Source organism: Cyprinus carpio, chromosome B3, assembly GCF_018340385.1.
Source record: "Cyprinus carpio isolate SPL01 chromosome B3, ASM1834038v1, whole genome shotgun sequence".
NCBI classification, from domain to species: Eukaryota; Metazoa; Chordata; class Actinopteri; order Cypriniformes; family Cyprinidae; genus Cyprinus; species Cyprinus carpio.
Window position 1 is genome coordinate 9,126,891 of NC_056599.1, and position 70,499 is coordinate 9,197,389.

Here is a 70,499-nt window from a genome sequence, read left to right on the forward strand (position 1 = left end):
AGAAGTGTATAGTAGTTTTGCATGTAACTTTAGAGACAGTCCTAGATTTGCGAATATCGAACGTCCAACGGTCAAGGCAACTTTATGCCAGTAAAAGAGTGCATATTGAGAGAAATAAACAGCAGATGTGCATGGGTAACAACTTCTTTAACTTGAGCAAACGCTGCTAATACACATATACATTTGCTAATAAAGTTAATAAATGAAACCATGCATGTTTTAAATGCTAGTGAATAAAAGGAAGCGATCCACTCGCATGCATCTGCTCATCATGACAGTACCTGGATCAGTGAGCTGCGTCTCGGGCCGATGACGTCACTTCCACGTCCATTGACTCCGCCCCCGCGGCCCCTTGACTCCACCCTTACGTCAAACAGCGCACAAAGCGAGGACGCGCAGAAAAATGAAGCGCACAGGGAAAAAAACCTGCAGCGCAAGCTCAAAACTACGGACCGACACGCAAAATAAAACCAGTGTTGCAAATAAAATAATAGATATGACCATGGAAAATATGCATTGCAAAATCATTGCTTGGCTTTGCGCGGTATCATTTATGTTTTGCATTCTTTATTTTTGTTTGCAAAAAGCTAAATTATTTTCCTCAATACTTTAATTTTCGTTTGCAAAACTTTATTTTCTTTTGCAAAACTTTATTTTTTTGCGTATATATATATATATGGTATTACTTTGACTCCATAGAGAAGACGCGTTTTAAGTGCGCGCACTTTCAGCGGGCGAGTGCAGCGTGTATCTCAGCAAGCACGTCTGGTTTTGTGACAGAGCAAAAGAAATGTGCGTGTGTGCGGGCGGATTCGCGCTCGCGCATTAATTTAATGTGCTTTAAAGCGTTACATTAATGCGCTCTCGCTGCTGCTTCTGCACCGCATACACATACTGTATACGCACTGCAAACGGAGTGTCCTACGTGTGAACCGTGTATAATGTATAACAAATCTATTTCAACACCTGAGGCACACGCTACAATTAATGAGCTCTATGAACAATGTATGGCAAAAAAGAAAAAAGTCCCTGGACACAGATTTATTTAGGCTATTTATATTTTTTTTGCCATAAGTCTAGAAATTTTAAACCTTTACTATAGTGATATAATTTTGACTTATGTCTGTTCTAGAGACGTTACAACTTTTTGATAAAGATCTAATTGGTTTTCTTTTGGAAATATGTTTCAAATTCATCCTGAATGCATTCATGACTGTAAAGCATATCTTTGTGTGTCAAAATTGTGAATATCTTGAAATCGGAAAAATGATCAAAGAAATCGCGATAGGTTTTTTTTTTCTCCATTTTTTTTTCATATCGCACAGCCCTAGTTCATTCAGTAAATACAGTTAACATTCTAGCTAGTACTAAGTTATTAACTCAACAATAGCGGGGTCAGTTAATCTTTTTGCAGTGGGCCGCGCAAACATATGTGTTTGGTGTGTGGGCGTGAGTTGAAAAAGGTTGGGAACCACTGGTATAAACAGTAGTGACAGCCGTATATTATATGTATAAAGTAAATAAAACAAAATACAAATGTTTGACCGATTTAGAGAGGACCCACGAAAAAAAAAAAAGTAAACAGGGGACTCCTCTGAAGCGTGTAACATTGCTAGCACTTTACCTTTGGCGTCCTCACTTATCCGGTGATCATTTTACTCATCATAGACTTGGAGGGGCTCTTGACCCATACCATTAGGACAAATACGTCTGGCGCCGATAAAGGAGTATACGCGTTTCCCACTAAGAAATCCTCGCTTTCTTTGACTGAATCAAAAGGATGTTGATTACCCCAAGCGACACAGAGTGGCGGGGTATATGAGGAGTTTTTGGATTCCAGAGTGGCAATCCTTTTGAATGCTTCGAGGACTGTCGTCTAACGGGAGGTAAACCCACTGTAGTCTGCGAAAAAACGCACGTATGACTGATTGAGTCACGAATTGGTTCGGGTTTTCGTCACTTCCCTGGCTTCCCATGAAGAACTCCAAACTGTCGATCTGGCTACGGGCTCCATAGATTCTGTGCGGCTTCGCGGTCTATTTTTGATCTCACCGATCCCTTACTTTCAGCGCAGGGTATCCATGATAGGGAGCATCTTACTTCCGCCTAACAAGACGTAACCAGCTTCGGCCTCATCCCCCCACCCTTCGGCCTGCGGGCAGCCCACACTGCACCGGCAGTAAATGATTACGACCGAGACTGTCTTCTAACTCCGCAATTTTCAAGCGTGAGGGTTATGCTGAATCTGTTGTGCCAAACATGTGTCAAATACTTCTTTATCTGTCACATCTCCCTTAAAATCTTGTCTACCTTCGAACCACAAGGTCTCGTACTGATGTTGGTTTGGGATTGCACACTTCGTTGACCGGAGCTCAATCAAACGAGGATTTCACGTCCTCCATAAGCCATCCGCCATTGCATTTTTGAATCGTAGTTTCAAGCGTACTTGTTGTCTTGAACAGCGCCTCTGCACAATGGCGTCTTGCTCAGATTAGCCATCCAGTGCTCCGCTGTAGCTTCATCTTTTCTTCCTCTGGAGGGGATGTTGTGGATGGTTGAGGAGTCCTGGTTTTTTTTTCGTAAATTATACTGACACTATGCAGAGTAAAAAAAAAAAAAAATAAATCAAAAGCTGGCTGTCAATTCTATATATTGTTATTTAGGAAAAGGAAGGAGGTTTGGACGGAGCATCTGAGTCCTTCGACCATAGCACGCATGGGTCCTATGCAAATATTTTATAAACTTTTATAGTCAAATGTAGCTTTTACAGTTCAAACATTACACGGAGATTCTTATGTAGACGGGTTTCCGCGGCTAATGTTATGAAAAAAACTTAGCCGTCTCCAGTAGGGTATGGGCGTGGCACAGAGTGATGTCCCCTCGTAATATTCGATTAGTCGATTTACATGACCCGACTTATTCGACATGTAGGTACGTGTGCGATTATTATTTCTAAGGATTCCGTTGAACCCCCCCACGTGCCCCTGGGAGGGCAGACTTACCCCAAAGACTGGCTTCGGTTGACTAAGTGTGATCGGCCTCTGTTGTCACGCGCCTCGGGACGCGCTTGGTGGATGGAAGAAGTGGACCCTCAGAGCTAGTTCAGTTTTGATCCACTAGTCGATGGTGTTGTACATCGGGCGCGGTGCATGCAGGTGTGAGCACTCACACTCGCGCCCGGAGCAGGAACTGCCTGAATTCGTGCAAGCATGATTACGTAGGGCTGGACGTCTATGGCCACAAATTATATATGCACTGCATATATTTCTCACATTTCCGGGTCCGATTTGCGATACTCATTATTTTTGGATAATCGATATGAACACGCTATAAAAAGCACTCGTAAAACAACTGCCAAGAATGGCCCACAAACAGATGTCAGTGTACTATAACATTTATGAAAACAATGAATTATTGTTGTGCAACGGTCTGACACGCTCCCATCCCTTTAAAACAAATTAATTATTTTTGGAAAAAACAAAAATAAAACAATACCATTTTCTTGTATTTGCTGCCTTCATACAAACAAATAAAATGTGAAATCCACATGGTCAATCAACAAATCATTTCAGTCTCACCTAATACCCAATTTGTTTGTCTTTATATTCAGTCTTTAACTTCAACCAAACTATAGGTAATAGTATACTACCCAGTCAAAAGCTTTTTCTTGAACAGTAAGATTTTTATGGTTTTTAAAGAATTCTATTCTGTGCTCACCAAGCATGCATTTATTTGATCCACCAACATACGCAGCAAGAATTAAGTAACATTTGGAAATACTCCTGTACTCATTTAAATAATAATTGTTTATATTTGGAAATATTTTTAAAATGTTATTTTTATTCCTGTGATTTCAAAGCTATATTTTAGCATCATTACTCTGATACATTGATCAATTCACGAAACTCATTCTATATTTTCTGATTTGCTTGCCTCCAAAATAATTGTGTTCGAAATCAGCTGAGTAGCGTTCTTCTTGATGAAATAGAAAGTTTTCACTGAGCGAATCATTTATTGTGAAAATAGAAATATCTCTTTAACATTATAAATGTCTATCATCACTTTGATCATTTCATCTTTTAAATTTTAGAACATCTCCCTTGCGAACATTCGTCCCAATTTCTATAAATTTCTTTCCAAAAAAAGAAAAGAAAGAAAGAAAGAATATGATGAATGACTCAAAGCTTTTGAATGGAATAGTGTAATCAAATCACCAGCTATGAATCGCAAAACTGCTACTGTTACAAAAGCTTTGTTTCAGATAAATGTCATTCTGTCTTTTGGATCTTTCTATTCATCAAAGATCCCTGAAAAAAACAGTACTCAACTTCTTCCTGACATACTTGTCTGTTCACCCCCTTACACCCCCCTCAGCAAACTCCCCCCCCCCCACTCCTATTCAGTCTTACTCCGACATCCCGATTTTGCTTCGAAGATCATCTGCATCTATATGATATGTGTGAGTAATCGCTGCTGAAAATTCAGCTTTTGATCACAGGGAATAAACTACATTTTAAAATAAACAACAGTTATTTTAAATTGTAAAATATTTCAAAATTTAACTGTTTGTGCAGTAATTTGCGATATAGATTGCAAACAAATGGCTTCGTAGTTTAAAGAGTATGAGAGGTGCTCTTGAGTTGCTGCAGGAAAAAAAAGCATGTTGCTGGAGCCGGGCTTAAATGCCAAACTGATTGTCTGCCAGCAGGAGGCGCTGTGAGAGTGGTAGACCCAGCGGTTTTCTCCAGTAACGGGCTATAATCAAAGGAGCTGCGCCTATGAACGCTTCTTTATCAGATAAAATGAAAATGCAATCGAAACTTTTCTGAAAACAGTCGGTTCCCCTTCAGAGATACATTCATATAAAACACCCGCGACATGTGATTTTGAAATGTACAGTGCTCATATTTATTCAATACGAAGTCAAACGCCACAAATAAAATCAATGTATGGGGGAACACTGGTATATCGAAAATATCGGAATGTGTTTAAAAACCATATCACCGTTATTGAATTTTTTTTATCGCGATACATATCGATATTGAATTATTGTCCAGCCCTATGATTACGTGAACATTTCTGAGCGGCAAACCCAATAGATCTATAAAGCAATATGTTGTGAGAGGGTCTTCTGTGTCACCGCGTTCCAAACGACTCAAAATAATAAACCACAAAGTTAACAAAACGATGCGCTCCACTGTGCTAAGACGAGAAGCTTCCTGTTTCCACGTATTAAGTCGTGATTACGAGCTAGCTGCATTAAAATGATTTATTTGTTCAAGGACTATAAAATGTAATATTCCACTGGTTTGATAACCATAAACATTTTTAAACCATTTAAAAATTCGACTCTGTTATGTTGACTTTTTTCTGAAGTAAATAACGTTATGTGATTATTTCACAAGCTTTTAATTATGGCATAAATGCTTGGAAATAATACGTACGTTTTTAGCGCAATAAGCTTTGGACTTTTTATTATAACACCATAAGCCTCAGTTTCTATCAATTTAAAGATAGAATTAAAATACAAACAATAAATGTTTTTTACGCTCTTTGATCTGTCGCCTCCTTTCATGCGGCATGTGAATCAATTATATTTTCCTGTTTAATATTTGCACACCCGAAAATAATACACGAATATTTGGTGCATGTTTAAAAAAAAAAACTGAACAATATTAATATTTACTCAAACGAGTGTCTCGTGAAATAAATCAATTCGAGTTTAATCAGTAAGCCTATTGCTGTTTTTCGTTTTAAACGTGAAGAATGACAGGTACTTTTTTATAAATTTTTTTGCCGGAGTATACAGGTGTAATATATTAAATTTTACTTCATGCAATGTGACATGATTTCATTGTCGTATTTTTTTTTACTTAATTCCTAAAATATTATGACGCTAATCCTTTGTTTTTTGTTTTTTTTTTTGAGAAGGATAAACTGACAAAAATGCTCAACTCACGGTCTTGCGCTGGCCGCTTTGTAGGCTATTTAAAAAACAAACTGAATTTAACAAACATAAAATGTTCCAATCATATTTCTGAATTAAATTAATATAAGAATCGAAACGAAATATGACCATTAAAAACAAAAACTAAACTATTATAATGGCTGCAACAAGCAGCTGTGTAATGAGGGACAGTGACTTGGGCAGAGGAATCTTATTAGCCCGGGCCGGGCCGTGTAAGGCTCTATATTAGTTCTCTCGTTTCAATTAAAAGTTCCCCCTCGGTTTGGAGGGCCATACAAGTACTACCTACTTTTTTCATGGAAGGTAGCAAAATCTGACAGGGTATCAGAGATGGACAGAACACCCGACCGGAGCGTGAAGTGCAGTGCTGAGTACAGGCCAGCGGGGGAAGGGAGACAGTGGACACAGAAGGGTACCGCCAATAACTGTAGAACTGTCGACATGCTCATTTTTTTTTTTTTTAAATAAAAATATGAAATAGGTCATTGTTATAAATACAGACGTTAAAATTAATGTTCAAATTAGTACCGTCATTCAGGCTGTTCACAATATGTTTTAGCGCGTACTGTGTTTTACTCTTAGATTGATATGTCTGTCTTCATACTTGTTAATGAGGTTTTAACGCACTATATCATGTCTGAATTCATGTTCTAATCTAATGAATCTATAAACTTTTTTAAAAATGCTATGGAATGTTATGCTCATTAAAAATTAGAATGTCCTAGGCGTCATACAGCGCTTGTGAGCAGTTGATAATAGACGGATGGGATGTTAATAAGTGCCATCAATCGGTAGTCTATATTAAATGTTTCAGCAATCTACAACCATCAATTGGCTTGGGTTAGGATGACCTTTTCTATGACTTTAAATTAGTTTGTTATCATACAGATTGAAAGCTGAATAGGGCTATCTCCTCTGTATCTTTTATGGGTGTGTGTTATTGTGTGCGTGATTGTCGCGGGTGCATGGAGGGAGGGGGGCGATTCACTGACTACTAATCGATAATACCACAGCGATATCGATATACTTGTGCTTGAAATGCCCCTCCCTAGTCTCCAGTGGTTGTGTGTGTGTGTGTGTGTGGTGTGTGAGTATGGCCTAGTTTAACATCGGAGGAAATAACTTCACGTGAAACGTTAAGCATTCGCCTTCATAGTTGCTGACACTTAACATGCAATTTAGAGGCAATTTGCTTCCAATAGTTCTGGGCTATTATGCTTTGTCTGTAAATTATAGTAACATATTGTAGAAAAATTAATTTGTCTGTAAAGTTGTGCTTTGCATATGAATTTGTATTGTAAAAAGAATGTTTAACAAATAAACTTGAATCGAAAAACTTGAATTGAATTAAATAGTAGCCTAGCCTATATGTTTATTATAAATAACTCCAGTGACTCCGCAGTTGTTACTGTTTTAAGTAGGACCCCACCAATTAAGCCATGTTAATCCATTGTGAAACAGTCTGCAGGCCCCACCTCCCGCAAATAATCTGGCCCCTACCAGCCTCACAGCACAAATTTTCTTCTGATAAAAAATGGTAAAAAGATAAAAAAAAAAAAAAGATAAAATAGAACCAATTGTTTTAGATTTTGTATTCAGACGTTATCGTGTTCTTATAGTCCCAATTTAGTAAAGAAAGAAATAAAAAAAAAATGAAACAAATGAATGTTTGGTGTCATTTTTTCATTTTGGTCTTTTTGCACCATATGGTCCTATGAAAATTGAATATGTGAAGCGTTACACACGACCATTTCAGTTGGGAAACTTTTTGCGTCACTACTACTCAGATTGCGAAGCTGCATGAGACTGTTTTACCTTTCGCTATGACCATCACACGTTCAAGAAGTTCTCAGTCTAGTCACATCAGTCGTGTGCAAACTAGTTTGCTCATCATCGTTATTACTTGTGTGCCATCAGGTATTTATGGGGAGGTAGTACGTAAAATACGCGCCTCTTTTGAATGCCTGGTAGTTCTCACATCTGTATTTGCCAGTGGCACCAACGGTGACTAGACCATTGTGCATTCATGTGTTGTCCATCTTACTTTTTCCAGCTAAGGGCCTGATTCAGCCCGTACACCTAACTAAGCTATGTGGCTAGATAACAGAACGCAAATATATCCATCGTATTATTATATGGCTCAGACTTTAACGCGCGCAGCATAACAATTGGCTATGTAAAAACAAATACACAACTGGCACTATTTGCCACTATTGTGGGGTAAATATGCAATTAATGGTGTAAATATCGTAAATTAAGAACACCTCTTGTTACAATGTTGAATAAAGCCAAAAACGCAAAAAGTATTATTTATAATAGAATATTAGTAATAATATTGACAGTAAGACAATTTGGAAGGTTTCTTAAATCAGGATGGGTACAAAGTAGTAGATTGACCATCTTTTTTTTTAGAGTGCCGAGGGCAATTTTATCACTAAACCAAGTGAAATTGGCTAATTTCATCGTTAGAACTGGTTTTTATAGTATTTATTAGTGATAAAAGGTTCAGAAATTAAATAAATGGTATGAAGACAAATGATAACTATGTAGAGTACTCAGCTAAACTTATTACCAAAAGCTGAGATGAATAAATTGTGTAGATTTTCATTTTGAAAAAAGTTACGGGTGTCTACCGTAGAAAATTGTAATAAGATCAAGCAAGGATAAACCAGCAAGGGATTGAAATAATTTGGATGTTAGAAGTTGCTGTATAAACACCTGTAAGCAGATGTTTGCGCCCTACCTATCTCTCATACTTCATTAGACTTACATGTTTGGGAGACTCATATCAGTCCTTGCCCAAGCGCAGTGGAAGATTTGCAAAAATATTAATCCATCTGCTAAAAATTATAAAGAGAAAATTTTCAGGGAAGTTAATAGTAGGCCGATAAGTAATATTACCCACCCCTAAGTAAAGTCATGGAAAGCAATGTATATGACACCCCTTTCTTTTTTTTTTTTTTTTTTTATTCCCCGCTTTTTCCTCCCCCCCCCCCCTGTTTTTTTTCCTTTCACACCCCCTTTAGCCCCCTTTCCGCAAATTCAAAACTTATATTTTGTTATAAATGACTGTGTTACACAGCTCATCAACATGCCTATAGGAAGGGATTATTCTACAGCTACAGCGCGGTACACACAATGACTGATGAATGGCTGACAAGAAAATCGAGATGCCGGTAAAGATAGTGGGACGATCTCATTTGTTATTAGGCGTGAGAATGTTCAGTGCCACTTTTGATATTTCTTTGACCATAATTGTTATTAAGAAATTCGCACTAGCGAGCTGCTATCGGTTCTTTTTGACAGGACTTCCTTTATTTGCGATGGATCATAGCTTATCTTACCACCATCCCCTGAAAAATATTGGTGTATTGTGCAAGGGATGTTTCGTCAGAAATGAGGTTATGGCTGTGGAGTGCCACTAGTGGGGCGTTGTTTGGGGCCCACTTTTATTTTCAATATTTACTGAATGATTTACCTTTAGTTTTAAGAATGCTTCCATTGCCATGTACGCAGATGATTCTACTACCATATATTCACAGCGTTTACTTCAAGAGAGGGCTTGAAGAGTCACTCAGATCTTATCAATGAGGAGCTATGACGGATTCGGTGTTAAGATAAATAAATGGGTACTAATATAGTAACCAAACAAAAATGTAGATTGTATTAGTGTTTCTAAAAGGGTAGGGAGGTAGAGGCCAAGACTGCAATTAAACTAATGAAACTTAGCTTATTCGCTAAATGATCACACAGGTTACAGTGTGAGAGTTCAGTTTAGCTGGGTGTATTAGACTGAGAGCCGATATTGTCCATTCTGTACCAGTACATATGAAGCAATTGATCGCGCGAAGAATGTTGCAAGAAAATAGGGCAGAAGCGATGGCTCGCAAACTTAATATATGTACAAGATCTTTTACAAGAAATTGATTAAACAATTAATGGAAGCTTTGGTTCTCTCTCAGCTAGATTACTGTACAGTCATATGGTCCATACATCAGAATGTAATCTCAATCGTTGCAGGTGGCTCAAAATAAGCTGCCCGTATAGTGCTTAATTGTTCATATAGAACTAGAGTTTGTGATATGTTGAGTATGTTAAATGGTTACCAGTTAAAAGTAGGTTATATTATTCTCTTCTTGGTTTTGCAAAAAAGGTTATAACAACAAGGACCCTGTTATTTTATTTAAGAATTTTAAGTTTTCTCAGGGTGGACACGAATATGTCACACGTCAGTCATCAGTAGGAAGATTTCTCCTGCCTGTTTAAGAACAGGAGCGGACAGAGAACATTACACTATAGGGCCAGGTAGCATGGATTCCTTACCTAGTTTTTTGGTTAATGAAGTAGTAAGATGGTCTTTAAAATTAAATTGAAATTGTATTTATTTCACAAGTTTTTATATGATTTTTTTAACTTCGTTTTTGTTAAAAAGGTGTTATACAAGTAAAGTTTTTTCACCCTATAAGTAACATGGGTTCTTGTTCATGAGTTTGATTTAAATTTTTACCAACTTAAATCAAGGAAGATTTTCAGTTCATCTTCTACAAAATGTCTTTGTTTATGGTTGTATGTTGTATGAATGTATGCTTATTTTGTAAAATGATATGTTACAGAACACAATGCGGAGCGGTCGGTAAGAGTGTGCCGTGTGCCCTTGCTACATTGACACCTGTGCCCTGCTCGCGCTATACTACCTTCATTAAACGTAGCATAATTTCCCGGGGACAATAAAAAATGGCGTGCGCGTGCACGGAGTGTGTCTACTTAGTTGTCTACTCGCGCTTGACTAGGTGCGCCCTCGCTGCGCGTGACTCATCTGGAAGTGTCCCGTCGATCTCAAGGCCCTTATTGGTTGGATCTCTGTATTTTTGCGTTCTCTTACCATTTCATGAATTCTCTGTGGATGCAATCAACGGCTAGTATCTCGACCTGCTCGTCGCCCGACTGACGAACACATTGTACCCGTTCCCCGAAGAATGGCATTGCGGAGTACGATTATCCGGTAAAAGAATCACCGCCGCGGGTGCTAAAAAGGTGCCAGATTCGGTAAGCTAACCTTAACTTAACTAGCTATGTGCTTGTTCACCTAACGCTAGGATTTATGAAGTCCGTTCTATGAATACGGAAGAGGGCCCCCCCCCTTTGAGAGGAAGCATCGCCCAAGTCCGAGGGACTGGTCAGCGATTGTAGACAAGCCGTGATTGAGTAGCTAGTGTCTCCCAATAGCGGTAGGATGCAGGGGCTTTATAGCCCGATCCCTGTCCAAGACCTCAGTGTTGTTTTAAAGGCGTATAGACATTGGGTGAGGAGAGAGAAGAGCCATCCTTCTGCACGACCATTGAAGTGCAGAGAAGCCTCAATCTGGCTATGGCTAAAGAACGGAGATCCATGTTGGAAGGGTAGCTCAGATTTCCAACAGACACAAAGCTTGGTCTGATCATCCACAGCTGGTCGCCGTTTGATGGGGGTGTATGATGTTGAAAAGACCCAAACACCCATAGTCCAGGAACATCACTTGAAAGATTGTGTCCACCTAGGACATCTGTAGAGTCGATGTTGCAGAAACGCCCACTTTAAACATGTTCAATCTCAACTGTCCGACATTCAAAAGACTTGTTGAAAACCATGAAAAGCATTGGTGACTACCGAGAAGTCGGTGACAAGCTCGGAAAGACGGCAACCGGGGCAGAATGGCGGGCTGGCGCTGCCCGACCCCCAGCAAGCGCATTTCCGTTGTATCAGGAAAGCTGGAGATTCTCGCCAAAAACCAGCACTTGAAAACATCTGCACCAGGTATCACTTGCGCCCGTGGCTAGGGACTGGCAACTGTTGGGGGGACTTGGAGCATGCAACTCAAGTTCCCCAACCGCGTGTGATCACCACCCTTAGACCCTAATAATCTGTATCGCCGGTTATATTGTCCTTTGGCCGGAGGTCCACCAAACGAGTACTTTCTGTTTTGAGCTTCCTAGCTTCGCCCTAGTTAAGAACCTGCTTGGAAAGATGGGCCTTCTCCGAGAGCTAGCTTCCTACGCGCCGAGAGATCACGAAGGTGACTGCCGGTCAGCGCAGAGTCCCGTGAGACCAAGCAGGTAGCGAGAGCTAGGTGTCCCATCCCCAAGGAGTATGATGCTGCAGGGCTCCTTCCTTTTTATAGCACTGATCCCTGTCCAGTAGCCTTCCAGGTTGTTGGGGGTATAGATGCTGACTGTGAGGAGGAGAAGAGCCATCCCAGAATCTCACCGAGGTGCTAAGATCTGACATAGAAAGCCCCCTCAAGTATGACAATGGCTAAGAGAGGATATCCAAAGGGTAAGGTGTAGCTATATGTGTGCAACTAAGGCACTAACTGTGGTCTGATCTCACCCAGCTGGGTAAGCCCTGGCTGAGGTGTGTCTGATGTTGAAGAGACCCAGAAGCACCCAATGAGCATCCAGGACACATCACTGAAGATTTGGCCAGTAGCAATCTGTAGATGTATTTGCACAGCTGGTCCTCCGAGAGCACATAAAGCCTAGAGTGAGTTCAGCTCTATCTCACACACACACCCACAGCGACACCATTTATGACTTGCCACACTGAGAGCCACTTGGTATTGAATTTAGCAAGTAAGCTCGAAAGTCCACAATGGCAGAACACAGATAAAAGGGGTGACACCCTACACCACACAACACAACAACCCTACAAACACACACACTTACTCACACACACATCAATGGACAAAAAGGTGTCAGTTTGTCCATGACGCGTCCAAGGATACAAAACGGATAAGCAGTGCCCAAACTGCATTCAATGATCTACGGCTCGCGTTCTAGATCGTGCTTGATCATCACCAGTGCACATGTGTGCCAGATGTGCGGGACTGATTTTTTGTTTCTATCTTAAAATCGTTATTCACACACATTTCTGACTGTGCTTTTTTTGGACCATTATGCACTTACATAATATTTTTTTTTTCTTGTAGCGGTGTTCATTTGATTTTTTCTTATGTGTTCAGTGTTTCCGGAATGTGATTATCAAAATGTATTGTTATTCCACTGTCACCTCGTGGTTCTGTCATTTCTGCAGGTGCTGCTCGTTTTATTTATATCTCATTTTAATTTCTTACTAAATCTAAAGTTAATATTTATTTTTTTTCCCTTGGTTCATTAAAAATCAATAATAATACAACTACAACATCTGAGTAAGTCTTGTGCCTTTAGGGTTTTCTTATGTGGCATTTTTTCACATCCACATTTCTAATGGTATCTTTGTAAAAACAGACAGTTCAAAATCCATCAAAAAGAAACTAACCAAAATTCTACTTTTTGAAAGAATATTTATTTTTAATGTCTGTTTATAATGTTTATACAGATATAAAGTCTCAAAAATGTATTCACAAAATTTATGATCTACGCGTTTGGCCACATCCGGTATAATGAATGGATCTCTATCCTGCCCTCTGCTGAGTATATATGGACAAAATACATTTCTTTTTCTTTAAACTAGGTTTTTTCTTTAAGCAGCCAGATGGCAGAAATCTGACCTAGTTACTTAGATCAATTTCCAGAAACGTCTTATATCTCATTTAGAAAATCATTTTAAAGTTACCTAGCATAGACAGTGTCACTAATCTCAGGTGTAATCTCTTGAGTTCCTATAGAGTAGTACTATCTTCCAAAAAAGTTCCAAAAGTCATTGTCTTGCTCATTTTTCAAAGGGCACATAGCATTACAGCTAATTTCTCATTCCTCTCCGGAAAAAAGCCGGGATGCTTTCCGCGTTGAGTAGCGCCGGTGGGCGGAAGCTAGACATACTGATGTTTAGGTGGTGTATGCCATTTTTAACATTATATCTTCAGCTCTCTCGTGTCATTGCTTCCTTGACTTATCTTTCACAAAAAGACAGAATCATGTAGTTTTGCGCAGTTATTGCTAGTCACATTAATGCGGTCGGGTTGTCTGGGGGCGAGGATCTCAATGTTGTTAAGGAAGAACTCAAAAAAACCATAGGTTCAAATCCAGCGTCGACCTGGAGCCTTGTTTGATAAAAAACTTCTCCCTGGAAATGACTTGAGGAACACACACCCCTTGCTCTGTTCCTGCCCGAAAACAAACTGCATCCACTGTTCGTGTAACGCTGGTTCTTGGAAGCTGACACGGTAAACGTTCCCTCTCATTCCAAAAACAACACTTATTTGGAGACGTCTCGAAACAAATCATATGCAGCGCGCCTGACGATTTCCAGATAAGCGCGTTGATGACTGCGGTCGACGTGGTCGTGGGCGCGCTTTTTTTTTCCGAGAGAAATGCTCAATAAGTGTTCCCCACTGTCTACGTCCTTAAATCCACATTCGAAAAAAAACGCCCGAAACTTGTGCCAACCCGAAAGTGAATTTTCTGGCACAGAAGAAATTCTCCGTCACTCTTCCAAATTATTTTTTAAAAAACTTTGGCCATAAGCTTCTAGCATGAGAATCCATCTCTGTTAACACTGTGGAACAACTCCCTGAATACATTAAACCCCATTAGTAGCCCCTCTTTATTATTTTTGCATTTTTTTCATAAAAAAAACATAGATATTTCACATTCAAGCTTAACAATGTGTATAGTTGAGGAATTGTGTGGTAAATATGTAAATTACCGTACTTTGTGTATCTCCGAAAATACAGCCTTACTTGTATAGGATGAGGAAGTAAACAAAAAAAATTATATATTATGTTTATTATTAAAAATGTATGTTTTTTTTTTTTTTACAATCACCTCTATAACCTTTGGGGGTCATATAGACATATATAGTGTAAAATAAGGGAAACTAATAAGGTAAATATGAGGGTTCGAATCAGTAACGAAAGCAGTTAACTGGCGCACAACACAATTTTTCCATGATTACCATTGTCCAATTCCATTTACTTCCATATTAATGTTAGTACACTCTATAGTATGGTACATTACAATAGCCTCAAGCAGTATCTCGTTAAATTCATAGAGAGTGCAGGTGATAGCAGGCCCGCTAGCTACACTTTCTCATTCAGATATTGAACTCACGTTTTTAATACTGAGCAGCTAGGAGTGTGTATACAGCTCTTGTTTTTAATATTCATCCTCCTTACACACAATAGCTACCACACACACACACACACACTGGTTCTACGTATGTGGATCCAATTGCATATATTAAGTTCTCGCGATTTATTTTCAGTAATTTTAATGTAAAAATGTTTAATTATTTCTCTACTACGATGTATCGATGATAGCCAGTGATGCAGTGACAACTGAGGGTGTGATAAAATGCCTATGCCCCCTGATCTTGCTGAGAAAGTCATCTGTAGTTACCTGCTGGCATAGTGATTTTTTTTACAAACCTGTACAATGTCACTCCGAACTTACCTTCTGTAATAGTTATTTTAGTGAACCTTAGGAATGTCACCTGGAAATTACCTGCTGTGAATAGCTGTTTTTTTTTAATCTTAAATTGATCTTTTTAATCTTTTAACTTCTGATTTGAATGAATAATTCATGTCAAGTTTGCACACAAGTTAAGTTCCCAGTCTTATATGGAAATTAAATCTGGTGAAATTCTTACAGGCTGGTCAGTAGAAGTTGTCTCTCGTGCTTCCTGGAAACAAATAAACACTGGATCAACAAATCACAAATATTTTTATACCATTTATAATAACTTATACCTTATACATTTTCAAAATCACATCCTGTCCCTCTTGTTTAACACAACTGATTTAAAACAACTTATTTGAAAATAGTTGCCAGTCTTCTACCCACACCTCCTCTACATCCCACCACCAACCACCTAACATCCTATCCTATTAAACCCACCTCATTCCTCATGTCTGCTTTATTTCATAAAAGCTGCAAGTATCTTGTGGAAAGCAGCACCGGACTGAGCACCTTAGCGATGGAAAACAGTCCAATAAATTTGGGTCCCAGTTTACGTGCGGGGAGTTTTAGGAGGAATTGTCGTCGGAAGACAACCAGTACCTTCTGACTGCACATACACTTAAAGTGGGGTGCTTAGTCCGGTGAAATGCGCATCACACGCCTTGTTCCTGGCTCAACCAGATCCGCCGTGGAGGACTTCTCTGGCGAGCCTCCACCATATGGAGGTGCATCTCTGGAATACACGAGTGCACGGATGGAACAACGGCCACAGGATTCTTGGGAGGGGGAATAAGGTTGGCTGGTAGCCTAAACGAGCACTTGGCTGGCACTCTCAGCCTGACTATTTGTCCTTTGTCTGCGGGTGTTACCCCTGAGTGAAAAGACTCCGCATGTCGCCCTCAGCCGTCGGTATAAGAACTCTGCCCAAAACTTTGACATTACAATTTTTGGTGGGAAAAAAAACCCCTTCAGAGACCACGTTCTCCGGGAGCCATACGGTAATCGATGGAAAATGTGGATCCAGGACGATAGTCAGCTGGCTCCATCGCTTGAGGTGCGAATTTGGGGAGGGGAATGTACCGTGCGCCTTCCAGAACCTGTCCACCACAGCAAGGACTACCGTGGTTGCCGCTTAGAACTGAGGTAGGCCTGTGACGAAGATCCATAGCTATGTGTCTGACCAGGGTCCTCAAAGGGACAGGCAGCGGCTGGAGTAACTTCTGCTGGAGGTCGCTTGGAGTTTTACCCGCAGCAGCACAAACAGGACATGCCATACACGAACTGCTGACGCAGCCGCCCGTGCAAGGCGAAGGCCACCAGAATTGCTGCTTGATTAAACTACAGGTACGAGTTGCTCCTGTGTGGGCAAGCTAGCTGGACGAGTGTGCCCCCACTGAAGGACGCTAGGTCGGAACAGATTCTGGCACAAACCCCAAGGCTCTCAGGACACGTCCCGACGGGAACGTGACGTTTGCCAGAGCCGAGCGGACTCTGGGACTCCACCCCCCAAGGGGACCATCGTTACCACCCGTCAGTAGGCAGAATGAGGTCACCGGGAGGATGGCTCTAGGTTCAGCCTCAAAGATCCTCGAGAAGTAGCGTAAGGGCTTACCATTCTTGGATCCCGGACGGTAGGAGATGTTAGAATTTAACCACCGAAGAACAGTGCCCACGATCCTGATGAAACCGCCTGTAAAAATTGGCAAACCCCAAAATCGTGGCCCGCTCGCTCTACGACTATCTGGATAGGCCAAATCAGCAACTGCTTTTAAAACCTGGCGGGATCCATTGGGATTCCTCGGGTGAAAGAATAAATCCCAGGACGGAACCTGACCGGGTTGGCGTAACACAACCGCACTTCGCCACCTGGCAAATAAAACGATCTCAAGCATTGGCCGCTGGAGCACTCGACTGACGTTTGGCATGGTCGCGCTCGTCGGGAGAAGATCAGGAGTCGTTGAGAAAACGAATACAAACCGTTCGACCATGTCTCAAGCACATCATTGACGAGGCCTGAAGCCCGCCGGGGTTTAGAAGTCCAAAGGCATAAACCAAACTCAAAGTGCCCCGTGGGTTTTTGAAGCGGTCTTCCTTCATCCCCCGCCCTATCCGAACTAGTGATAAGCCCATTGCGACGGTCCCAACTTCCAAAGATGGTCGCCCCCTGCAGAGCTCGCAGGCCGATGACATAAGCGCCAAAGGATAACGATTCTTGACCGTGATGTCATTCAAGCACCGATAATCTATACAGGGGCGGAGTGATCCATCTTTCTCTTCCTGACGAAGAAGAACCCCGCCCCAGCGAGGATAGGAAAGAGGGCCGAATGATGCCAGCTACCTGAGAATCATTGATGTACTTCTCCATGGCCTCCCTCTCAGGCCGGAAAAGAGCCTGGAAGGCGCCCCCTAGGTGGGAGAAGTGCCAGGCAACAGATCTATCGCTCTTTGGTACGTGCAGGCGTGTGGAGGAAGTAGATGAAGCTGCGTCACTTACTGAAAACCACTCTCAAGATTGTAGTAAGCCTCCGGTACATTCTCTTGGGCTGCATCGGTTCCTCCTGTAACACAGGGCAATACATAACAGAGAAAATGCAGGACCCAAAGTTTAAGAATAAACCGTAAGGGATCCATGCCATAACAGAATTAAGAGTCCAGTCAATGTTTGGGTTTATGTTTGACCAACCCATGTGTGTCCTAAATACTACTGGAGTGGAGGGATATGAAGATGCAACAACGACTCCTCAGCATGATTACCCGGAGGTGATAGTAATAAACCTGGGTTGTAATGTCTAGTGATGATGGTCTCGCACTAGAGTCCAGGCTGAAATGGCCCGGCCAGTGAGCTTGATGGAACACCTAATCGGACAGCCTCTCATTGTCCATAAATCACCCTCTTCTTCCAAAAATTATTAAGCTGACACCTGATAAATAGTTTTATTAAATTTTAATGAAGCCTGGAGGCCGAACGACCACCAGAGGAGCATCAATGTATTAGTGACACACTCAACCGTACTGCCCCTCCCTGTGGCCGGAAAAACACAGCCCCTTCACTGGACACCGCAGGTCGCCACATTGCCCCTCGCCTCTGGCCAACAGAGAGACACAGACTGTGAGCCGCATCGAACACCTTGCAGATCTCCTCCAAAAACTCCTTCTTAAACGCAAGCTGCAACACTGATGTTCATTGTCCCACATGGGCCGTTCCCGCATTCTCCCGCGCTTGTCCGATTAAAAGCGTGATGGTCATGCCCTTTAGACGCTCCGTGTGAAAACAATAGGGCTGGAGTGGAAAAGTCAGCAAACAGTGTGACAGAAATGAAACGTACATTGAGTTTGGTCTCACCGGAGGTATGGAGCAGTTGGATTAAGAGACTAGTCCTGCATGATGGGAGAGCAACATCTCTGGTTCGACGGATGTTGTACACCGGAAGTCGTGGAAGGAAGAATCTGAAGCCCATCCACTGAAATAATCTGCAGCAACTCGCCGGAACCGTGACACGCGTCTCTGCCAGATTGTGGGTGATTTCAATTTCTCCCCTTGGCACAGCTATTAATACTTGGTCGACGGTTGCTCACGTCACAGTCTACGCATAGGCGGACAAATTACACAGCCTTCATTATCTTGAGTAAAAGTACAGATACACCTTGCTAAATTTTTACTCAGTCACATAAAGACTTACATCAGTATGTCTACTTCCAAGTAAAAGTACTGAAGTACTTATTTTTAATAACAGTATTCTTGAGTATCAAGAGTACAAGAGTACATTTTCTAAATATTGCATTACTACTGCCATAGTGGCTTATTATTTATGTACAGAAACCGTCCTACATGGAGTTATGAAAAATTTTAATGTTAATGTCTGGAGAATGTAAAAGTAATTGAAAGGTAAATCAAGTCATTTTCATCTTTTTACCGATGTTTGCTTTATTTAACATTTCTCACTTTGCGCACAATGAGCAACGCTCTGACAAACCTCTGCTAGAGTTTTTAAAGGGTTAGTTCACTTCCAAATATTAAATATCGAAGGGATCATTAATAACTCACCCTCATGTCGCCTGTACACCCATAAGACCTCAGTTCATCTTCGGACCGCCAGTTTTAATATATTTTAGATTTCGGTCCCGAGAGCTTTCTGTCCTCCATTGAAAATGTATTACGGTATCTGTCCATGTCCAAAAAGGTAATAAAAACATCAATCACAGTAGGTCATGTGACATCAGAGGGTCGCGTTAGAAATTTGGTTGAACATCAAAAATACATTTTGGTCCCAAAATACAAAAATTTTACGACTTTATGTCGCAATTTGTCTTCTCTCCGGATTCTGTTGTGAGCGCTTTCCTCAACACTGCAGTGGACGGCCACTGTGATGTACGATGCTGCTGACGTGTTTTCTGTGGTGATTGGAACGCATTCATCAGAAAAACATCGTCCGGCAACGTCGGAAGTACGTCAACAGTCACAGCAGTTACGGCATTCACAACAGCCCGGAAAGAGTACATCCTGAAATAAGGATCGTAATTTTGTTAATTTTTGGACCAAAATGTATTTCGATGCTTCAACCAATTCTAACTGACCCTCTGATGTCACATGGACTACTTTGATGATGTTTTTATTACCTTTCTGGACATGGACAGTATACCGTACATACATTTTCAATGGAGGGACAGAAAGCTCTCGACCTAAATCTAAAATATCTTAAACTGTGTTCCGAAGATGAACGGAGGTCTTACGGGTTTGGAACGACATGAGGATGAGTCATTAATGACATAATTTTAATATTTGGGTGAACTAACCCTTTAATGGAATTTTTGCACCCACATTTGAACCTGACTGTGTTAAACACACCGCATACTCAAGAACATCAAAGCAAATGCTCAGCTTACGTTAATGTGTAATACCAGAAAAGAAAATTCAGCTAAGAATTGTGTGAGTTTCTCTGTTTTTTCATCAATCAAATCAATAAACCTAAATCAGCAAAGAAGGCAATATAGCAATGTTCTGACACACCTCTGAACCTGACCGTGTTATACACGCACCATAAAAGAGAAAATAATAATGATTAAAGAAAATCAGCTAATCAGATGTGTTTAGGTCAGTGTACAAAGAAGGAAAAATAAAATTCAGCTAATTTGAGTGACAGTATAAAGCCCCTTCCTCTCACAGACATACAGGCAAAGGCAGGAGAAAATACTTTCAGCTGAATAACACCATTCTCACAAACAATCTATGTGTGACAACTCTGTGTGTGTGTGTACTGAACTTCAATTCAATCAAATGTCTTGAAGTCTTTGGCGGATAGCTGAATGTGATTGCTGATAGGCTGTGTCCCAATCAGTGGCCTGCACAATCCAATCACGTTTGAGAGGGAAACAACAAATTTCCGAGATTTTTTTTTTTTCCGTCAACAAATTTTTTATCAGATAGGCATTTTCGTCCACACGAATCCGGCGTTTTGGAACAGTGAAACCGATGTTTTTTGAAACCGGGTCCCAGAGTGGATAAATTTGAAAACTCCGCCTTTGCGTTTCGTCTGGACGGCGAATCCGTATATTTTCTTTAATGATGAAGTCATCAGCCCACATCTCACCCTAATCAGACACCGCTACGTCATGTAACAGCAACAAAAACATGAACAAACACTGAACGATTGTCTTTTTATTAACTAACATTAACACAGATTAATAAATGTATTGTTCCGTGTTCGTTTGTGTACCACGCGCAAGGTTTATGAGCATAGTCCAAGTCTTCTTCTCAGTTTTTAGTGCATCTCTGTGGCAGAATTACAGCGCCACATGCTGGTCTGGCATGTATACTACATCGTTTTGCGGTTTCGTGCGGACGCGGATATTTCTTGAGACGAGGGAAAAAAAGATCGGACTGGGGTAAGCTCAGTCTCCGTGTGGACGGGGCCGAAGAAGTAACGGGTACTTACGGTTATGGATGGAAATGTAGCGGAGTAAAGAGTACAATATTTGCCTCTCAAATGTACTTGAGTAAAGTCATGAGTACTCCCCAAAAATGATACTCGAGTAAAGTACAGATCCCTCAAAATTGTACTTAATTACTGTACTCAAGTAAATGTACTCGTTACTGTCCGGCTCTGCATCCACGTCTTCAAGCTCAGTTTGAGTCTGCGCAGTACGCCTCGACCCCCCAGGAAGTGCGTGCTTCTAATTGACTTCACTTGTCTCCATTGAATCTTTTACTGTCTATGGTTCTGTCACTGGAACTTTAGAATGATCTCATTTTTCAAGATATGGGAAGAAAATTTATAGATCTATATAATTATATAATTTCATATAGCTACTATCACACGAAGATGACGTTTTTCTCCAAAGTCAGCATAATTACAAATGTGATATTGATTTTTTACAACAGTTCAAAAAACAAGAAGTTAATATTAAGAGACTTACGTTTTAGAAAACATATTCCCTGTTTTTGCTCCATTTCTAAAAACAAAAATCACTCCAAACAGCCACTGTTTTGCATCTCTGAGCGACATGATAGTAGCTGTTTTGAGATGTTGCCTCGCCTGAAATGTAGGCGAGAGTAGGCGCTGCAGTAAGGGGAGGGTCAAAAAGACCTTTGAAGTCGGACACTTCCTGAAAGACAGTGAGATTCAGGAAGTGTTCGACTTCAAAGGTCTTTTTTGACCCCTCCCCTTACTGCAGCCACCTACTCTTGCCTACATTTCAGGTGAGGCAAGGCGCATCTCAAACAAAAGGATTAATAAACAAACTCAGGTAATTTTATCTCAGCATCGCTGAAATGTTGAACTGACACTGTTGTAACGTGCAGTGTAAGAAAAACACACAGGGCTTGCATGAAATTACTCACAAACACAATGGATTTATAGATTTATTTTATATCGCGAGCAATGTTGATGTCTGGCCACTGATCTATAAATCATATATACACCATATATAGTCACATATAGATCAATGTGTCTGCCCAATGTTTTTTTTTTTTTTTTTAAATGAAGTTATCAAGTTCAATTACAAACCTTTACGGCACATTTCAACAACTGAACACATATTATTAGTGTTGATACAGCCAAATAAAAAGAAAAAAAAAGATAAAAAAAAACAAAACAAATAACAATAATCACACCATAAGATAAAACAATAAAAAAGGGAAATAAAAAGAAGGATGAGGGTCTTATTCTAACAGCAAAAACAAGTTAAAAGCATATAAGAGTTTCTGGGCATTCCTGTCCATCGTGTAATGAAGAGACTGCAAATATCTTTAGTTCATTCTTCCATCTGCTGAAGTGGGGTTTAACCTTTAAATACTTACATCTGTGAATATAGTGTTTACACAAAGTAACTAAGTTATTTATCAAAGAGTCTAGGATCTTATCCTTCAACAATACTCCAACCTTAACTGGGGATCACAGTCAAAGGGTGTATTGATACATGTTTGGAATGAAGCCAGTTTTGAAATTCCAGCCAAAAAGTCTCTACAAGTTCACATTGAAAAAACATATGTTCTACAGTTTCAATATCGTTCTCACAGAACCCACAGGAATTGTTCTCCCAATTAAATCTTTCATGTAGGAAGTTACTAGATGGATAAATGTCATTTAGAATTTTAAATGTCATTTCTTTGGCTTTAGGAAGAACTGGATAAGTAAAATAACGCTTCCTTATTTTCTTTGCTTCTTCTTCACTAAATTCTTGAAGAACATACTTTCTTTTCAGTTGACTGGGGAAGGCGGCCTCGTTTTTGTTGTTTTCGTAGGTAAAAACAGGTTTTATACAATTTATTTTATCTATAAAATCGTTACTGTGATGTAATTTTTCATTTTATGCAGAACTGGCCCCCGGGGTATGAATTACCTTAACAATGCGGGTCTTTTCGCGGAGGGAAAAAAGCCTGACTTTCATAAAAAAAAAGTTTTTATTAAAAGTAAAAATAAAAATATTTTGGGATTTTAAATTTTTTTCACAGAGCGTTTAGTTTGTTTTTTAGGAGGTTTAAAGGCGTCGCAGTTATTTCGGCTATGAGTAAAAACGGGGGGGCGGCCTCACCCAAAAGGGGTTCCCCGCCGAACACGACCAGCCGGCACGCAAGTTACGGTGGAAACAGAACAACAAGACGGGTTGAAAACACGTAAATTTTTCTGTTTAACTTTTAAATTTTTTATTTTAATTTTGTTAAACAAGGTTATCAATATGTATAGCCTATTAAAAACGTTTACACAATGCTGTAAATGATAATAAAGGGAATAAAGGTTTTACCAGTGGTTGGTGGAATTTTAAAAAATTTGAGGATTTTAAAGAACTGTAAACATTTTTTAAATGATAAGAAAAAAAAGCAGTAAATAGTAAAATGAAAAAACCCATGGGGGAAAATAAACCCATATTGGTGTTAATAACAACCCAATTTGCTAAAAATTACCCAAGAGGGTTCTGCCTATTTTACCCCCCGGGTAATAAAAAAATTGGGGTTGTTTTTTAACCCAGTGTTTTTTGTTTTTATGAAACATTTTGGGTCATTTTGCAGTTCTGTTTTTTCAGTGTAGGTAAGATGGTTTATTTTATTATTACCAAACAATTAAAAAATTTTTGGGTTAAATTTTTTTGTGGAAATTTTTTTTTTTTTTAAAAAAAATTAAAAATTTTTAAAAAAAACTTTTTTTTTTTTTATAAAAAAATATAAAAATAAGGAATTAAAAAGGAATTTACATGGGCATTGACGGGGTAAAACAAAAATGAAAACAAACCCCTCAAAAAGGTTGTGGATGTCTGTAGTGCAAATTGCTGGGGGAAAATAAAAAACCTGTGGTCATAAACCGAAAAAAGTTTAGTATAATTATTTTTTTCTATTTCTCTAGGAAAAGAAACAAAGAAAAAAGTACAAAAAAATTTAACTTATGTAAAAAAGGGCGGGGCTTTGGGATTTTCATTTTAGGGGGTCAGCCCCCAAAAGGGGGATGAAAAAAAAAATATTATTTGACTATTGGGGTGGTTTTTACTACAACCTTTTGTAACCCACTATTCCTTTTGTATTCCCTGTATTTCTATGGGGTAGAGTTGACGACCCCATATACAAACGTAAAAAAATTTAAAAATTTAGATGTGCCCATCCCTGAAATTTGAGTTGCAAATGTAGATTTTTTTTTTACAATGAAGACTTTCTGATTCATTATTAGGACCTTCAATGTTTAGCTTTGATGTACACTGCTTTTTCTTTGAATGTACGTGAAATTGGGCAACAATTAACAACATAATGTCAATGACTGCACTGAATCTTGGGAACACAGTGGTATTTGTGTGTGAGAGGCTGTCCTATACGTTCTATCTCAACCTGATTGCTCATTTGCAGACCTACTCCGCACGAGCAAGAAAAAATGTGGTATATCCATCTACAGTGAAATATTAAATTATTAATATATATTTTTTTTTTAGCTTTTTAGCCTTTAAAATCAACAATACGGTTGGTCATACATCAAGTCACCCCTTGAAAAATTTATTTAATTTCAAATAATTTAACTAACCAGCTAATATTTTTTTTTTTCATTAAGAATATAGACAAAACATGTATTAATGCAATTGTCTATTGGCAAAATGTTTTAATCTTTCTATATTTATTTCTATTTATTAAAAATAAACATGAATTCATCAAATTTGCCACTTCTATAAATCAATTATTTAAAAAAAAAAAAAAAAAAAAAAATCACAAAACCCTTACTCTACTTGTCTCTTACTCTGATTATGTGTATCATGATACACTAATGATTCATATTACTTCAATACAAAATTATATTTAATAATACAAAAACAAAATACACTCAACACACACAAAGAAAGTTCACATTCACCATTAAATGTGTTTTCACCAAACTAACAAGGAAACAAAAACAAAAATAATTCACAGTTCAGTTGTCATGGTTATTTCGGTATATTTTTCAAAAAAAAAAAAACAATGAATGTAAGAACATCACACAAAACACCAACAAAGGAGATAAAAATAAATAATAGAAAAAATAAAAAGCACCTTAGTTTCACACACTATTCCCTCAAACAGGAGGTACTGGAAACAGAAAGGATATGAAAAAGGTATATAAAGAGTATAAAGAGACTCACCTGGGTTTTTCAAGTCAAAACTAAACAAAAAAAAAAAAAACATATGTCCTTCAACACATAAAAAAAACAATAATTTCAACACCTTCAACAGGTTCGTTGCTCAACGCAAGCAAATTAATTAACATATAAAGAAAAAAAACTTTCAAACCCCATCCGTTCTTACAATCACGAAAAAACACACGTTTTACCGCTAAATCGAACCAAACACCAGGAAATGGAAAAGGTTTTTGGCCTGGGGCGATGTGATGAATGGGCGTGCTTGAATGTTCAGGTATGTTTGCGTGTTAGTGTAGTGTGGGTGTTTGTGTGTGTTCGTGAGGGGCACTGAGCTCGGGCCGGTAATGGCAGGGAGGAAACTGTTTTTTTTTTCTTTTTGGTTGGAGTCTTTTACACTTAGGAAGTTTAAACAGGAGTCCGTTCACCTGAGCAGCTCACTCACGCTCGTCAGCCCCCAAAGACTACGTCGCCCTGCAACCAGCCGCCGAGGGGAGTGCATGCCGCAACTACGAAAATATTCGGAGCATAAAATAATATTCAACACTTTCCAGACCCGGTGTTCTGAAATATTCGGTGTCTGAGATTTTCTGTGACGCTGGGCGGAGCATACATGAATATTCATGAGTTTCCTGTTTCGCGTTAAAGCGACTCTGAAAATATCAGTGCACTCTAGCATCATCACCGCACAGAAGTTTTACGTATGTGTGGTTCAGCGACAGCGGTTTTTTTTTTAGTTTTGTTCATCCAAGCACAATAGTTTGTAGTTTGTAATACGTTATGTTTGATTTCATAATTACAGCCATTGATGTGCCTTCCCATCATTAGGATACACTCCTGGTAAATGAGCCAACAGCCATTAAGTAGATACATACAAGCGTTTTAAACCCTTTCCAGGGTCTTTTAAACTTTTGTTTGATAACTTGTATACAAATATCTGAGGTGGCATTAAGATCTAATACAATATGTATTTTTTCTTGTTTTAGATTTATACATCATCTGAAAGCTGAATAAATAAGCTTTTATTAAAATAGGACAATATTTGGCCGAGATACAACTATTTGAATATCTGTAATATGAGGGTAAAAAAAAAAAAAAAAAAAAAAAAAACCCCAATCAATAAATAAAAAATACTGAGAAAATCGCCTTTAAAGTTGTCAAAATTAAGTTCTTAGCAATGTATATTGCTAATCAAAAATTAAGTTGATACATTTATGGTAGGAAATTTACTAAATATCTTATGGAACATGATCATTACTTAATTTCCTAATGATTTGGCATAAATGAAAAAATAGTTTTGACCCATACATTTTTTTTTTTTTTTGTGGCTCTTTCTAAAAATATACCCCAGCGATTTAAGACTGCTTAATTAGCACAGTTACTGCTGTAAAGAAATTAAGTATAATGTTGAATACATTAAAGACATCAAATGATTTGGTGTTAAGTTTTTATTTGACATAAGTGTATGTGGACAAGACATATTGGTGGTGGTGGGGGTGGGGTGGGGGGTAAACACTTTAAATAGGGCCTTGACATCCTGGACAAATAAAATGTGCCTCCAAACTTGGCCTGCTTATGCAGTCCCAGTGGTACCAGCCATTGCAAGAGTCACATGCAATCTAAACAAAATCAGATTTGAATGAATGAAATTGTAGTGCAACTTTAAAATACACATGTAGTGTTTTTTATACACAGACACACACATATATATATATATATATATATATATATATATATATATATATATATATATATATAATATATGGGTGTAAATAAATAAATAATCTAACATACCCAAGTGTCTATCTGGTCTGGTGTGTGGGGATATTCTTCTCCACAAGCCAGGCACAGGTTATCCAGAGGTTCTGTGGAAGGTAATCAAGGTGACATTATATTCTTTATCGCATGCGTTTTTGCGTTCATCATCCCTTTTTAAAATAATGAAGAAAAACCTGATTCATTCAAAAGGCATAGACCCAGGTCTTCACGCATCTGTGCAATGTTTGCGTCTGTGCATGAGAAGGTCAAGTCTCCCCCGAGAAGAAGTGCTTCTGCAAACTAGAAAATGGGGGGTGAACAAGTGTAATGCAATTATAAAAACAATTGTTACAACTGCTTACCTTACACACAAACACCCCACATGAAGTGGCATCTGGTTGTAGGCTGTGAGGTAATTTACACACTTCCATGTGGCACCCTTGAAACCTTTTGTATCCATGAAACCCCTTTTATTGAAGAAAGACAAATTTGTATAAAAACTTATAAACCATTACCTGATGAGGGTTCTTAATTTCTCACCTCACAGCCTTAAGGCAGTGGGCAAATTTTCCTGTTGCTTTCACCACAGGAGTTCATATAAATGATATTTCCTTCCTTTGGATATATTGCCTGGCAAGACATTGAATTTATCTTTCAGTCTTAAAAGAACAAAAATCCATTTGCTTATAGTGTAATAGAACAACAGACATCATAGAGTGAAACAAACCAGCAGTGTCCAGTGGTCACCCTCATTTACAGAGCCCACCAGCAAATCATAAACCTGCAGATTCATCTATGGGTACACAGACAATTACAGATGAAACATGAACATTAATGATAATCATATCAAAATAAACAAGCTTGTTTACCTTCTTCATTTCATTGGCCTTGCCATTCCACAGATTTGTCATTTGAAATGAATCAATGACAAATGCCTTTCCTGCATACCTGCTTGCTATGCAAGTGAGGTAGGCATTGATAACCTGAACAAGAATGTGGTTCAATCATTTATCTGTTCCACACATTAAAAAAAATGCATTATGATAAAGTCCAAATAAATGAATTATTAGGAATTGTGTGAAAACTAGCTCACCTCACTCTCAAGCTTCTCTCCAGGTTGGAGGCGCTCAAGATCCCAGGTAAATATTTTGTATGGACCTATTTTGCTCCACAGTCTTCCTCCTACTTTTCCTGCCCAGATGTCTTGTAATACTAAAAATAGTAAGAAAAAAAGAAATAAACACACACACACACACACACACACACACACACACAACACTAGTGATAATAGAGTGGTGTTCTCTTTACATACTGTAGGTTTTAAAAGGTAGATACATACAATCAGTGTTAGGCACAGCAGAGGAGGCAGCAGCAGAGGCGGCAGCAGCCTGGGGGGCAGCAGAGGAGGCAGCAGCCTGGGGGGCAGCAGAGGCGGCAGCAGCCTGGGGGGCAGCAGAGGAGGCAGCAGCCTGGGGGGCAGCAGAGGAGGCAGCAGCAGAGGCGGCAGCAGCCTGGGGGGCAGCAGAGGAGGCAGCAGCAGAGGCGGCAGCAGCCTGGGGGGCAGCAGAGGAGGCACAACAGAGGAGGCCACAAAAAGAGGCCCAAGACAGGGTGGTATGAGGAACTGAAAAAGTTGTGGCAGGGAAGGGTGTGGTTGTGATGGTTGAAGTGACCTTGGGAGCTTTTGGTGGATGATCTTCTAAAAAGTGTACCAGGTGATCAATGTTTACTCTTGGAAATAGTTTTCCATGGTCATCCACAATGTCTACGCTTTTACCATCAACTTTAGTGACAGTGTATGGGCCTAAAAAATCAGGATCCAATTTGCCCCCCTTTCTCTGTTGACTTCTTTTGTTTTGCCTCAGGACTCTGTCCCCAACCTGCATGACAACAGCCTCTCCTTGATCAAGTTTCCTCTTTCTTATTTTTTTTTGCACCTGTGCTATATTCTCCTGAACAATTTGGTACAACCTGTCCTGCCGTTTGATACATTCAGAAATGCACTCCTCTGCTATCATTTCCTCCACACTTTCATTGATCTACAGTATAGAAGAAAATTGTGCTTACACAATGGAAAAAATACTACTATAGAAAATTTATAGTGCCTACCTAATAGGTGTCTGGTACATCACATGGGTATCTAGCCTCACGACCAAATAGCAGAAAGTATGGGGAAAATTTGTTTGTTATCTGCTTTTTGGTTCGCAGACCAAACATTGTGGCCTCCAAATAATCAGCCCACGAGCTTGGCCTGTTCCCTACCAACTTGCTCAAACATCTGTATAGTGAAAAATTAAAAAAAATAAGATTATATTGCCATATACAAAGGTCTCATTTTAAAAATATGGACTGTGTGTTACCTCTGAATTGTGCCATTGAGTCTCTCAACCAGTCCATTTGTTTGTGGATGGTATGGCGCACATAGACTTCTCTTAATGCCCAGAGTTTGGCACACACCCAGATTGATCTGTGTACAGATCAACACAAATCTCATTTACAAATTAGTGAGAATAAGGTATTTCCTTATAAAGAACAATTAATGGAATAAAAGACAAATAAAAAGCAAAGCACTAACCTTATTTACAAATTCAGTGCCTTGATCTGTTAGGAGCCTTTTAGGGGCACCAAATTTGTAGAACAATTTTATTATGCAGGCAGTTACCTCCTCTGCGCTTTTGGTTTTCAGTGGGAAAGCCTCACACCACTTTGTAAAGTAATCTACCATGACACAGATGTACTGGTAGCCTTATTTTGTTGGTGTGAGCTTTCCAACTAAATCCATCCCCACAATATCCCAAGGCTGAGCCACCTAATAAACATTAATGTTTAATATAAAATTGAGGTTATAAAATATTCCTTGTGTTTTTCATAAAATCATGAATTACCACGATAGGGGTATATTCCGTTGGGTTCTTCAGAGAACATTGCTTTTTCTGACAAGCGGCACAGTGTTTGACCTAAAATGTATAATCAAAATCAGTTTTGATGGACTAATAGAAATGAAAAAGGATTCACATATTAAACTCACCCATTTTTTTATGTCCACAGACATACCAGGCCAATAAAAGCGCTTACTTATGGCATCCAGGGTTTTTTGAATGCCACAGTGAGCACCTATCGGGCTGCTGTGGAGCTCTTCAAAAATTTCTTGGGCTCTTTTTTTTGTGCTGACCACTTTTGCCAAAGTACCCTCTTTTTTAATATAATACAAAGCTTCATCTAAAAAGTATAAAATCATTATAAACAACCAGTGAAACCACTAAATCCAGGTATACATTTTACATTACTTACTTTCAAAAAACAAAGCTTTTAGCCCTTCTAAGAAAAATGAATTTTTCTTGTCTGGAAAGACCCTGAGGTAGCTTTCCAAGTCTTTTAAAGTCTGTCAGTGATTCAATTTTAGCCTCATCCATCTTCAACATAGTGCAAAATCTAATAAATGAGTCTTATATTGAATTGGTGATTACATGTAATTGTGCACCACTGGTCTCTATCATCTAGCCATTGAACCATTTACACTGATTGGACTTTATTTTATTATCTATAAATATGGTAACCATGGTATTAGATAGATAGATTTTGTTTTTCAATCTGAATGATAAAAATACAATTTATCTTATGATCACTGTTACTTGAGAGTTTAATGTAGGTCAACAAAGGTCAACGAAATGATAAAAAAAGTTAACTTAGCTTATGAATTAAAGCCTGTTATGTACATAAATAGCCCATGAATAATCAGAACACTGTGTGCTGTACATGCCTTTTGCCAGTTATGTTATGTCTTCTCCATACACACATTTACGATTAAAACTTACACCAACATTACCTGCTGTCTTTATTGTATTCATAAATGCAAAATAGCCACATAACGACTTTATCTTTTACCATCTCACCATGTTTCTAACCAGTTGGAACACTGCGTTAAGAATGTTTACAATTTAAATATATTACAAAAAAGGTAACATTAATTTATTACTAAAGTTGTGTTGATGTTATGTAGGCTACCAACTGAGCAAACAATAAGAAACACCACAGAACGATCACAGCTGAAACTTTATTATGCCACCAACACCAAAGATACATTTTGACACAAGATTGTCAAAATAAAATAGGTACATAAACAAAAATGTTTGTTGGATCATATGTTGAAGAGTATCCTCAGGCACATCAACAAATTAATAGCTGTAATAATTGAATTAAACATAACACACGACACAATCTACTAACTATTGTGCCCAAATGAATAGTAGCCTAAATACCTGCGGAATCTCATCACAACCATAATGCTTATTCTGAAAACAGTTTGTGTGTGATCCGAAGAGTCAATATTTTCAGTGGCACTTTAACGCGAAACAGAAAACTCATGAATATTCATGTATGCTCCGCCCAGCGTCACCGAAAATCTCAGACACCGGGCCTCGGTGGATAACATTATGTAAACTGCAATTACAAGAACTCCACCGATGCTTATGTCATATCATAGCAATCTATCAATAAATGCACACACACCTTGTACTCTCTGATGTTCGCTCTGCTCGGTGCCCTGCGGATTGAAAAACGCGCTGAATCTATGCAGACTCAGATCAGGGGAGGAGCCGAAACTTGACGCAGCTTGCGGCCGTTTCAAATTTTTTTTCAAATCAAGTTTTTAAAGGGGACTGAAGCAATCACAAATTAATTAATCAAATAATTTTTTAGGGGGGCTGGGCAGAAGTTAAGGTGGGCTGAAGCCCCCCTAAAAAGGGCCTAGTGACGCCCCTGCAAAGAGGTGACATAACTTGCAAAGCACTCTATACATGTATATAACAATTAATAATACAAAACGAAAATTTGGTGGAGGTGACGTATTTACGCTCTTGAGTGGAGCTCCATTCGCCCCCATGGAGGTGACGTAATTCTCCGGAAAGTGTTGCCCGGACCAACATGTTTTTTTTTTTTTTTTTTTTTTTTTTATTTAAGGTAACATTGGGTACAAAACATGTAAAAACCATCAAGATACAATCAAAACATTTATAACAGACAAACCATACCCGAGACAAAGAACAGAAAAAAAAAAAAAAAAAAAAACAAAAAACAAAAACAAACCAAAACTGTGCAAAAAAAAAAAAAAAAAAAAAAAAACATTCTAAATAGAGGTGGAAAAATAGGGATGGCATCAGTGATAGATTTTAAAATCTTTAAAAGGGTATTGGGAAATCATGAGCTTCCATAAAACTGTTCATAAGAGAGCATAGTGCCAGAATCATCAAATAAGCAGAGTACATGGGTTAAGTCCTCTATCGAACCACTTAGGGAAGAATACTGATTTTATTCCTAATAAGAATGTCGCTGTTGTTCCAAAGGAGCGATTTGTGCGGTGAGAAGTTTGTGACTGAAGGATAATTTCCAGGCCAAGAGGGACTGTTGATGGAAGTTGGACAGTTTGATAGGTAGTTTATTTGGTAGAAAATTACACTTTAGAAGAAACGAGAGCCCACCCAGCTTATTAAAAATAAAGTTCGGAATAAAGAAAAAAATAGAATCAGGATTTCGAATGCACCTTTTTAACCAATTAATTTTTGAATGTGTTGACCACATCTATAAAATCCAAAATCTCTAGACCTCCCTTTTCTTTAGGGTTAGAGAGAACATTTCTTTTTTAGCCTATGAGACTTTTTATCTTCCAAATGAAATCTAAAAGAGTCTTGTTGATTTGATTAGCAGTTGAGTCCTTTACAAATAGAGACAAAGAAGGATAAACAAAGCGAGAAAGGCCTTCAGCCTTGGAGAGTAATACTCTACCTAAGACGGACAAGTCTCTTTGTAGCCAGCAGTTGAATATTAATTTGGTTTTCTTGTATCCTATTCGAAAAATATTTTAGTTCTGTCTAACTATAATATTTTTACATACATGTATACCTAAATATTTTACATTCTGTTTAACTGGAATGTTATCAATAGCAGAGTCACTACAACAATGAAGTGGCAACAGCTCACACTTGGATCGATTAACCCTCATGTGGTGTTCAAAACCCTATAACACTTGTGGTGTTCCCGGTCAAAAATGACCGGCCCATAAAAAAAAAAGCTTATAAATCACTCATTATACCATATTTTTCACCCAATCTTGGATTCAATCTTTTTGTCAACACGTTTCTCTTTCAATTAGGACTGGTTTTATATTTTGATTTGCATCTGAATAATCATAGGCTCTCATTTATTTGAGAGTAGGCATTTTTCATTTTTTGAGTAATTTTTTTAAAATTTTGGAATAATTTTGGAAATATTAAATAAAATCTGAAGAAAAGGTGGTATTGTTGATCATACTAGTCTACTCTAATGTTTCAACAGGAATTTTGTTTTGAAACTTTTGTTTTGTAAAAAATATGGCACATAGTCACACTTGTGGTGTGTGTGTGTGTGTGGTAATGTCAGATGGATAAATGTATATAAGATGCAGGTTAGGGTAGGATCAAATTTCTCTCTGTGGAAAAGAATGTGTGTAATACTCAAAAAAGTTTGTGTGTTTTAACATGTGTGTGTCTGGGTAGCGTGTGTATAAATGTATCGATACATGCACAGGTCCAAGGGCTCGATGTTTGCAAGCACATTGCTCATATGTGTACATGAAATAATTAACATGCTCCTGAAATCTAAATTGTTCTGTTATTTTTCAGTCTCTCCCATTCACTTTGAATGGTCGGCCATTGTGCCCATTTTTGACCATGCCTACTCTCAGATAAATGAGGCCCACGATTAATCAGATGCAAACAGAAATATAAAACAAGTCCTAATTGAAAGAGAACAAGTTGACAAAAAGATTGAAATCCAAGATTGGGTGAAAATATGGTATAATGACGTGATTTATAAGCTATTTTTTATAGGCCGGTCATTTTTTGACCGGGAACACCACAAGTGTGACTATGTGCCATATTTTTTACAAAACAAAAGTTTCAAAACAAAATTCCTGTTGAAACATTAGAGTAGACTAGTGGTGATCAACCGTAGCCATTTTTTTTAATATTTTTTTTTTCATATTTCCAAATTTACTCATAAATTATTTTTGTTTTTTACTCAAAAAATGAGATGCCTACTCTCAGATAAATGAGGGCCCACGATTATCAGATGCAAACAGAAATATAAAACCAGTCCTAATTGAAAGCAGACCAAGTTGACAAAAAGATTGATCCAAAGAGTGGGTGAAAATATGGTATAATGAGTGATTTATAAGCTATTTTTTATAGGCCGGTCATTTTTGACCGGGAACACCACAAGTGTGACTATGTGCCATATTTTTTACAAAACAAAAGTTTCAAAACAAAAATTCCTGTTGAAACATTAGAGTAGACTAGTGTGATCAACAGTAGCCATTTTTTTTCATATTTTTTTTTCATATTTCCAAATTTACTCACAAATTATTTGTTTTTTTTACTCAAAAAATTAGATGCCCTACTCTCAGATAAATGAGGCCCACGATTAATCAGATGCAAACAGGAATATAAAACCAGTCCCTAATTGAAAGAGAACAAGTTGACAAAAAGATTGAATCCAAGATTGGGTGAAAATATGGTATAATGAGTGACTTATAAGCTATTTTTTATAGGCCGGTCATTTTTGACAGGGAACACCACAAGTGTAACAAGGTAACAAAAACCCCAACAAAAAAAAGTAAGAAAATTTCCAAAAAAAAATTTGGATGTAGTTATACCTTTGGGAACAAAGTCACTAAGTTTCAGTCCAAAGCGATAACATTAACCAAAGATTTTTCGGGAAAAAGAAAATCTTCTCCGGGTCAAATTGACCCGAACACCACATGAGGGTTAAGCCTTAAACCAGACGCATAAGAGAATTTCTCCACCAGTTCAAAGATGCCCGGACCAACATGGCGTTGTCGTCGCTAGTGGAGGTGACGTATTTCCGCTCTTGAGTGGAGCTCCACTCGCCCCTTTGTCTGCAGCTAGACCCTCTTGGGGGAAGTGCGTGCTTCTAATTGACTTCACTTGTTGACTACTTGGCAGTTAACACGTTCATTATTCTTGGGAAATTCTTTTTACACAAGAAAAGATTCCTGAAAACACTTCCAAACTTTTATGTTTTTCATAAAGAACTGTCATTTTTTTTATCACTTAAGTTAATGAAGAAAAAGAATTCTTTAATCGTATCTCCTTTGATTAATGATGATAAAAAACTTTCTGAAAACCCCTAGGGTTTTTTTTTTCTCACCTCTTTATTTACCTTATTTATTTTTATTTGCTATCCTATGTAAGGTGCTTGTCTGTTGTCTCACAAACATAAAACAAAAGCAGTCATTTTAACAGTTTATCCTTGCCGCTGTCGTGTATTAGAAGTAACAAAATGATCTTATTTTATAATTTGGTTTCAGGTTTTCCTTTCTTCACAAATGCCACCATCAGCTGCTCCACCACAAAAGATCTGCATCTAATGTACAGCAATCAAGAATCAGAAAATAGAAAAAAGTACACAGTTTTGAGTGTGTAGTAGAAGAGTAGAAGAGTAGGCAAGCTTTGGGACATACTATCACGTCAATTACATCTTTAAAGGATTGCTTTGTCATACCTTTTATACGCACCCTGTCACTGTAAACTGGCCTGTCAATCATATCAGTTAACATTCTCCACATTGAATTTTAATTTAACTTGCTACCGTACTGGAGATAAAAGAAGTCGCTCGTTGATCTGCCAGTCGTGGGTCTTTCATGCGGAGAACTCTGCTCATATTTTCTGCATAATGATGCATTTAAAAGTTAACGACCAAATGGATGTTTATAAATGTTCACATTGCTGTTGCAGATGAAATATAACACGGATAACAATAAATAATTTTTTTTTTTTACCAGATTAAATGTTGATTATTAGTAACTCAAACCTCTGTACCTAACCGTCCATCGCGCGCATCCGCCACGTTTGTAGTTTTTCTAACACATTTTATTCGTGTTTGTAGTTCTGGACCAAATCCTTCGCCAAAGCGCCATGGATTGTCGGCAATTTTAGCCATTAAAATGTGCACAGATCCACACTTCAAAAATCGACCTGAAATAGTAGACCATCCGGGGACTTTTGGCATACTCTTTTCAACATACTATGCTTTGGGACACACTTATTCTAATCTCACATACAGTACTATTTAGGATGGATAGTATGAACATTGAGACGCAGGGTGTGAAATGATGCAGCAACAATTGTCATTAAAATGTTGGCAGTATTTCACGAGATACAGTCTCTTTATTTGAGAAACACAACAGTTAATAACTTTAATGTAACACTGTATTTTCATCAAATTCAGTTCACACATCACTACTCTCCTGCTGGTTATTCTACAACAGTTATTTTGAAAGTAATTGCTTTGGCACATTTTTAATGATTTTTTTATTATGACAAATAATCAATAACTTCACTGTAACACACTGTACTTTCACAAAATTCAGTTTACACATTACTGCTCTCTTTCTAGTTATACTACAAAACTTTGTATTTTTTTATAACTATCTATTATGAAAAATAGTCATTAACTTCATTGTTTTGACAAAATAGTTAATAACGGTACTGTCTTACTATATATAGAAGAAATCATAAAAATTATGCAAAAGCAATCATTTTCAAAATAAGTGTTGTAGTAAAACCAGCAGGAGGGCAGTGATGTGTGAACTGAATTTGGTAAAAGTACAGTGTGTTACAGTAAAGTTATTAACTGTTATGTGCAATAATAAGGTAATGACTATTTTTCATTTTAAATAATCATAAAAAAAACAGTATAACCAGCAGAAGAACAGTGATGTGTGAAATTAATTTGGAGAAAGTACAGTGTGTTACAGTGAAGTTATTGACAATTTGTCATTAAAAAAAATCATTAAAAAATGTGTAAAAGCAATTATTAAAAAAATAACTGCAGAACAGCAGTGATGTGTAAACTGATTTTTTTGGACACTACAGTGTGTTACTGTGAAGTTATTCAGTATTTTATTAGTAACATTTTTCGCATTTCACGCTTTGCAGACGGTCCCTTCGTACTTGTCTCTTAGACACATAAGCAGAAATCCCAGGAGGGACGAGGGAACAGGACCCCCCATCTGAGGTTTGTCCCCCTAAAATATGATTAAAAACCATGCTGTGTATTGTAAATAACAAAGTTTTTAAAGGGGACTGAAGCAATCACAAATTAATTAATCAAATAATTTTTTAGGGGGGCTGGGCAGAAGTTAAGGTGGGCTGAAGCCCCCCTAAAAAGGGCCTAGTGACGCCCCTGCCCTTTACTAAAGTAAACATGGCCTATTAACTTGTTGTGCTCTGTGCTAGCTTTTAGCAACTTAGTACTCATAGTTGCAATCTTTGAAAAACCGCACAAAACCTTTGTTATCGAATTCAGTTTGGGTGTAGGTCTTCCTTTCTTAGTTATTTTTGTTTTGTCTGCAAAAGAGCACCTTGAAAAAGGCAATTTTAGTTGATCAGTAACAAGATCTGGTGTAGGTGCCGGCAACTGCGGCTGTCATTTTCTTTTTGTTTATTTTCACTTTCATACCTTGGAAATTCCCAACTAAAATCTGGGGGTAGCACTGGGAACGTAGCTGGACCCAAAGGGTGTGCTGTCATTGAACGTCAAAATTTGATGGCTGATGATTCTGTCACTAATGCTCATAAAAAATCAGATGCAGTGTCTTTGAAAAAAAAGGGAGCAATATCTATAGTGCTGGCCACAGACTTTTATTCCAGTTCAACTTCAACTAAATTAATCATAGGCAATTTTGTGGACATTGCACAAATGAAAATGATACCTACATGTAAATAATAATAATGATAATAATAAAATCACACAATTTTATTTTTTATAGGGCCAGCAGAGAAGGCCCTGCTGACCCTGACGGCACACCACTGGTCAAATGTACTCCACGTTTCATGTATGTAACTTTTAAAGAGTCAGAAGTGCTCAAAATACTATGGAGTAAACCACACACCGACCTTCACAAGTATTGCATTATGATGATCTCAACAGTTTAGTTGAGCTGAATGCAACAAGATCACACTTCAAACACACTCACATTATTAGCTATACAAAAAGCAACCTCATCTCTAAAATGTCATTGTCACCTGGCTGTGAATGACTGACTTCTGATTTTCTCTCGCCATTGCTCCTGAAAGCAACACAAAATTTGCTGAAAAGACTACATTCTCAGGTAATTCGGAGGTAAAGTTATTGGGCAAATATATGCATATATTCCTGTTGGAGTGACAGGTTTTGTATTTTGTGAACTCTGTTGTCTTTCAGCACCTGGTCTTCACTAGATCTACAAGATCATCTGAGGGATCTGATTGAATCAAGATGCTGCTGATCATTGAAGCTCTTCTTCTCATTTCAGCTGCTCTAGGACTAGCACAAAATTGTGTTCTAGTATGAATATTACAGACATGAATACTGATGATTGATCATTATGATCCCTGTTGCTGCAGGATCACAGAGCTGCTGTTGAAGGACAGATATTTCCACTGGATATGGCACTGAATTCAGCTGATGATCAATATGACGGATGCACCAGGGAAATGACACAACAGGTGAAAAAAAAGATATCTGAAGAAGGAACTCCGTAACTAGAAATAATTTTAAAATTGCTTGGCAAGAGGGTGAAAAAACCATTAAGGAGCCAGAAAATAACTTGAAAGAAACCAAAAAAAAAAAACATTTGATTGCCATTTGTTTGTATACTGATGATAAAGTATTTTGTGATTTCAACATTTAAACTCGTTACGGTAAACAAAACTACATGCTATGATACTTATCGTGGTACAAAATTTAGATATAATTTTCTTAACACATAAGTTCGTTTTGGCTCATTTGCGTCTTCCACTTTTAATCGGAACAAAACATAACAAAGTTTTTGGAACTGTATCTTGTTTTGAAATCAACACTTGTGAAGGTGCTGAGGTGTCAAAATATTCAAAGCTTTCTCATGTAAGGGAAACAGGTCAATTTAGCTCAAAGGGAATCATTTAAGATTTTAAAGGGAATTTGAACAGAATCACTGTTTCACGGCTGATCACTGAGACGGCCAGCGATTCACTGAACGAGCCGTTTAACATCAAATCTGCGCTGGATATTAATATCCAAAGTATAGTGAAAACACTATTAATTAGCACAGTAACAAGATCAGCAGTTTAAGACATTAACTTGTGAGCACAAAACACAAGATACTTCTCTTTTCAATATAAATAAGGCTTTATTAGATAAATCTAAGACATATAAACTAATCTAACACATAAGCACACGCACTCACACATTCACACAAGTTGCAGGAGGATAGAACGTTAGGAAAGAATGAGTTTAAGAGAATGAAAATGTGAAATCCCAAGTTTACAGCAATACATGAAATTGCATAGACATGAACAACCATTAATCACTTAATTAACCCTCGCACTGAGTTCCTCAATGAGGTTAAAATTATATAAGATAACACCAGTACAGATGTGAGTCTGGAGGTTACTTGCGTTGCCTGTTTAACGGGGTTCCCTTAGTTGTCGCTGAAAAGGGGGTTTCCCGAAGTTGCTGATTGGCTGGAAGTTCAGTAGTCGTTGAAGTGACGTCTTGGGAAGCCCGTGGTTGGGCGTAGGCTGAAGGTGCGGAGTTGTGGGCTGGCTGAAGTTTCAGACGGGCACTCGAGGTCAGACCTCTCGGAGACACGGCGTTACAAAACTTAACTCAGAACACGAAACTCTCAAACAGAAAAGAAAAGAAACTAAAGTAAAAGAATAGAAGTAAAGTTTGGCGAGACTAGGTGGTGTTTCTTCTCATCGTGGCTAAGTAGCAGCAGGCGTGCAGGCCGAAGCACGCTGGAACGGCGCTCGAAGAACGCTAAAAGTGATGACAAAGCATGACTAAAAGCCGGCATGACTGATAGCAAAAGCTAAACGAGAGCTAAAAGCTAAAAGCAAAATTTGATGGTGTCCTGAGTATTTAAACTGGCATTTTGGCCACACCTCAAATGTTGTCTTGACCAATTAGATATTGTCTTTTCTCGTGGTGTTGCATTGTTTGTCCCACCCATTCATAAATCATATGTTATCTTATCAAGCACGAGGTCCGAATTTTCCCCCGCTCTTGCAGGGTATAATTTGTACATGATTCCTATAACAAGAATATGATACATTTGATAAATAACTGATGGTCAGAAACGTTTCAAGCAAGAAGATTCGAACACACACATACTAAACATGAATATGATCCCTTAAGCTATTCAAGAGTTATTTAAAAAGACATACACAATAAGTGATAAGAAACATAATCAAATGTGTGGGTTCATGTATGATATGGAGTTGAGCAATGGACTGATATCCATTTAGAAGTCTTTTTTTTTTAGTTCATTTTGGTGCATATATGCATTGGAAGGCATTCTCTGTGCCATTCTGGGGAGAAAGGATATCTCCTGTGAAGACCAGAGGGGTATAACAGGTCTCCTTAGGAATTTCAGTCTGGTTTTCTGCTAGGTTGGGGGAAGTCAATCCAACGATCTTGTTTACTCTCATGGCTTTACATGTGAGGGTCAGACTGTCCATCTCTTCGATTACTTGCCCCAAATTAGACAATCTCTTCTTCGAATTGAAATTGTCAATAACTGTTCTAATGGTGTTAATGTTGAAAGCTGTTCTGTGAAAGAGTTGGTTGGTTAACAGACTGTGGTACTAGGAGTTGATTTAAAACATCCTGCCTTTCTGTGGAATTCGGCTCATGTTTCAACCAGGCTCCCGATCGAATCTTTAATTTGTCTGGTTCACGCTACACTCATGAGAGAGAGGTGCTGATTCCTCCATACGAGATGTTTAACGTCACTTCTATTAGGAAAAAAGGAGATGAGAAAGATCTCTGGTGTGACACTGTGTACACTTTGAAAAACACTGGAAAAACAAGTGACCTCGACTGTGCTCTATTCAGGAGACCAGAACAGACCATAGATAAATACCATGCTTTGCGCTGGCCTAACAAAGTGCTTTGAATTACATCAGTTCCACAAAAATCAATATAAACGTTTTATTTCTTCTCAATGTAGTTCAGTGTTTCTTTTTCAGAATATATTTATAATATATTTTCAGCATGATGAAATAAAGTTATTTTTAAGTGATTTAAGTGACCTCAGAGTGGTTTTTAAATATTTCTTCATTTTAAACAGTCGTTTTGAATCACATTTACTGAACAATTTCATAAAGTCAATACTCTTAAGGCAGTGCAACATAACACATATTGCCAATATCAAATATTTAAAATATTTTACAATATTTAAGATTCAAAATATTGTTATTCTATTTACTTACATGTAAAACAATATGACAATTTATATGTAGTTTTTTTTTTTTTTTTCAACAAATGACAAAGAGAAAATATCTTATTGCTCTTGGCTGAATAACTTAATCAATTCTCAGTTGCACCTCCCTGGATACTAGTAAAAATGGATACTAGTTTTAAAGGATAATACAGGTGCTGGTCATATAATTAGAATATCATCAAAAAGTTGATTTATTTCACTTATTCCATTCAAAAAGTGAAACTTGTATATATATATATGTATATATTCATTCATTACACACAGACTGATATATTTCAAATGTTTATTTCTTTTAATTTTGATGATTATAACTGACAACTAAGGAAAATCCCAAATTCAGTACCTCAGAAAATTACCTGGTGCCAAACTCTAATCAGCTAATTAACTCAAAACACCTGCAAAGGCCTTTAAATGGTCTCTCAGTCTAGTTCTGTAGGCTACACAATCATGGGGAAGACTGCTGACTTGACAGTTATCCAAATAACGACCATTGACACCTTGCACAAGGAGGGCAAGACACAAAAGGTCATTGCAAAAGAGGCTGGCTGTTCACAGAGCTCTGTGTCCATGCACATTAATAGAGAGGCGAAGGGAAGGAAAAAATGATGTAGAAAAAAGTGTACAAGCAATACTGAAAACAGCACCCCAAGAAACAATACTCAAACAAAAATCCCATTCAAAAATGTGGGGGAGATTCACAAAGAGTGGACTGCAGCTGGAGTCAGTGCTTCAAGAACCACTACGCACAGACGTATGCAAGACATGGGTTTCAGCTGTCGCATTCCTTGTGTCAAGCCACTCTTGAACAACAGACAGCGTCAGAAGCGTCTCGCCTGTGCTAAAGACAAAAAGGACTGGACTGCTGCTGAGTGGTCCAAAGTTATGTTCTCTGATGAAAGTAAATTTTGCATTTCCTTTGGAAATCAGGGTACTAGAGTCTGGAGGAAGAGAGGAGAGGCACAAAATCCACATTGCTTGAGGTCCAGTGTAAAGTTTCCACAGTCAGTGATGGTTTGGGGTGCCATGTCATCTGCTAGTGTTGGTCCACTGTGTTTTCTGATGTCCAAGGTAAACGCAGCCATATACCAGGAAGTTTTAGAGCACTTCATACTTTCTGCTGCTGACCAACTTTATGGAGATGCAGATTTCATTTTCCAACAGGACTTGGCACCTGCACATAGTGCCAAAGCTACCAGTACCTGGTTTAAGGACCATGGTATCCCTGTTCTTAATTGGCCAGCAAACTCGCCTGACCTTAACCCCATAGAAAATCTATGGGTAATGTGAAGAGGAAGATGCGATATTCCAGAACCAACAATGCAGAAGAGCTGAAGGCAACTATCAGAGCAACCTGGGCTCTCATAACACCTGAGCAGTGCCACAGACTGATGCCACGCCGCATTGCTGCAGTAAATTCAGGCAAAAGGAGCCCCAACTAAGTATTGAGTGCTGTACAGATGCTCATACTTTTTCATGTTCATACTTTTCAGTTGGCCAAGATTTCTAAAAATCCTTTCTTTGTATTGGTCCCTTAAGTAATATTCTAATTTTCTGAGATACTGAATTTGGGATTTTCCTTAGTTGGCAGTTATAATCATTAAAAAAAAAAGAAATAAACATTTGAAATATATCAGTCTGTGTGTAATGAATGAATATAATATACAAATTTCCCTTTTTGAATGGAATTAGTGAAATAAATCAACTTGTTGATGATATTCTAATTATATGACCAGCTACATGGAGTTAGTCAACACATCACTACCAGTTGAATTACCTCCTTGACAAGATATTTTTTATTTTATTTTTATCCTTAATTTAGATGAGTCAATATATATCAAACAACCTTTCAAATATACACCCGGCGCAATGCGGCGCAAGTGTTTTTGCTAGTTTCATCCCGACGCAGTTCTCATTTTACCTAATTTTAGAGTTGTTTAAATAGCAAATGCATTTGTGTCCATTTGTGCGCTTAGGGGCATGCTGGTCTGAAAACAAGGTGTGTTCAGGCGCACTGTTGTCACGTTGCTATTTTTAGAAACGGAAAATAGACTGCGCCATAGACCAACTCAAACCTGGTCTAAAGTCTGGCGCAATGATTTTTCCTTGTTATTTAAAGAGCGCGTTAGTATAGACGGGTCCACAACGCATAAAATTAAAGGATTACAATGTAAAATTATATTATTGTGTAGGCTACATATATATAAAAATGCCTACATGTCATAATGGATAGTAATTGCATGTATTAGAATTAGGCAACCTATTTGCTCACGCATGAGCAGCTCCATTTCCTCTCTGGAGACACGTTCTGTCTTCCACTATGTAAATAGCAAATCCATCATGGCACAAGTGCATCTGGCTTTTAAAGGTAATTGGAGATGACACTCTGATTGGTTTATTGCACGTTACACCCAAAAAACACCCATTACTCATTAATAAAATAGGGGCAGCCTGTTTACACCATGTGGCTGGGCACGCCGACCGTTTTCCCATTGTTAAACTAGCAAAAGTGGATTCGGACATCCCCTGAGGGCACCTGCACCATGCACTTGAGACCATGTGCTTCGATCATTAAAATAGGGCCCATAGACTAAAGCCCGATTCAGACGGTAATTGTTTCTCATATGGACGTCTGTAAAAATAACTTAACTTTACATATCACCTCAGTGATAAAACTCATGGATTCAGATGGTGACTTGTTCACAGTGGAGGAGCGAGTTCTGTGATCCTATGAACCCGGGAACGCGCTGCTCACGTGGCCAGTCACATGATTGTCTGCTGTAAATAAAATTTAATTTAATTTTCCACCTCCCGTGAGGACTGGAGTTTGGCACTGAAAAATACAAATTTGGGGTCCGTCTCTCAAATTTTTTATTTTCACCAATTCTTTAAATTTCACTATGGTTTTAAATTGTAAGTTTGTGTGGATTTGAGATCATGCTGGGAATTACACCTATACCTAGAAGAATATATCTATTCTTTCATTTCTATCTGTATGTGCTTTTTTATTCATAATTCAAAAGATTCTTTTAGGTATACAGGCCTTAATATTAAATCTAAAACATGCTTTACTGGATAAATCCTAGTATTTTAAAGAGCTTGTCCTTAATTTTGTTGTTAATGTAAAATTTGTTTAGCCTTTTTCAGGAAATGACCTCTTTCAAAGACTTTGGTGTTTTGACATAATTGCCATCTACTGGTCAAAATGTGTAAATCATTTACTGAAACACATTAAAGTTTTCTAGTATGGTAGTCATCATTTATAACTTACACAAAATATCTTTCTGCTACTTCAGATGATACATAATTCCTCACTTTTACTCTGATCAAGCATCAGACCCGTTCTCACAAAAACCCCTTTGTAAGTGTCATTGTCACATTTCACTGAGAATACTGAGAGGTTTGGTTATCGCGCTACCAAAACCACTTGGAGGTGTTGTGTCTTTTCTTCTTAGCATGTAATAATGAAGACTTAGGACTTAAATAAACAAAACTATCTGTTTACTTAAGTCAGGGCTGTCCAAACCTGTTCCTGCAGGGCCACTGTTCTGCAGAGTTCAGCTAATCAAGGTCTTTTAAGCATATTAGAAAACAGGTGTGCTCGGGCAAGTTATAGCTAAACACTGCAGGACTGTGGCTCTCCAGGACCAAGTTTGGACACCCCTGAGTCCCTGACTTTTTGAGCAGTGTTTTACAGGGATGAATGAATTGACTGGTGTATTTGTGTATATATTTCCATGATCAGAATCTGCCCATCACAAAAACAAACATGTTTTCTGGTAGTGACATGACAGGAACTGTCCTGTGTGAAACCACATATAAACCAGATGTTCACAGGTGTTGCATTATGAAGAGCTAAACAGTTTGCAGTTGGCAAGCTAATGCACCATGACCACACTTCAGCTATTGTTTCCCACAATACACACAGACAGACATTTGTAATGATATAAATAACCTTCCTCGATACTTGGCTTGTTGTCTGACTGTGAGCGACTGACTTTTCTGATCTTCTCCTCTCATCATTGCTCCTGAACTTCTGGAAAGTAAAGATAAAGAGACACACACTATTCTCAGGTAATTTTTGGGTCAATATAGATCAAGGTCAATATATCAGTGAACATCACAGGTTTAATTGCAAATTTGACATGATTTTTCAACGTGAAAGACAATACCCCTAAATTTAAAACTGCATATGTAAGAATTTAGTGAACACTTTTATTGTGCAGCATATTACTGTGATGGAGTTAGTATTTGTGAAATTCTGTTTCTTGTCTTTCAGCATCTGCTCTTCACTAGATCTACAAGATCATCTGAGGGATCTGATTGAATCAAGATGCTGCTGATCATTGAAGCTCTTCTTCTCATCTCAGCTGCTCTAGGACAGGTAAGCTTGTGTTCTAGTATGAATATTACAGACATGAATACTGATGATTGATCATTATGATATCTGTTGCTGCAGGATCACAGAGCTGCTGTTGAAGGACAGATATTTCCACTGGATATGGCAAATAATTCAGTTGATGATCAATATAAGGGCTGTACAGAGAAAATGGCAGCCCTGGTGAAGACAAAATATCTGAAGCAAGAAATGTCTAACAACAAATCTGATTTTGCAGATGCTTGGAAACTTGCTGAAAAGAAGTACAAGCCACCAGGAGATAACTTGACAAAGAATCATTCAATTGCTATTTATGTGTACACTAACTCAGGTTTTGAGGTATATAAGGAGTTTAATGAAGCTGATCGTAAAGACAAGAAAAGATACAAAAACAAAACATACAAATGGTATTCACTTCACTTTCTGTTAACAGATGCGATACAGATTCTGAAGAAAACACAAAAGAAATGCTATACAACTTATCGTGGTACAAATCTTAAATTTATTCAGAATTTTCGGAACAGAAAAGTTCGTTTTGGCTCATTTACTTCTTCCTCTATTAATCGTAACATAACAAAGTTTTTTGGCAATGTATCTTGTTTTGAAATCCACACTTGTGAAGGTGCTGAGGTGTCAAAATATTCCAAGCTTCCTCATGAGAAAGAGGTGCTGATTCCTCCGTATGAGATGTTTAAAGTAACCGCTGTCAAGACAAAAGGTCAGAGAGGTGCTTGGTGTGACACTGTGTTCACTTTGAAAAGTTCTGGTGAGAGAAGTGACCTCAACTGTGCTCTATTCAAGAAACCATTCAAGACCATAACAAAATACTATGCTGAGCATTGAATAGTGCTTTAAACGTCCACATGAATCAATGTAAAAATGTTTTTCTTTCGGTTTAGTTCAATAATAATTGTCATAAAACACAATTTGTTCATAATAAAGTTCATTTTAAGCGACCCAATTTAATGGCCTCAAAGTGATTTTATGTGTCTTCATTTATACTTCAATCCTTTTGCATCATATTACTGAACAATTGAAAAGAACCCATTCATTGCTATTAAAGTGAATTTACTGAACCTATTTACACACAGGAGTCTGATAAAAACTTAAGCACTTAGAGGCTTTTTTAATTCAATGAATTTTTTGAAATATATGGAGGAAGTCAAGTCTCCTATTACTCATCTCAGACAGACAGGAACTCAGAGTTTGTCCTGCTTGAAACCACAAAGACCTTCACAAGTCTTGCATCAGATGAGCTTGATTCAACAGGATTAATTCAGCTATATACTGTTCTCACTGTGTCTGAAATATGTTTCAAAATATTAACATTTTCTTTGTGGTACCATGAATCTGAACAAAGAGGTTCATTTTGGCTTATTTGCATCATCATCTTTTGATCGTAACAGAGTAAAACATTTTGAATCTAAGTATTGTTTTGAAATCAAAGGAGCTGATGTGGTAAAATATTCTACATGAGAAAGAGACAATAATTCCTCCATATGAGAAATTTAAAGTCACTGCCATCAAGAAAAGAGATCAGAAAGATCTCTGGTGTGAAAAGCTCTGGTAACCTGAGCTGTGCTCTATTCAAGGAACCAACCAAGATAATAACAAAAGACTGGCAATGAAAGTACTGAACAAAGTGTGTTGAATCTAAGATATAAGTACACAAATCCCAACATTTGTCCCTCTTGGTTTAGTTCAATAATTCTTTGTCAGAAAACACTATTTGTTTGCATAATTTTAACATTATTAATTAAAGTTATTTTTAAGTGGCCCAATTCAGTGGCCTCAGACTGATTTTATTTATGCCTCTAATTTATTTATTACATTACATCTTTTTGGTATCACATCACTGAAAATTATATTGCTTTTTATTTTACTAACTGCCAGCAATAGCATATTAACTGCTGAGTACAATGCTGCTTTTTAGTCAACACACAAAAAAGTGTTTGTTTCTTGTTCAATTTCCTTTTTTTAATATTAACTTTACTTAATAGTTTTCATCTTAGTCATGTTGGAGACTGAGAAGAGCTTCTGTCATGTTGGAGTTTTTCTGGTTTTCATTTAGCAGAAGAGTAAAGCTTGTGGTTTTGTTGTGGGCGGCCTCATTAACACCATGCCACTTTAAATGAACAATAGCTGCTAAAACCTGCACAATGATGAGTCCCTTCTTAGGTGTTCATCTCATTACATTCATTCAAAAATAAATGTTGCTATCTAGCAGAAAAATGGAAAATAATATTCTCAATAGTAAATAGTTGAGAAATTATTAAATAAATGTACTTCTAGTCCTACATAAAGCTCATATTACTCATCTTGAGGAACAGAGAGTTTGTCCCACATGAAACCACAGGCCTTCACAAGCCTGATGCATTGTCAGACGGGCTTAATGCAACAAAACTAATGCATCTATACTGATCTCACTGTCAAATTTGTTTTTATGAATGTGAATATTAGCTTTGTGATACCATGAATCTGAAAACTGCATAAAGCAGAGGGTTTCAGTGGATACTAGTAAGTGCACACAATGATTGGCAATTAAATCTCCTTCTTGCTAAGACTTATTATAATTTAAACGGAACAGGTAAATATCAGATGTTGATAAAAATCTGCTCAAGCTCTTCTTCTCATTTCAGCTGGTTCTAGGACAGGTAAGCTTGTGTTCTAATATGAATATTACAGACATAACTACTGATGATTGATCATTATGATCCCTGTTTGCTGCAGGATCACAGAGCTGCTGTTGAAGGACAGATATATACACGGATAAGACACTGAATTCTGCTGATGACAATTATAACAGCTTTACAAAGGAAATGGCAAATCTGGTGAAGAATAAATACCCAGAGAAGGAAATGCAATCTAATTTCGCAATTGCTAAGAAACATGATAAAAAGAATTACAAGCAACAAAGAGATAACTTGAAAAAGTTATTTATGTGTACACTAACACTAGGTTTGAGATATATAAGGATTTCAATAATGCTGTTGAATGCATAATGAAAAAAATAACAAAACAAGAAATTCAAAATGGTATTCACTTTTGATATGGTATTTCATAACCAGATTCAGAAGAAAATACAAAGAGGATGCATGTTAACTTATCATGGTACCAATGTTATGTGCCAATATATTAGAATATACACTTTTTTTATTATTTACAGTATTGATCATCTGAGTGCATCTGATTTTTTTTAGTGCTTGCCATTTAGCTACTGCCAGCAATAGCATAATAACTATAACAAATATACAGTATATTTTTTCAATACAAGTTTAATTTTTATTCATTTATATATTTTTCATCTTAATCATGTTTGACTGATAAGAGTTATCTTAGTTGGAGTTTTTGTGGTTTTCAGAAGAGTGAAGCTTGTGGTTTTGTTGTGGGTAACTTTTTAAACTCAGATCTGTGAAAAGATGAGTCTCTTCTTGATTGTTTATCTCATTCCACTCAAAAATGTTGCTAGCTAGCAGATAAATAGAAAAGATTAACTTAACTAGTAAATAATTGAGAAATTGCAATTAATTAGATTTGTTTAATAAGAAATTGGTTATTTTTTTATTTTTTTGACCTCACCATGGAACAAACTTTAAAAGTTGATACAGGTGCTGGTCATATAATTAGAATACCATAAAAAAGTTGATTTATTTCACTAACTTCCCTTCAAAAAGTTGAGACTTGGTATATATATTTCATTTAATTACACACAGACTGATATATTTTCAATTATGTTGTATTTGCTTTTAATTTTGATGATTCTACTCCTGACAACTAAGGAAAACGTCCCGGTTACGTACATAACCCTCGTTCCCTGATGGAGGGCACGGAGACGTTATGTCGAAGACTGACATAGGGGGTCCTCACTGTGGAGAGGCCAATCATCTCTGATTTTAAGAGAAAACACCAATTAAAATTGGCTAGTGGATTTAACATACCTGAGCCACTCCCCGTGCCCACGGGTATAAATAGGCAGCAGGTGCATCCACTCACTAGGTTTTACGCTGAGGAGCCGAGAAAGTGTCCCGGCAACAGCGAATGGTTCAAGGTTGTGGCATGGGGACATAACGTCTCCGTTCCCTCCATCAGGGAACGAGGGTTATGTATGTAACTGAGATGTTCCCTATCTGTCGGTCACTACGAGTTATGTCGAACGACTTATGGGGTCCTATGGAAAATGCCACAACCTGAACACCGTCACAACCCTGTGGCACTGCAATTGTCGGCAAGCCGTGGCGTGCCACAAAAGCTACGCTTAAGGTCGTAACCTTCCCAAAGCCCCAGCGCAAATTCACTGACCTTGGTACTGAAGGGGCCAAAGGGTGAGTACATCGCTGCTGGAGAAGGCCACGCTGCTGTTCTGCCCACACAAAGTTAGTGGAAGGGATTTCAACCTTCGGAGAAAGATTGCTTCAAATCTTCCCTGTTTGTTCTTACAGGTTGGCAAGACAATGGGGAAGCGAGCCTTAGGAAAAGGTCGCTACGGAGACCACATCCTACCCATAGGAAGGTGACATGTGGAGATACTGATATGGACTGACCCAGGGGGGCAGTACTACATATGGAATGGGTCTCTGAGGCAGGTCCTACCTTAGAGTAGGGAGGAAACAGCTGCCAGAAGAGACTGACAGAGCAGGTCTGTCAAGGGAACACGGTTTTACCCAAGAGGGAAACCTTACCGTGGAAGAATACACATATGGGATTACCCATAGGGAATCAAGCCATATGGACACCTAGCCCAGTACAGGGCTGACCGGCTAACGGAAAATCCGGGCATGCTAAACACCAGTGCTGGGCCTGGCGGCAGACTGCTCCGTCAAGTCTGACCACCGAGGGTGCTGGAGGATGCTCGACCAGGGTACGTCAACCGGGGAACTCTACTGGGAGAAGAAAGGTGCTCGCATCCCCGTGTTCGGGGGAATGGCGCAGCAAGCATGACACCCAGCCAGCCCTTCCCGGCAATTACCTGTTACCCACCACACAGGAAGAAACTGGCTCTACACGAAGGTTGTAAAACCTCGCGAAGATATTAGGTGTCACCCAGCCCAAGGCGATGGCATCCACTATCCAGTGGGCCAACCTCTGCTTGGAGACAGCCTTCCCCTTCTGCTGACCTCCAAAGCAGACCAGGAGCTGCTCAGAGCTTCTGAAGCTCTGTGTGCGGTCCACGTATATGCAAAGCGCTCTTACGGGACACAGCAATGCCAAGGCTGGATCTGCCTCCTCCAGGGGCAGCGGTTGCAGGTTCACCACCTGGTCTCGGACGGGAGTGGTGGAACCTTGGGCATGTATCCAGGCCGGGGTCTCAGGACAATGTGAGAGTAGGCCGGCCTGAACACAAGGCACTCTTCACTTACCGAAAATGCTTGGAGGTCCCCGACCCTCTTGATGGAAGTGAGCGCGACCAGGAGCGCTGTCTTGAGAGACAGGAACTTAAGCTCGACTGAATCCAGCGGCTCAAAGGGACCCCTCTGAAGTCCAGCCAGAACAATAGAAGGGATGTCCCAGGAGGAATCAGGGGTGTCCTAGGAGGATTTAACCTTCTGGCACCCCTCAGGAACCTAACGTTCAGGTCATGCCTCCCCAGGGACCGGCAATCCACCGCATCGTGATGGGCTGCAATGGCAGCCACATACACTTTCAAGGCGGAGGGTGACAGCCTACGCTCCAACCTTCTTGCAGGAAAGAAAGCACGACTCTGACCAAGCATCTCCGGGGGTCTTCTTGGTGAGAAGAACAACAATTCGTGAACAGACACCACTTCAGAGCACAGGCCTGCCTCGTAGAAGGGGCTCTAGCCTGAGTGATAGTGTCTACCACCACCGGTGGCAGATCACTTAGGTCTGCCACGTCCTGTCCAGAAGCCACACGTGGGGGTTCCAAAGATCTGGACGCGGGTGCCAAATGGTGCCAAGCCCCTGAGAGAGGAGGTCCCTCCTCAGGGGGATCCGCCAGGGAGGGGCTGTCACGTGGAGCATGAGTTCCGAAAACCAGGTCCGGGTGGGCCAGTAAGGCGCAACCAACAGGACCTATTTCTCGTCCTCCCTGACCTTGCACAGTGTCTATGCAAGCAGGCTCGCTGGGGGAAACGCATACTTGCGTAGAGCCTGAGGCCAGCTGTGTGCAGAGCATCCATGCCCAAGGGGGCCTGGGACAGGGAATAGTACAGCTGGCAGTGGGAGGACTCGTGGGAAGCAAACAGGTCTACCTGGGCTTCCCCGAATCAACTCCAGATCAGCTGGACCGTCTGGGGATGGAGTCGCCATTCCCCGGGGAAAGTGAGCTATCGTGAGAGCGCATCGGTTGCACGATTGAGCTCCCCCGGGATGTGGATAGCGCGCAGCGACCTGAGCCGCGTGATCGTAGACCGCCCTGTCGGTTGATGTACGAAACAGCCGCAGTGTTGTCCGTGCGGACCAACACGCGCTTGTCTAGCAACAGCGGCCGAAACCGCCGTAAAGCTAGATGCACTGCCAGCAACACCAGACAGCTGATGTGCCAAAGCAGTCGAGGTCCTGTCCAGGACCCCAAAGCTGCCTGCCCGTTGCATGTCACGCCCCAGCCCGTGTTGGAGGCATCTGTTGTGACAACAACATGCCGGGACACTTGTTCTAAGGGCACGCCGCCCCGTAGAAAGGCAAGGTCCAACCAGGGGCTGAATAGGCGGCGACACATTGGTGTGATGGTGACACGATGTGTACCGCGGCGCCATGCCCATCTCGGGACTCGGGGGTGCAACCAGTGCTGAAGTGGCCTCATATGAAGCAACCCGAGCGGCGTGACTGCAGCTGCGCATGCCATATGCCCCAGGAGCCTCTGAAGTGTTTCAGTGGTACCACTGTCCTGCCTCTGAAGGAACTCAGGCAGTTCAGCACTGGGCATGCTCACTGGTGAGACGTGCTGTCATACTCACAGAGTCTAACGCCGTACCGAGATAAGAGATTCTCTGCGCAGGGGAGAGCTTGCTCTTCTCTCAGTTGACCTGAAGCCCCAACTGACTGAGGTGCCGGGGCACCAAGTCCCTGTGATCGCACAACTCTTCTCGGGACCGGGCCATAATGAGCCAGTCGTCGAGATAGTTGAGGATCCTGATGCCCACTTCCCAGAGTGGGGCAAGGGCGCCCTCCGCGACCTACGTGAAGACACGGGGGGACAGGGAGAGCCCGAAGGGGAGGACCTTGTACTGCCATGCCTGACCCTCAAATGCAAACCCCAGAAACGGTCTGTGATGAGGGAGGATCGAGACATGAAAGTATGTGTCCTTCAGGTCAATCGCTGCAAACCAATCCTGGGCTTGGACGCATTTGATAATACGTTTCTGCGTCAACATCTTGAACGGGAGCTTGTGCAGGACCCGATTCAAGACTCGCAGATCCAGGATACGTCAAAGGCCACTGCTTTTCTTGGGTACGATGAAGTAGGGGCTGTAAAACCCGCTCCTCAGCTCGGCTGGAGGGACCGGCTCGATTGCATCCTTCGCCAGCAGGACAGCAATCTCCTCGCACAAGACAGAGGCGTCCCGGGCTGCCACCGAAGTCTCGAGAACGCCATTGAACTTGGGAGGTCGCCGGGCGAACTGAATCGCGTAACTGAGTCGAACCGTCCGAATGAGCCAGCGCAACGGGTTGGGCAGCGCAAGCCACGCCCCCAAACTCCGTACAAGTGGCACCAAAGGGACAGTCAACATACCCGCAGTGGTGCAGCGATGGGGAGTTGTGTTGGATGGCCCAGAAAGCATCGCGTTCTAAGTCATCACAGCAAAACTCCCCGTGTTCCCGGAGGCCAGAGACGCGTGGAGAGGCTCTCCTGCACGGGGCTCGACGCACCGGCCTCGAAGAACTCTCAGCACGGGGCGGAGCTGGTGTGGAGGACGCAAGGGGGCGCCCATGGCGACGAGCAGGCTGAGGCGCTGCCCGCGACGGAATGGTGGCAACCGGAGGATTATGTCGGGGCAAGATGTGCTGTATGGCCTCAGTCTGCTGTTGTTCTGTCAGGAACTGCTGGGCACAGCCCTCGACAGCGTCGCCGCACAGGACAGCCTGGGAGATGGGAGCGTCGAGAAAGTGCACTTTGTCAACGTCTCTCATACAGACCAGGCTGAACCAGAGACGACACTACTGGACCACCAGAGTGGACATCGCCTTCCCGTTCCCCAGGGACTGCGTCGTAACTTCCGTCTCCTGGAAGGGTGAGGTCAGTCACCGTGCACAGCTCCTGCATCAACCTCAGGTTGGTTCTACCCTCGTGCATTTGTTAAAGCCTTGGCTTGGTGAATTTGCAGGATAGCCATGGCATGCAGGGCAGAGGCAGCTTGGCCCGCAGCACTGTAAGCCTTGGCAGCGATAGCGGCCGACAGCTTACAGGCCTTGGACGGGAGTTTGCTGGCCAATAAAAGTAGGCATACCATGGTCCTTAAACCAGGTACTGGTAGCTTTGGTACTGTGTGCAGGTGCCAAGTCCTGTTGGAAAATGAAATCTGCATCTCCATAAAGTTGGTCAGCAGCAGGAAGCATGAAGTGCTCTAAAACTTCCTGGTATACGGCTGCATTGACCTTGGACCTCAGAAAACACAGTGGACCAACACCAGCAGATGACATGGCACCCCAAACCATCACTGACTGTGTAAACTTTACACTGGACCTCAAGCAAAATGGTTTGTGTGCCTCTCCTCTCTTCCTCCAGACTCTGGGACCCTGATTTCCAAAGGAAATGCTAAATTTACTTTCATCAGAGAACATAACTTTGGACCACTCGGCAGCAGTCCAGTCCTTTTTGAAGCGAGACGCTTCTGACGCTGTCTGTTGTTCAAGAGTGGCTTGACACAAGGAATGCGACAGCTGAAACCCAATGACTTGCATACGTCTGTGCGTAGTGGTTCTTGAAGCACTGACTCTGGCTGCAGTCTACTCTTTGTGAATCTCCCCCACATTTTTTAATGGGATTTGTTTCACAATCCTCTCCAGGGTGCGGTTATCCCTATTGCTTGTACACTTTTTTCTACATCATCTTTTCCTTCCTTTCGCCTCTCTATTAATGTGCTTGGACACAGAGCTCTGTGAACAGCCAGCCTCTTTTGCAATGACCTTTTGTGTCTTGCCCTCCTTGTGCAGGGTGTCAATGGTTGTCTTTTGGACAACTGTCAAGTCAGCAGTCTTCACCATGATTGTGTAGCCTACAGAACAAGACTGCGAGACCATTTAAAGGCCTTTGCAGGTGTTTTGAGTTAATTAGCTGATTAGAGTGTGGCAGCACCAGGTGTCTTCAATATTGAACCTTTTCACAATATTCAAATTTTCTGAGATACTGAATTTGGGATTTTCCTTAGTTTGTCAGTTATAATCATCAAAATTAAAAGAAATAAACATTGAAATATATCAGTCTGTGTGTAATGAATGAATATAATATACAAGTTTCACTTTTTGAATGGAATTAGTGAAATAAATCAACTTTTTGATGATATTCTAATTATATGACCAGCACCTGTATATTATATGACCAGCACCTGTATGCACCTCAATTTAATAAGGATAAATTAACATTTCTTGGTATGCATTTGAAATATTTTTTAATATTTTATAAATGAGCCTATTACTCATCATAGACATCGTAGGAATTTGGAAAAACAAATGTAAGGCCTTATTGCTGCATTACCAGATGAGCTTGATGCATCAGTATTAATTCAGTTCTGTGTTGATCTCATAGTGTCTGAAATACATTTTGTAAATGTGAACATTTATTTTGTGGTACCACAAACCTAAAACATTTGATTCTGAACTAAGATCTTATTTTGGGCTCAGTTGCACTTCCCTTTTTTAATCTTAAAAATGGATAGTAGTTTTAAAGGGTAATAGGCAACACATCACTGCCAGCTGAATCACCTCCTTGACTAGATTTATTTATTTATTTATTATCCTTAATGTAGATGAGTCAATATATATCAAACCGCCTTTCAGATATAGTGTCTCTAAAAACATGTTCACATGTGTCTAATTATTTTGTGTGTGAACTTGTGTATGAAACATGTGTAACGTGTAACATGTGTATGAAAACATGTGTTGATTAATTCATAAATTTACTTTTTTTTTTTCTTTTTCTTTGAAAGTTATGTTTAGGGGGTGGATCAGGATGTCCTGGACGTCCTGCTTACATATCTCTTTGTCTGTATGTCTTCAACAATTTCCATCATGTACCATTATTACACATTTTGAGGAGATCAGGCTGAGAATATCTGGCATTCATGTTAGACAGACAGGAACTCAAGAGCTTGTCCAATGTGGAACCGCAAAAACATCAGATCTTCACAAGTGATTATGATCTAAACCATGTAGATGAGCTACACATATCACAGTCACGCTATTATTTCTTAAACCACATACACAGGAGGACAATGAATCATTCAATCGCCATTTATTTGTATATGTATATGGCAAATTCAAATGTATATGGAAATTCAATAAAGATGTTTGTAGTGGTAAACAAAATTACACCAACAAGAAATTCAAATGGTATTCACTTCACTTTTTTTAACAGATGATATAAAGAATTTAAATAAAAACCAAACAGCATGCTATAATACAATGTATTGAGGTCGAAACGTTACATTTGATAAAAAAAAAATATATATATATATTTTAATTTTTTTTTACAAAGCACCTGCTGATGCATCCATCTCCTGATGCATCCATTTCCATCTGTATTTGTTTTTTATTCATTATTCAAATTTTGAGTTTTTTTTTTTTCCCAATCCACAAAATTCACAGGTATGTAGGCCCTAAAATATTTATTTTAAATATAAAACATGCTGGATATATCCTAGTATTCTAAAGAGCTTGGTCCTTAATTTTGTTATTAATGTAAAATTTGTTTAGCATTTTTCAGGAAATGACCTCTTTCAAAGACTTTGGTGTTTTGCCATCTACTGGTCAAAATGTGTAAATCATTTACTGAAACGGATTACAGTTTTCTAGTATGGTATTCATCATTTATAACTTACACAAAATTCAAAATATTCCAATAGTTAGTTCCTGTCTCTATTTGGGGGATGTTTGTTTTAGTTTGAGTACTAGTCAGATGAGCCCAAAGCGTGGAGTGTGTCCATATACTCTGTACTATGTATTTTTCTGAAAGTCAGGCATGCATCATTTACTCTTAGATTTATCTTGGAGAATATGATGTCTTGTATTGATTTTATAATATCTCTAAATTGGCTTTGTAATTGGCATAATACATATTTACCTGAACGATAGTAAATATGTTACATTCTAATTTAATTACTTTTCCCTTGAAAAAGTAAAGTAAGGGATTACTCTTATTTTTTCGCTAATTCTTGTGTAATTGAACTTAATAGTGTATAGTGTACAGTGTATACAACCCGATTCCAAAAAAGTTGGGACACTGTACAAATTGTGAGTAAAAAAGGAGTGGAATAATTTACAAATCTCATAAACTTATATTTTATTCACAATAGAATATAGATAACAGATCAAATGTTGAAAGTGAGGCATTTTGAAATGTCATGCCAAATATTGGCTCATTTTGGATTTCATGAGAGCTACACACATTCCAAAAAGTTGGGACAGGTAGCAATAAGAGCCGGAAAAGTTAAATGTACATATAAGGAACAGCTGGAGGACCAATTTGCAACGTATTAGGTCAATTGGCAACATGACTGGGTATAAAAAGAGCCTCTCAGAGTGGCAGTGTCTCTCAGAAGTCAAGATGGGCAGAGGATCACCAATTCCCCCCCCAATGCTGCGGCGAAAATAGTGGAGCAATATCAGAAAGGAGTTTCTCAGAGAAAAATTGCAAAGAGTTTTGAAGTTATCATCATCTACAGTGCATAATATCATCCAAAGATTCAGAGAATCTGGAACAATCTCTGTGCGTAAGGGTCCAGGCCGGAAAACCATACTGGATGCCCGTGATCTTCGGGCCCTTAGATGGCACTGCATCACATACAGGAATGCTACTGTAATGGAAATCACAACATGGGCTCAGGAATACTTCCAGAAAAACATTGTCGGTGAACACAAACCACCGTGCCATTCGCCGTTGCCGGCTAAAACTCTATAGGTCAAAAAAGAAGCCATATCTAAACATGATCCAGAAGCGCAGGCGTTTTCTCTGGGCCAAGGCTCATTTAAAATGGACTGTGGCAAAGTGGAAAACTGTTTTGTGTTCAGACGAATCAAAATTTCAAGTTCTTTTTGGAAAACTGGGACGCCATGTCATCCGGACTAAAGAGGACAAGGACAACCCAAGTTGTTATCAGCGCTCAGTTCAGAAGCCTGCATCTCTGATGGTATGGGGTTGCATGAGTGCGTGTGGCATGGACAGCTTACACATCTGGACAGGCACCATCAATGCTGAAAGGTATATCCAAGTTCTAGAACAACATATGCTCCCATCAAGATGTCGTCTCTTTCAGGGAAGACCTTGCATTTTCCAACATGACAATGCCAGACCGCATACTGCATCAACTACAACATCATGGCTGCGTAGAAGAAGGATCCGGGTACTGAAATGGCCAGCCTGCAGTCCAGATCTTTCACCCATAGAAAATATTTGGCACATCATAAAGAAGAAGATGCGACAAAGAAGACCTAAGACAGTTGAGCAACTAGAAGCCTGTATTAGACAAGAATGGGACAACATTCCTATTCATAAACTTGAGGCAACTTGTCTCCTCCTCAGTCCCCAGACGTTTGCAGACTGTTATAAAAAGAAGAGGGGATGCCACACAGAGGTAAACATGGCCTTGTCCCAACTTTTTTGAGATGTGTTGATGCCATGAAATTTAAAATCACCTTTTTTCCCCCTCAAAATGATACATTTTCTCAGTCTAAACATTTGATATTTCATCAATGTTGTATTCTGAATAAAATATTGAAATTTGAAACTTCCACATCATTGCATTCTGTTTTTATTCACAAATTGTACAGTGTCCCAACTTTTTTGGAATCGGGTTTTTAGACTGTAGAACATGTATATACAATACAATAGTGGATTTAACATCAAAATTTAAAGTCTAACCTTAATATGCATGTTTTTTTATGTACCCTTCTCACTTTGAATACTTTGAGTTAATAAGAATATTGGTGACACTTTAGTGTCCAATTCTCACTATTAACTTGTTGGTTATTAGCATGAATATTACTGGGATATTGTCTGTTTATTATTACTTAAAAAGGTCAAAGTCAAGGTCAAGTTTATTTATATAGCACCCTAAAAGCAACGAGTGCTGACCAAGGTGCTGCAGAACCAAAACATCAGAAATATCAACTAAAAAATACATTAAAACTATATAAAATTTGAAATCATTAAATATTACAGTAAGTAATGCAAAACATCACCAAACAAAGAAACAAACAGAAACAAAAAAGTATTTTCAAGTTAAGCAACAGCCTGAGAAAAAAGATATGTTTTAAGAGTTGATTTAAAAGAAGATAACGTAGGGGATGATCTGATGGATAAAGGCAAAGAGTTCCTGAGTGTAGGACCAAGAACTGAAAAAGCTCTGTTCCCTTTAGATTTTAAATGGGATTTTGGGACAATCAATAACTTCTGAGAAGACGATCTAAGCATTTTCACATGAGAATAGAAATAGAGAAGATCTGAAATGTAAATTGGGGCAAGACCTTGAAGTGCTTTAAAAACAAAACTAGAACCTTAAAATAAACTCTGAATTTAACAGGTGAAAGATTATTGGTTTTTAATCAACTTTAGTCAAATGTATTTGCAATCAACTGTAGCCAGCTGTCTTTGTTTACAAACATGTGAACCAAATGGCCCATATAATTAGCCTCTTAGGTCAACATCAGATCAATGAATGGGCTCTCCATGGGAGAGATCCTATCAAGTCTCATAAGGTTACACTATCATTGGCTCTCCATGGGGTGTTACTGTATTGTTTGTAGCACATTTGTTACCAGGTATAAAGGTCTGGTGTCACAGACAGTACCTTGGGTTAAGATTGTTTGAAGGATGGCATGCTAACATCACTGCTAAAGAACTGCTACACTGCTACCTTCAATAAATTCTTCTCCCCAAAAAAAACTTTGGTCAAGCTTACTTATCTTATGTATTAGAGAAATCTAGTACATTGGCGAGCCACCCAAACTACTGCTCAGCCAAATACAGCAAAATCTAACACAGGTGACCAGTGAAGTGAAACTAACACGGGTAATATGCTGCCTCTTTTTTGTCCCTGTCAAAAAGCGAGCAGCAGCAATCTGTACCAATTGTAAATGTGATAGTGAAGACTGGTTAATTCCAACGTGGAGAGCGTTACAGTAATCCAGCCTGGTTGAAATTAATGCATGAATAACAACCTCTAAATCATTAAAACTGAGAAAACTTTTAAGCTTGCAAAGCCCCTTAAGCTGAAAAAAAAAATAAAAACTAGCTCTGACTACAGAGTTAAGAGTTAAGCACATACTAATGTCTTATTCTGCAAGACCTTATTCTAAATCCTTAATCCTACCCAATTCTTAAACCTTACAACTACTTTACTACGTTACTAGTTTGATATAGGATTTAGAAAGTAATTAGTAATACGTAATGAAATACTTTTTGGAGAGAGTAATTTGTACAGTAATCTAATTACACTGTTGAAAATTTAATTAGTAATTATAATTAATTACTTTTTTAGAGTAACTTACCCAACACTGACTGGATGTTGTTCAACCAAACTAAACAGGGTGAGTCTAACCTCTGTTTACTGTAATGTAACTCTAGCTAAGTGTACATGGGAAACCATGGCATGACCAAACCAACGTTCAGGGAAAGTATCGCTGGTTGGCTTATATCTAAAGAAGTGGTCATAACCTATGACTAGAAATACTGTTGCTTTATTCAAGTGTGTAGGCTACATATCTATGGGGACTAAACTAAATCACATTTAGAACAAGCAGGCATAGGAGCGACCATCTATTAGTCAGTTAGTTACCTCTGTAGGTGCAAGCAGTGATGGCGGGCTCAAGCCATCAGTGCAAACGCCACCCCAGTAGCATCAGGTAAACTGTGCCCAGCGGGCACATGCATTTACAGTAGCTCTCTGGCAGTCAGGTTTTAAGGGATACAGCAATTAAAGGGTTAATTTGAACCATCAAGTTTTTGAAATCACATACACAGAACAATATTCATTAGGAAAGTGAAATTAAATGATTAATAAACTATTTAAGTGTAAATATATAAATCTTATTGTTTAGACACATGATAATAGTTGCTCAGTGTGTTAATAACTGCTTTATTAACACTTATTCCTGCTGTAATTCATGATAAAGTCAGGATTTTATAAAACATTTAGTAGTTGGCAGCCATCTATTTTTGTGAGCTCATCTCAAGTTAGGACTATTTATACCTTTTAAAGAATTCACAAAGGAGATTTAAAGGATCATTAATCTTCCGAACAGAAAAAGTTAAACACAACACAAAGGGATACAGAACACAGAAATATTTTTTCAAGATGCAAAAAATTAAACTGTACAGCTGTACATTTGATAAAAAAAAATATATAAACCTATGCAATTTTATATATATATATAATATATATATATATATATATATATATATATATATATATATATATAAAAATTTACATTTATGAATTAATCAACTTATATGATTCTTCTTCTTCTTTTGAAAGTTAAGTTTAAAGGTTGAATTAGAGATGAGATATCCTTCTTACATATTTAAATGAATGTCTGTATGTTTTCAACAATTTCCACATTTACCATTATTACACATTTTGAGAATATCTGGCATGTTAGACAGACAGGAACTCAAGAGTTTGTCCAGTGTGAAACCACACAAACACAAGATCCTCATAAGTGATTATGATCTGCGCACACACACACACACACACACACACACACACACACACACACACACACACAACACACACACACCACACATACACCCCCCCCCCCAGATCTTCACAAGTGATTATAATCTACACACACACACATACACACACACACATACACACACACTCACACACACACACACACACACACACACACACACACACACACACACACACACACACACACACACACACTACCAGGGATATAAAACAGCCTATTTTCTCATCTTTTGGTTTGAAGAGTTGTCGTCCCTCTTAGTGGCTGACTTTTCTGATCTTTGGATCTCCTCTCATTGTTGCTCCAGAAAAAAGAGAGAACAATATTCTCAGGTAAATTTGGTGTTCACATGAAAGGTCAATGCACATATTGCTTTCTATTATACTCAGTGTCACTGGTTTAGTATTTGTGAAACGCTGTTGTGTTTCTTGTCTTTCAGCATCTGCTCTTCACTAGATCTACAAGATCATCTGAGGGATTTGATTGAATCAAGATGCTGCTGATTATTGAAACTCTTCTTCTCATCTCAGCTGCTCTAGGACAGGTAAGCTTGTGTTCTAGTATGAATATTACAGACATGAATACTGATGATTGATTATTATGAATCCTGTTGCTGCAGGATCACAGAGCTGCTGTTGAAGGACAGCCATTTCCACTGGATATGGCAAATAATTCAGTTGATGATCAATATAAGCGCTGCAGAGAGAACATGACAGACCTGGTGAAGACAACATTTATGAATCATGAAATGTCTACCAATTCTAATTTTGCAAATGCTTGGAACCATGCTAAAGCAGATAATTACACGCAACCAGGAGATAACTTGACAAAGAATCATTTAATCGCTATTCATGTGTACAGTAGCTCAGTTTTTGAGGTATATAAGGAGTTTAAGGAAGCTGATCATGATGGCAAGGACAGCTACAAAACCAAAAAATACAAATGGTATTCACTTCACTTTCTGTTAACAGATGCGATACAGATTCTGAAGAAAACACAAAAGAAATGCTATTATACTTATCGTCGTACAAAGCTTACATTTATTCAGAATTATCAGAATGGAAAAATTCGTTTTGGCTCATTTACTTCTTCCTCTATTGATCCTAACAAAACAAAGATTTTTGGAAATGTATCTTGTTTTGAAATCTACACTTGTGAAGGTGCTAATATTGCAAAATATTCCAAGCATCCTCATGAGAAAGAGGTGCTGATTCCTCCGTATGAGATGTTTAATGTCACTGCTGTTAGGACAAAAAGAGATGAGAAAAATCTCTGGTGTGACACTGTGTATATGTTGAACAGCACTGGAACAAGAAGTGACCTCAACTGTGCTCTATTCAAGAAACCAACCAAGACCAAAATGAAGTAATGTGTTGTGCGCTGAACAAAATGCTTAAATTCAAATGATAAAATCATGTACAACATTTCTATATATATATAGAATGTTTTTCTCACAGTTTTGTTCAATAATTCTTTGTTAGAAAACACAATTTATTTACATAATTTCAGCATAATGAATTAAAGTTACTTTTATGTGACCCAATTCAGTGGCCTTTACGTGATTTTGTTTTCAAAAAAATTCCTTTGCTCATATTTACACATTTTTGCTGAACAATTTAAATGAATCATGGGTCTTGTAATTTTCATTAAAGAAATTAAGGTGATAATTAAAAATAATGTGTGGATTTCATTAAAGAAATTGTGATTCAGTGTTGCATAGAAAATAATGAGGACTTTTTACTAATAAAACCAAGAGATAGGTTTTCCTCATTTTTTTAAGGAGACTTTTTCAGTTTGGTGCTTGAATTGGGGAACTGATTAAACTAAATCATTAAGGAAAGAAGGCTGCCTATTTATTTTAAGAGAATTAGCTCTATGTTGCAGTTTTATTTTAGAGATTATTGTTAGTTCTCAGCATGCTTTGCATGTGGCTGGAAATGGAGAGTAAATTTTGAAATTAAATGCTACTTTATGTTTTTGAGTGAAGGGAAGCATCTATTAATGTTTAATGTTCAGTTACGTTTGACATTTGTAAGAGTTTCTGTTACATTGAAGTTTCCTTTGCACACTGCAATCGTTACCACTGTGCAGAAGAGTAGAACTTGTGGTTATGGATACCACTCCTCTAAGGCGTTATGCCTTGTTTAATGAGCAGTAGCTTTGCTAGTGCTAGTGCCTACTTTCCAGCATTTCTCAAGTAGTTTCCTACTTGAGCTGATTGGCTGTATACAGTCTTGTAAATGTATAAAATAACAGAATACAAACATACCTCATTTAAAATCACAGACCTGAGAATAAACGTAAAATAAATGAGCACATTTCCACAATTATATTAAATTCGTTGTGTCATAGATTAATTAATTTAGGAGATTTCACATGATTTATTCAGGTAGATTACATTATAAAATCAAGCCTGAAAAACTACTCAAAAAAATTATGTGTAATACTGTTACCTTATTTTTTTAAAGTAAATAGCTCATTAGATTTTTTACAGTAGCCACCAATACAGCTTAGAGCAAAAAAAAAAAAAAAAAAAAAAATCAATAAAAAAAAGAGAGATTTTTTGCTTCTTGTTGTATTTAATTTGTTTGAGTAAACTTAAACAGAAGTTCAATCCACTTAAATATTTAAAAATAAAAACTGACTTAATATTTATCAGCTTAATCTTACTTAGGAGACTGAGATTTCCTGTGATGTTGGAGTTTTTGTGGTTTTCATTGTGCCGAAGAGTGAAGCTTGTTTTTTCGTTGTGGGAAGCAGAACCATGACGCTTTACAAAATGAGCAATGATGAGTTTTCTTAAGGGTTCATCTCACTACATTCAGTCACAAATGTATTAGTAGCTAGCAGTTAAATGAAAAAGATTGATTTAAGCAGTAAATAATTGACAAATTCTAATTCATTAGGTTTGTTCAACAATACATTTAATTATTCAAGTCTTCTTACGTGAACTTTAGAAAAGCTTAACTCAGTTTGATTAAGTTCACTGAACATCTTCTGAGTATACGCACTTGAAAAATACACTACCGTTCAAAAGTTTGGGATCAGTAAGACTTGTGTTTTTTTAAAGAAGTCTCTTCTGCTCACCAAGGCTGCATTTATTTGATCAAAAATGCAAAAAAAAAAAAAAAAAAAAAAAAAAAAAACTGTAATCTTGCAAAATGTTATTAGAATATAAAATAATGGTTTCTATTTAAATATCCTTTAAAATAGAATTTATATCTGTGATGCAAAGCTGAATTTACAGCATCATGACTCCAGTATAAAGTGTCACACGATCCTTCAGAAATCATTCTAATATGCTGATTTATTATTAGAATTATCAATGTTTGCAACAGCCAAATATTTTTAGGAAGCTGGTGATACTTTTTTGCACGATTCAGGATTCTTTGATGAATAAAAAGTTAAAAAGAACAGCATTTATTTAAAAAGGTAGAAATCTTTTTTAACATAAATACATGTACCATATCAAAAGTTTGGGGTCAGTAAATTTTTATTCTTTCATTTTTTGAAAGAAATTAAACTTTCATTCCGCAAGGATGTGTTAAATTGATAAGAAGTGATAGAAAAGATTTATATTGTTTGAGAAAAGATTTACTATTTTGAATAAATGCTGTTCTTTTTAACTTTTTATTCAGCAAAGAATCCTGAAAAAAGTATCGGCAGTTTACAAAAAATATTTGGCAGTACAACACTGTTGCCAACATTGAGAATTTCTGATAATAATCAGCATATTGGAATGATTTCTGAAGGAGCATGTGACACTTTATACTGGAGTAATGGCTGATTTTGAAATTCCGCTTTTGCATCACAGAATAAATGATATTTTAAAGGATATTAAAATAGAAAAAAAGATTTCATATTGTAATAACATTTTGGCAGATTACTGTTTTTTTTTTCTGCTGTATTTTTGATCAAATAAATGCAGGCCTGATGAGCATAAGATACTTTTTTAAAAAACATTACAAGTCTTACTGACCCCAAACTTTCAAAAAGTAGTGTATGTAAGGATTTATAAATGAGTCTCGAGAAGTGCTCTGCAGAGCATGGCTATACCAGGTGACTCCAAACTCTGTCCTGGAGGACTAGTGTCCTGAGTTTAGCTCCAACTTTTCCTAAACATACCTGCCTGGAAGTTTTTACTATGCTTAGTAAGACCTTGATTAGTTGGATCAGGTGTGTTTAATTAGGGTTGGAGCTAAACTCTGCAGGACACGGCACAGCAGAACTGAGTTTGGAGACCCCTGTGCTATAAAAAAAAAATAATGCCTCTGTTGGCAGTGGTTTAGTTAAAATTGTATAATAAGTTGTAATATTTCTTTGGTCAGTGAGCTGTTTTGTGTACATACAAAAAAAAAAAAAAAAAAAAAAAAAAAAAAACTTAATTGTGGTCAGACTTTACAGACACATATTGTAAAATGTTATGAAATCTATCAACAGTCAAAAGTTGCTTACAGATTTGTGATATAATCAGCTGTTCAAACCCAATCAATGAATGATGGTGTGAACAGGTGAAGCCTATAGTCATTGTAACGCTTTGAAACAGTACCACCTACCGGCCATTGTCTGAAAATCAGTATGACTCTTTATTACAATAGTTTCGTCAATAATGATTCCTAGACACACACTTTGAGGTTTGGCTTAGAATATTATCAAGCTGGATCACTAAGTTACCAGTCATACATCTAATCTTCAACCCTTATGAACTGTGTGCAGTCAGTAGAGCAAAAAGATAAAACTGATCCAACAATGTGCCAAGAGCAGATCAAAACAATTCAGACCAGATCTGAACATTTTCTGAAGACAATGTGAATGGCATTTGTCTGTGTAAAGTGCTGGACTTAATCAAAAGTCTTTTAGGAACTACAAGAAACAACCTTAATTTGAACACTGCTATCTGTCGAAAACAGATGCATGCTGCTTGATTCCCACATACATTTTAAAGTGTTTTTAATCATTTTTAGTGTCACATCTTTCAGATCTGCTTTGCATGCAAACATTCTTTCTTTGATTACTTAAGAATTTGTGAACCTTTCTGCACTTTTTTCAACCTCTTCTTATCACCAAGGCTGCATTTATTTGATCCAGCATTTAATGAAATACTATTACAATTTAAAATAACTGTTTTCTATTTGAATATATTTTAAAATGTAATTTATTCTTGTGATGCAAAGCTGAATCATTACTCCAGTCTTCAGTGTCACATGTTCCTTCATAAATCATTCTGATATGCTGATTTGCTGCTCAAGGAAACATTTTAAAAATGTAAAATGTAAACATTTATAATAAGAGTCAAACACAAACCCAGTTTTTTTTTTTTTTACTCAGGCTTAAGTTATCATTTTCATCAGCAAGTTTATGCAAATTCATGCATGCAATTATTTTGAAATCAGATTGCTACAATATGCACTTCAGTGATTAAAAAAAAAAAAAAACACACATTATAAGCATTATAAAAAAAGGCACTTTCCTCATCTTGTGGTTTGAAGAGTCATTGTCATCTGGCTGTGACCGACTGACTTTTCTGATCTTCTCTTCTCATCACTGTTCCTGCTATCCTGAAAAATATCAGAAAAGAAAACAGAATCTGACAAAAAGAGACGTATAACAATATTTCTCAGGTAAGATTTAAGTCATTCAATACAAATTTAAACATTTTACTGAGTATTTGAGAAAAAGGTTGTGTTTCTTGTCTTTCAGCATCTGCTCTTCACTAGATCTACTAGATCACTTGACTGAATCAAGATGCTGCTGATCATCTCAGCTGCTCTAGGACAGGTAAGCTTGTGTTCTAGTATGAATATTACAGACATGAATACTGATGACTGATCATTATGATCCCTGTTGTTGCGGGATCACAGAGATGCTGTTGAAAGGCTGAAATCGGATATGGCACTGAAATCTGTTGATGACTACTATAAGGGCTGTAAATCAAAAATGGCACATCTGGTGAAGACAAAATATCTAATGAAAGAAATCAATAACTCAGCTCAATTTAAAATTGGTTGGGAAGTGGATGAAATGTTTGTCAAGTTCCCAAAAGGTCACTTGACAAGGAATCATTTGATTGCTATTTATGTGTACAGTGATAATAATGTATATCAGTATTTCAATCCTGACAAACACAAGACATACAAATGGTATTCATTTCACTTCCTGTTAACAGAAGTGATATAGATTCTAAAGAAAAAACAGTATGGATGCAGGTTAGCTTATCATGGTATTAGTGTTGAATTTAATAAGTATACAAAGAACAAAGATTTTGCCCATTTGCTTTATCCTCCCTTGATCGTAACATTGCATGAGGTTTCGGATCTAAGTCTTGTTTTGAAATCTACACTTTTGAAGGTCGCTGACTGTTTGTCAAAATCCTCTAAGTATCCTGATGAGAGAGGTGCGAGATTCCTCCAAATGAGATGTTTAAACTCACTGCTGTCAGGATAAGAAAATATCAGCCTTATCTCTGGTGTGACACGGTGTTCACTTTGAAAAGCACTATAACAAGAAGTGACCTCAAATGCGCTCTATTCAAGAAACCACCTAAGTACAATGTTATTCACTAAAACAAACAAACAAACAAACAAACAAAAAACACTTTATTACACTTTATTTTAAGGTTTCCTAACAGTGTAATTATACATTTAAGTACTGGGAAATATTTATTAACTACTGTGCATGTCCGGTGTTCATGTCCTTACTCAAAATATACCGCGTTAGGCTTAGGTTCGTTTGGCCCTCACCGACCCCCGTACTTGAATTGTAATGTGGCATAAGTATATAATGATAGATAGTAAGGAACTGGAAAGTGTACCAAGGACAACCTTTAAATAACAGTGTTACCAAACATACTCTGAATTATATCAGTTCCACTTCCGCACATATTTATTTTTTCCTCTCAGTCGATTTTTTTCCTCTTACAACAATTCGATTGTTCCAGAAAACAGATTTTGTCTAATGAACATAATGAAAGAACGTATCCAGAGACAGACACCTTAACAAAAAAAAAATAAAAAATAAAATAAAACTTTCAATCATTTCCTTTTGTCCATTCGTCTGTCATTTGTTCATGTAGTAATCTACTTTACTGTATGTTCACGACCCTCTTTTTCACGTCAGAACCGTTTGCCCCCTGCTTCTCAATCTGACAGCACCCTATTACTGTCTTGTTTAGCATTGTTGAAAACAATTGTTTAAAAAATAACTTTACATTAAAGACTGCTATCAGTATCATATATCAGATAAACTAAAGCGATAGAAACCACTGTAACTTGTTTAGCAGGCTATAAAAGCAAATAGATTAAAGTAGTACCAGCATACCCACTGTTTTGTAAACCATTCATAATTGTGATGCTGTGCAAGCTAAAAGTAGCCTACATCTGAATTCTTGATTATTACCGGCTCTGTCGCTCTCATTATTTGCTTGCAAACTCTTTTTGGTTCTACGTTCATTTGTTATGGCTTTCAGTTGCTATACGACTCCTTCAGCCGCATTTAGTAGTAACTTGACCATCTTTTCTTCAATTACTGATGAGCGTAGGAATGACAGAAGTATACAGTAAGCTCTCAAATACAACTACATCTCACAGGCTTACCGTAGTGATTCAGGCTAGGGCAAAAATACCATTTGGAATATTTATGTTGTACTCTATCATTATTCAAAATTTTGTCAAATTCTACCAAAAAAGTTGCATATGCTAGTTATTTTGTAAATAAAAATAACGTGTCCATTTAAGGGAAGACAAAAGTTTCAGTCTTATTTCATTTTTTATACTTGTTTTAAAGCTGATTTCTAAGCATTAAAAAAACAACAACATGTAGTCATACCATTTATGATCAAATATTTATTTCTAAAACAGACGTTTCATTCCTATTTCAATCTTAAAACATTAGAATAGACCATACCTGTATTAAACATCAAAAATAAAATAATTCAACAAACTATTGCTGTTTTTCATTTTTCCTAAAACCAATGAGTGTTTTGTTATGATACTGCGTTCGATCCTGTGCTTAAATAAACCAGAAATACAAAAATAAAACCACAACTATGTCTATGAATATTTTATTTTTCATTTCATATAAAAAGCCAAAATTTACTGTGTACAATTAAATAAACAGAAACATAAGGAAACTTTTTTTTACTTGGTATGAGTTTCCTCTCTGGCAGCTAAAAACAGTTGTGCACATAAAATACACTGTAACCCCAAAGTATTTTGGACCGTACAGAAGTACAGATTTTAGCTATTTCTAGGCTTCTCCACCTTAATGATGTTCAGCTCGGGGTCGGGGTGGCGAAACCGGAAGACTAGAGGACTGGGTTTGGGGGGCTACAGGCCCAGGAATGAGCCGTCTCACTGGTGGAGGGCATGTCTACTGATTTATTATCCATCCCCGTGAAGGAGTCTGTGTGCGGCTGTGGGGTACTGGGGTGCAAATGTTTGAGAGTGGGTTTGTGTGAAAGTCGGCGTGCGCGCTGTGTGTGGTGAACGGGGGCCCCCCGGAGGTCGGGGGACGCTGAAACCCCTTCATGCTGGGTGGCTGAGCTGGTCTAGAAAAACACCCCAAAGCTCTCTAGACCAGAATCATGGATTTCGTTGTATCGTGTCTGAGCTTGGCTGCACTGAGCGTAAGCGCCCTGACCGGCGCAGTCTGGCTAAGGGCGCAGAGGAGGCCAGGGAACAAGACGCTGATAACGCTGGTGCAGATGCGGATGCAAAAGGGTCGAATTTGGGTGCGAGATCTTCAGTGTGCTGAGGATCTGCTTCGGACTTGAGCGCGG

At 38.4% G+C, this 70,499-nt stretch overlaps 2 protein-coding genes and 2 pseudogenes across 2 annotated transcripts; all 4 read left to right on the plus strand.

Annotated features, from left to right (window-relative positions):
• The first annotated feature begins 35,044 nt into the window (after window positions 1–35,044).
• On the plus strand, window positions 35,045–41,158 carry LOC122136771 (annotated as a pseudogene).
• Window positions 41,159–45,231: 4,073 nt separating this feature from the next.
• On the plus strand, window positions 45,232–46,807 carry LOC109054531 (NAD(P)(+)--arginine ADP-ribosyltransferase 2-like). The gene is made up of 3 exons (XM_019071785.2): window positions 45,232–45,556; window positions 45,762–45,866; window positions 45,942–46,807. Exons 2-3 carry the CDS (start codon window positions 45,816–45,818, stop codon window positions 46,701–46,703), a joined length of 813 nt encoding a protein of 270 aa, XP_018927330.2. The 5' UTR covers window positions 45,232–45,556; window positions 45,762–45,815; the 3' UTR covers window positions 46,704–46,807.
• A 15,172-nt stretch (window positions 46,808–61,979) lies between these two features.
• Window positions 61,980–63,266, plus strand: LOC122136869 (NAD(P)(+)--arginine ADP-ribosyltransferase 1-like). The gene is made up of 3 exons (XM_042721459.1): window positions 61,980–62,055; window positions 62,163–62,267; window positions 62,343–63,266. Exons 2-3 carry the CDS (start codon window positions 62,217–62,219, stop codon window positions 63,090–63,092), a joined length of 801 nt encoding a protein of 266 aa, XP_042577393.1. The 5' UTR covers window positions 61,980–62,055; window positions 62,163–62,216; the 3' UTR covers window positions 63,093–63,266.
• A 4,346-nt stretch (window positions 63,267–67,612) lies between these two features.
• On the plus strand, window positions 67,613–68,286 carry LOC109084649 (annotated as a pseudogene).
• Window positions 68,287–70,499: the final 2,213 nt, after the last annotated feature.

Bases quoted from the DNA above. Each gene is read 5' to 3' on its own strand.
- LOC109054531 (XM_019071785.2), top strand. From the start codon at position 45,816: ATGCTGCTGATCATTGAAGCTCTTCTTCTCATCTCAGCTGCTCTAGGA. The intron at 45,867-45,941 runs GTAAGCTTGTGT...CTGTTGCTGCAG, and splicing joins TCTCAGCTGCTCTAGGACAG to GATCACAGAGCTGCTGTTGA.
- LOC122136869 (XM_042721459.1), top strand. From the start codon at position 62,217: ATGCTGCTGATTATTGAAACTCTTCTTCTCATCTCAGCTGCTCTAGGA. The intron at 62,268-62,342 runs GTAAGCTTGTGT...CTGTTGCTGCAG, and splicing joins TCTCAGCTGCTCTAGGACAG to GATCACAGAGCTGCTGTTGA.